The sequence below is a fragment of the Schistocerca americana genome, chromosome X, assembly GCF_021461395.2.
Source record: "Schistocerca americana isolate TAMUIC-IGC-003095 chromosome X, iqSchAmer2.1, whole genome shotgun sequence".
NCBI lineage: Eukaryota > Metazoa > Arthropoda > Insecta > Orthoptera > Acrididae > Schistocerca > Schistocerca americana.
The window spans coordinates 629,097,001-629,169,089 of NC_060130.1; the positions used below are offsets into that span (position 1 = coordinate 629,097,001).

The following is a 72,089-nucleotide window of genomic DNA, read 5'->3' on the forward strand; positions in this document are numbered from 1 at the left end:
GTTTATGGTCTGGATAGTGCACAGGTAAAAAGAGAAAAAACAGTTTCGGTAGGAAGAGGATGAGGCCAGAGGAGGAGGAGGAATAGCAAGACGAGGAAGAGGAGTAGATGAAGAATATGAAACACACACATAAAAGTTCATTCTTCTCCATATAGAAGTAAGGTTCTGTATCTTGCAAATATCAGATTATCACTTCCTAAAAGAGCATGTACTTTCATTATCTCTTAAGCGTTGGTACATTTTCATTGGTATCTAATCATACTATGGAATATTCACACTATGTATCACATAACACACCCAGTGAAGGATGAATGGATTGATCTGAAGTTGTTGGGCGCTAAACAGCTTCGTCATCAGCGCCCTTTCACGAAGTCGTGGCTGTTGATTGAGTATCACTGCCTAAAATGGAGGGTAAATCACTCAGTAGACCAAAGGCTTTCCTCTTCTCAGCATATAACACACGCGACGTTAGAACGTAATGGACCGTACGTGTGACGCAGCAAACACTGCGTTCTGATGGGTCTTCTTGCCGCAAGAGTTATGCATGTGTCATCGGGCATTGGCCGATACAAAGGCGAGTAAGAACCACTTTTTTCCTTCGTGCAGCTCGAAAGGAAGTGCGCCATGACGGAAAAGTCGGTCTGACCGACCGCTCCTTCTTGTTACTCACTTTCAGCTACTGCCTTTCCCAGCCAGCCAACGCTCGTTTTGTCACCCACGACACGACAACCTTTTCTGGCAAGCTGATTTCGCCGCTATGTCAGCTTCCTCATTCCCCTCGATTCTCATGTGTGCAGTGACCCAGCAGAAGACCACCTCTTTCTTCTGCCAGTGCAGAAGGTGGATATTGTCCTGGAACATCTTAACTATGCTATCTGCTGGGAAAAGCCGGCCGGAGTGGCCGTGCGGTTCTAGCCGCTACAGTCCGGAGCCGAGCGACCGCTACGGTCGCAGGTCCGAATCCTGCCTCGCCCATGGATGTGTGTGATGTCCTTAGGTTAGTTAGGTTTAATTAGTTCTAAGTTCTAGGCGACTGATGACCTCAGAAGTTACGCCGCATAGTGCTCGGAGCCATTTTTTTGCTGGGAAAATTTGCTGGCTAGCCTGCAGAGCACTAAAAGAGTCAGTGCAGACAAGAAACGTCACCCACCAAGAAGTATCACGTCCTCCAGTGCCCCCTTGACGCCCATAGTTCTTTATAGTACACTGAGAAGTGGCTTGGTAGGCGGAACGTAATGGCAAAATGTAGGAAGATAACAGAACACCCAACATTGTCCCCTTGGTTCGATCCATCGGTAAAAACCACCATGTGCTCTGCATACTCAGTTAAAATGCCGTTAAAAACTCGTTTTAAAAGTAAAGGCGGAGTGGTGAGCTTGTTGTACTCCATGATCAAATTAAGAATGAGCCTGTCACTTGTCAAGGGGGGGGGGGGGGGGGGGAGAGGCGGGAGGTGGGTTTCCTCCACCCCGTTTAAGAATTGGTGTGTCTGCTATTGCTCAAGATATTCATTCACACGAACACTCATGAGGAGTTCACGCCATATTGTAAGATGCGGCCCACCAGCCTCTGCAAAGAGGCTAGGAATTTGACTGGATCGGTAGGCACTTGTGGCCGGCCTAATGCCTGCATGGTAGACGGCGTGCAACACCGATAGCGAGTGACCTTGGTTACGTAACGCGCTGATAATGGATTTAGACTCTGCAGGCAGCGGCAGGGGGGAGTTATCCCGTACGCGTGCTGTAGTAGTACTAGCAGCACGCGTACGCAACAGTTTGAAAAAATTCCAAAACATAGTGCCGCACTACCCGCTGAGCGCCTAGCGAGTCGGTAACGCAACCCGCACGACTTGGCTCGGCGCTAGGCCGGCGCGCCGGGGTACACGTGCTGCTAGTACTACTACAGCACGCGTACGGGATAACTCCCCCCTGCCGCTGCCTGCAGAGTCTAAATCCATTATCAGCGCGTTACGTAATCAAGGTCACTCGCTATCGGTGTTGCACGCCGTCTACCATGCAGGCATCAGGCCGGCCACAAGTGCCTACCGATCCAGTCAAATCCCTAGCCTCTTTGCAGAGGCTGGTGGGCCGCATCTTACAATGTGGCGTGAACTCCTCATGAGTGTCCGTGTGAATGAATATCTTGAGCAATAGCAGACGCACCAATTCTTAAATGGGGTGGGGGAAACCCGCCTCCCCCCCCCCTTGACAAGTGACAGGCTCATTCTTAATTTGATCATGACGGAGTACAAAAAGCTCACCACTCAGCCTTTAGTTTTAAAACGAGTTTTTAACGGCATTTTAACTGAGCATGCAGAGGAGCCTCCGGTTCGCGATGTACGTCTAGCGGCCTTGGTGACCCATACACTATGCTGCCTCAGTCAAGCCGGGCGGGGAAAAATTGAAATTAGTGGTAAGGTCTTATGGGACGAAACTGCTTAGATCATCGGTCCCTAAGCTTACTGACTACTTAATCTAACTTAAACTAACTTACGCTAAGTACGACACACACACCCATACCCGAGGGAGGACTCGAACCTCCGATGGGGCGAGACGCGCGGACCGTGACAAGTCGCCCCAGACAGGGTGGCTACCCCCCGCGGCCGGGACGTGGACGAAGGCTCATAGAATGCGAGAAAACTTCTTATTGCTACGACATTTTAAGATGATTAATGCCATTTCAAGTCATGGAGGTGTGGCAGCCATGTTAACCTCTGTTTAAGAATGAGGTCCAGGAACCTTAGCTGAGGTCTTAAAGTTCAAGATGATTCCCCTCAGCTGGAGGTCCAGGTAGGAAAAGCTTTGATGCAAACAATTATAATACACATACTTTTTTTCCGTGGAGAATTTAAAACCAGTAGTGTCAGCCCAATCCTCCAGCCTCATAAGAGTCAGTTGCAGTTGACGTGTAATAGTTGTGAGAGCGTTGGAAGAGCAGAACATTGCAAAGTCATCCACAAGAAGGGAATAATTGACTTGGTTCCTTATTATTGAAGAGATGCTACTAATCGCTATAATAATAAGGGTGACGCTCAGAACGCTACCCTGAGGAGCATCATTCCCCTGGGGAAATGGATCGGAGTAAGTAGCTCCGAATCCACACCGTAAATATCTTTCAGCTAGAAAGGACTGTAGCAGTCTGAGGAGACGCCCAGGAAATCCTCTTTCATGCAGTTGACACAAGATGTCTTGTCTACAAGCGGTATCACAGACTTTCTCCAGGTCGAAAAAGACACCAATAAACTGCAGTTTGTGTAGGAATGACTCTTGTCTGGACAATGAGAGCGAATAATTTGGCTTCCCAGATAGCCCGACATGAATCCTGTAGAACGTTTATGGGACATACTCGAGAAGTCAGTTCATGTTAAGCATAGAACATTATTTCCGAAACCCAGTTTATAAACGGCTGAGCAATCCCTTGGTTTCGAGCGGGAATAATTGACTTGGTTCCTTATTATTGAAGAGATGCTACTAATCGCTATAATAATAAGGGTGACGCTCAGAACGCTACCCTGAGGAGCATCATTCCCCTGGGGAAATGGATCGGAGTAAGTAGCTCCGAATCCACACCGTAAATATCTTTCAGCTAGAAAGGACTGTAGCAGTCTGAGGAGACGCCCAGGAAATCCTCTTTCATGCAGTTGACACAAGATGTCTTGTCTACAAGCGGTATCACAGACTTTCTCCAGGTCGAAAAAGACACCAATAAACTGCAGTTTGTGTAGGAATGACTCTTGTCTGGACAATGAGAGCGAATAATTTGGCTTCCCAGATAGCCCGACATGAATCCTGTAGAACGTTTATGGGACATACTCGAGAAGTCAGTTCATGTTAAGCATAGAACATTATTTCCGAAACCCAGTTTATAAACGGCTGAGCAATCCCTTGGTTTCGAGCGTCCACATTATGGGTCGGTTTGTCATCCGCTCAAGGGCCTTTCCTACGCAGCTAGTGAGGGCAACGCTGCTGTAGCTGTCTGAAGATAACCTGTCCTTCCCTGGCCTTAAAAGTGGTATCATAATCTACAGAAAAGCATCTTTGTCAACATCTGTATTCAGGGTGTTACAAAAAAGTACGGCCAAACTTTCAGGAAACATTCCTCACACACAAAGAAAGAAAATATTTTATGTGGACATGTGTCTGGAAACGCTTACTTTCCATGTTAGAGCTCATTTTATTACTTCTCTTCAAATCACATTAATCATGAAATGGAAACACACAGCAACAGAACGTACCAGCGTGACTTCAAACACTTTGTTACATGAAATGTTCAAAATGTTCTCCGTTAGCGAGGATACATGCATCCACCCTCCGTCGCATGGAATCCCTGATGCGCTGATGCAGCCCTGGAGAATGGCGTATTGTATCACAGCCGTCCACAATACGAGCACGAAGAGTCTCTAAATTTGGTACCGGGGTTGCGTAGACAAGATCTTTCAAATGCCCCTATAAATGAAAGTCAAGAGGGTTGAGGTCAGGAGACCGTGGAGGCCATGGAATTGGTCCGTCTCTACCAATCCATCGGTCATCGAATCTGTTGTTGAGAAGCGTACGAATACTTCGACTGAAATGTGCAGGAGCTCCATCGTGCATGAACCACATGTTGTGTCGTACTTGTAAAGGCACATGTTCTAGCAAAACAGGTAGAGTATCCCGTATGAAATCATGATAACGTGCTCCATTGAGCGGAGGTGGAAGAACGAAACTAAAATGAGCTCTAACACGGAAATTAAGCGTTTCTGGACACATGTCCACAAAACATCTTTTCTTTATTTGTGTGTGAGGAGTGTTTCCTGAAAGTTTGGCCATACCTTTTCGTAACACCCTGTATACTATATGTATTCTTGACCGGTTTCGGTTATGTCAACCACCATCAATTGGAATACTCAATAAATAGAAAAAAAACATATGTAGTAAACACAGAGAAAAAAAAGATCGAAATATAGGAGTTGTATTTCTGAACAACAACATAGTATACAGCACTTAGAAAATTATAACATCAGTTAGTTTAAAAATACATATTTCTCATAGAAGAAACTTTCGTATACCAAATATTAGAATTAAAAAACACAGAATGCAACATAACCAGATTTTGATACTCTCTTGAAAAACTGAGGTGCATGTGCACTCCTGACAGTTAATAAGCTATTGCCATCTCCGGCCTATGTAACGTCAGATGTCCAAGGAATCTAATACTCCAGAGGAAAACCATAAGAAGATCTGTAATACAATCTTTGGCGAAGAGAGGGGGAACACTAGCTAACATTGAAATTCGTAGGTACCATGTGGTTACTATCAATGAACAACATTCAATGAGTGTAGCTTAGAGAAAACAACGTTAAACGAAGCTAACTTACAGAACACGTTGATCAAGTAAAATACACATATGAAAATACACAGAGCTGATAAACATCATGGGACATCTCCTAATATCGTGTCAGACCTCCTCTTGCGCAGCGTTGTGCACCAAGTCGATATGCCATGGACTCAACAAGTCGTTGAAAGTCCCCTACAGAAATACTGAGCCATGCTGCCTCTATAGCCGTCCATTACAGTTAAAGTGTTGCTGGTACAGGATTTTGTGCACGAACTGACATCTCGAGTATGTCCCATAAACGTTCGATAGGATTCATGTCGGTCTATCTGGGAGGCCAAATTATTCGCTCTCATTGTCGAGAATATTCCTCAAACCAGTCGCAAACAATTGCCACTTGGTGACATGGAGCAGTGTCATCCACAAAAATGACGTCTATGAATGGCTGCAAATGGTATCCATGCAGCCGAACAAAACCAACTCCAGTCAATGGTCGGTTCAGTTGGATCAGATAACAAAGGCCACTCCCTGTAAACACAGCCCACACCATTATGGAGCTAGCCTGCAGAATGCCTTTTTGACAATTTGGGTCCATGGCTTCGTGGAGTCTATGCCAGACTCAAACCCTAACATCAGCTGTTACCAACTGATACCTGGACTCATCTGACGAGCCCACGGTTTTCCAGTCGTCTAGCGTCCAACCGATATTGTCATCAGCCCAGAAGAGGTGCTGCAGGCGATGCCATGCTGTTAGCAAAGGCAATCGCGTCGGTCGTCTGCTGCTATAGCCCATTAACGGAAAATTTCACCGCACTGTACTAACGGATACGTTCGTCGTAAGTCCCACATTCATTTCGGTGGTTATTTCACGCAGTGTTGTTTGTCTGTTAACACTAACAAGTCAACGCAAATGCCGCTCCTCTCGGCCGTTAACTGGAGGCCGTCTGGCACTGCGTTGTCTGTGGTGAGAGGTAATGCCTGACATCTGGTATTCTCGACACACTCTTGACACTGTGGATCTCGAAATATCGAATTTCCTAAAGTTTTCCGAAATGAAAGTCCCATGCGTCTAGCTCCAACTACCATTCCATGTTCAAGTCTATCAGTTCCTCTCGTAATGCCGTAATCAGGTCGGAAACTTTTTTACATGAATCACCTCACTGCAAATGACAGTCCCGCCAATGTATTGCCCTCTTATACGTCGTGTACGTAATGCTACCGCGATCTTTATAGTTATGTGCATGTCGCTATCCCATGAGTTCTGACACCTCAGTGTAATGCCTTGTAAGAGTCATACAATGGCATAACAATAGCATTGTATAAACGACATCTGTAAATAGGTATTACGATAACGGAGTCTATCATTCAATTAAAAATGCAAGGGTACAAAATTATCATTACAATAACAACTGTCATATTTTTCACAAATAAAATGACAGGTCAACAACCGTAATAGATAATAACAGTCAATTTTTTGTCAACTCACATATTAGACGGAAAAATGAGTTTTTATGTAAAATCACGAAAGTAAAATATATTTGTTTTTACCTTAGATACCGAGTGTTCAAAAATAGTGGGGTCAAACATATACATTGTATCATCACAAGTATCCGGACACCCTCAAAAACATACCTTTTTCATATTAGGTGCATTGTGCACTTAATATCATATCAGCGACCTCAGTTGTCGTTAGACATAGTGAGAGAGCAGAATGGGACGCTCTGCGGAATTCACGGACTTCGAACGTCGTCAGGTGATTGGGTGTCACTTGTGTCATACGTCTATACGCGAGATTTCCACACTCCTTACATCCCTAAGTCCACTGTTTCCGATGTGATAGTGACGTGGAAACGTGATGGGGACACGTACAGCGCAATAGCCTACATGCCGACATCGTCTGTCGACTGACAGAGCCGAGCTGTTCTAGGCGCTGCAGTCTAGAACCGCGCGGCCGCAACGGTCGCAGGTTCGAATCCTGCCTCGGGCATGGATGTGTGTGATGTCCTTAGGTTAGTTAGGTTTAAGTAGTTCTAAGTTCTAGGGAACTGATGGCCTCAGAAGTTAAGTCCCATAGTGCTCAGATCCATTTGAACCATTTGACTGACAGAGACCGCCGGCAGTTGAAGAGGGTTGTAATGTGTAATAGGCAGATATCTATCCAGGCCATCACACAGGAATTCGAAACTGCATCAGGGTACACTGCAAGTACTGTGACAGTTAGGCGGGAGGTGAGAAATATTGGATTTCATGGTCGAGCGGCTGCTCATAAGCTACACATCACGCCGGTAAATGCCAAACGACACCTCTCTTGGTGTAAGGAGCGTAAACATTGGACGACTGAACAGTGGAAAAACGTTGCGTGGAGTGTCGAATCACTGTACACAATGTGGCGATCCGACGGTAGGGTGTGGGTATGGCGAATGCCCGGTGAACGTCATCTGCCAGCGTGTGTAGTGCCAACAGTAAAATTCGGAGGCGGTGTTGTTATGGTGTGGTCGTGTTTTTCATGGAGGGGGCTTGCACCTCTTGTTGTTTTGCGTGTCACTATCACATCATAGGCCTACATTGATGTTTTAAGCTCCTTCTTGCTTCCAAGTGGTGAAGAGCGATCAGGGGGTGGCGATTGCATCTTTCAACACGATCGATCACCTGTTCATAAGGCACGGCCTGTGGCGGATTAGTTACTCGACAATAACTTCCCTGTAATGGACTGGCCTGCACTGAGTCCTGACCTGAAACCTATGGAACACCTTTGGGATGTTTTGGAACGCCGAATTTGCGCCCGGCCTCACCGACCGACATCGTTACCTCTCCTCAGCGCAGCACTCCGTGAAGAATGGGCTGCCGTTCCCCAAGAAAACTTCCAGCACCTGGCTGAACGCATGCCTGCGAGAGTCGTCAAGGCTAAGAGTGGGCAACACCATATTGAATTCCAGAATTACCGACAGAGGGCGCCACGTACTTGTACGTTAATTTCAGCCAGGTCCGTATTGTTTTGATCACATGGTATATATAATACGAGAAGTTAATATATAAATGTAAAAGCAGAAAATGTCAGGAAATGGTGTTAGATAATAAACCAACATTACAGATCAATAAGACATGCATGTAGCACAAAACAGACCTCGGGTTACAACTAACATGAAACGAAGACACCAGGCTATCAATAACATAAAACCTAGATGTCTGGCTATGGCTGTAATGTACAGTGGGTGCAACTGATTATAAATCAAAACGGCAATATTTACATAAAAATAATGACAAAAACAGAAGCATCTAAATGATAATACTACAGAAATATCGTTTGTACAGTCGTGCTCAAAAGTATCCGAACGACCTGAATTGCATTTCGCCTGATTCGCATGCAACCCACATAACGCAGCTGTCTAGCAGGTCCTCTAATCGCTCCTTGGTACAGTCGTTTGACTACTGAAAATGGTTCCAACAAGTCACCACAAGAAAACACTGCTCTGTATCGCAATAACTCAAGATGTAAAGTAATACCATGATTCTACAAATATTAGGGAACACTTTATTACACATACGACATTATTCACGAGCAGCTAGTTGAGAATTTGTATGAACTTCAAATGACACGACTAACCGCCTCGTTCTGCTTATGGCTTCAAACCCAGGTCATGCAGACTAAGATTTCGTGACTGACAGAAACTAACAGTCATTCCTGACTAGGTATACAGACAGTGATATACCTCGATTTTAGACAGTATCAGTTAGCAAATATCAACTTTAAATTACATAACGTAAACATTTTTAACGGACGCGAATTCCTACCCACCATCCATTGTCCCAGTTAATGAACTACGAGAGATGTTAAATACTGCTTCTTCACAAGTAACTTATTTGAAATTCCATGAGGTAAAGCTTTGCGCTGGACAGGGATTCGAACCCAGAACCTAATCGGATTGTTCTCGAAGGACAATCAACTGTGACATATCAGATTTTCTCCGCAGTAGCTAGATGTTTTAACTGAAATGACGAGACGAAACATTAATTTTTTTCCATCCCAGGACTCCAACCTGGCACCTATCGTTGTTATATTCTAGAGAAAACAAACTTTAAATATGGGTGTGTTACACCAGCAGCGACATGTGAGCATGTTTAAACTAGAAATAATATGACGAAGAGTTCAGTGCTGACTGGGAATCGAACCCCACACACATCGTTGTTGACTACACCCAAAGAGGCGTCAGCTACCGCACTTTTCTCCACCAGCAGCTCGGAATAACATCCTTGAACTTACAGTGATCTCGCAAATAGTTCTGTCTCACACTAGGAGTCAAAAACGTCAGATGTCTTTAGTGTTGACAACGAATGAAAATGCATTAAAAATCAAAATTATTATCCACCAGCAGATAGGTGTTCTCGTACTGGAGCTTGATAATACATAATGAAAACTTTATTGCCGGGCCAAGATTCGAACCCATTCACGTGCAATACGTGGAGATGTTGAGGAATCTACAGTTTTGAACAAACAACAAATTGTACTCGAGCTGTATCGTCACGAAGGTATCAAATTCCGTATTAAGGGCGGTCTGAGTTGCAATTTCAGTTCAGAACCAATTTTATCGACATACAGAAGCTCTAGTAAAAGATGGACTAAGTGTCCTGTGACCCTACATAGCGTTTGTTTCGTCACTAGAAATAAATAACTAGTATAAGAAAGGTTACAGGTGATAAGAGTTCCCACATTTCGCCACTCATGACTTTATTGTGGTTCTACCTAACGTCTTCTTGGTAGAGAAGGAATATCATGTTTAACGCGTGAAAAGAAATGGCTCTGAGCACTGTGGGACTTAACATCTGCGGTCATCAGTCCTCTAGAACTTAGAACTACTTAAACCTACCTAACTTAAGGACACCACACACATCCATGTCCGAGGCAGGATTCGAACCTGCGACCGTAGCAGTCACGCGGTTCCGGACTGAGCGCCTAGAACCGCTAGACCACCGCGGCCGGCTTAATGTGTGAATTTCAGACCACAATGCCATTATAGCTTCTTCACTTGGTGTAGCCAGAAGCGAATAGAATCTGTCTCTCCCTAAGAAAAATCATCAGCAGAAGTTGGAATCCAATCTAGACCGTCAGTATATGAATCTATCAGCATTCCAACAGGCCACCAGATCCTTTTCTCTGTGACTCATTTTTGTAGCATAACACCGTTTCGGCACACTATATGAGAATTCTGACACACAGGCTCCGTGTAGTGGTTTGCAGCATGTTCAGTTCATTCATTTACTTGGTTTACCGAATCGCCTCGGCTACCCAGTCTATACATTCGATTCTACTTTGTAATCAGCGAAATAAAATAACGTAACTGCCACCTACACAGAACTGCCAACAGTGTAGGATGCAGACATTTAAATAGGAAATGTTCCTTTCCAATTGAGCTACTTTATTGGAGTATCTGTTTGTTGAAACCGTCGCCGGCCGCGGTGGTCTAGCGGTTCAGGCGCTCAGTTCGGAACCGCGCGACTACTACGGTCGCAGGTTCGAATCCTGCCTCGGGCATGGATGTGTGTGATGTCCTTAGGTTAGTTAGGATTAAGTAGTTCTAAGTTCTAGGGGACTGATGACCACAGATGTTAAGTCCCATAGTGCTCAGAGCCATTTGAACCATATGTTGAAACCGTCGGGCAGTGCAAAACAAAAGCTGTAACTGTCTGTCTCTCAGAAGTCTAGATCCGGCTATATGCATTATCTCACAGCAATGTGGAATGCTGAAGTTCTGGAGGAACTGTTGTTGACTTCTGGAGGTGCTGTAGGTAAGTGCCAGTTAGTAGCGTAATGGTAAGGGTCGCGCACTGTAGCTAAGACGTGGCAAGTTCTATTACATTCGCTGCTACATTTTGTATAACGCAATTCTGCTGTCTGCTGAAGTTATCAATTTAATGGAACTTTGAACACAATTCCATTCACTTAGCAGCCCAGAATAGTCGCATGTGGATAAAGGACTAACTTTTATGACATTTTGTTCTCTTCAGGTTTATTAGACGGCCAGGCAGCAGATGCATCTTGAAGCTTTTGTATTATGTATGGCGACAGCGCATTGTGCCAAAATAGTCAGAAAAGTATTTTCTACATTATCTGTCGTCTGGTAGTGGCATTTTATTCTTCTTCAAACCTTGTTTAACAGCTTTCACTCAGAACAAGTTTTCTACTTGCATGTAATCAATAAGCTGCATGTGCATTGTCAGACTGTTACAGACAACATAAGAGAATTCGCATATATCGTTGATGATTAATTTCTCTTTCATGTTTAGTATTGTTTTAACAACCCTAAAAGTAACCTTACGAAAATTGTGCACTGTATTATAAGAAATGAAATAAAACTACCCACAATAACCTTACAACGAAAGTCTGTTTTAATAAAACTGAGTACCTGTACACAAGCGTGCCTCTATCAGCCTCTTTTCTTCATAAATAAAGTTATGTATTCCTAGAAACCCAAAATTTGCTTGTCAGCAGCGGAAAGAGGCGTTAGCTGTTGTGCAGAATTTTATGTTTTTCACCATTGCACTATGAGCTGAAAGTATTTTTTTGCAATTTGCTTATCAATTCATTTTCTTCATACTTATCACCCTGGCATGTGAGTCTTAAGTGAAGAACAATACTGAATTTCGTATCGTTGACGGTCGATTCGAATTTCTTCAGAGACTCTTGTACTGTGAAGCAGCTTGGCAGTCAGAAAGCCGAGATCTATGACCATTAACACAACTTACTGAGTTGAGCTACCACGAGGGTTTGATGTGATTTCTTCTGATTTCGTTACAGAATTTTTTTCTGGAAAGCCCCGTAAAATAAATCACAAAAAAAAGCTCGTATACGCTGGCCCATACCATGGTAATAATTGACAACTCCTTGAACCATTGCAACACGAGACACGGGCGATACCACGGGGCTACGGACACACTGCTGGTAGCACGCCACTGTCATCATTGTATTGGTCGCTCAGCCCCATTACGCATTGTGAAAGATAATAAAAGTTGTCACTTATGTCAAGAATAGCATTTCCTTAGCCAAAAAATTGAATTTTTTGTCTCAGTGTCTTAGTTTACATGAGGATTATATAGCACGAGTCATTCAAATGGAAAGGGAATATCAAGTAAATTTAGAGAGTCAATTCAGTACCATACGCGGAAGTGATTGCACCGTCACAGTGTTGCCAAGTGTTTGTGACGATGTTGCCAATTCTCAACATTGCTAGGAACAGCTCTGTAGCGTTATAGGAGGAGAATCCCGTGCTCGTGTCATAGGAGGATACGGAGAGGAGGTGCGAGGTGTGGTTAATATGCAGCGTTTTCTCCTAACAGTTGTGTCAAATATTCAAGTGTGTAATCTTCCATCACGATTACAGTTTCCCACAAAATATATACGAATAAAACACTCACCTTGTTACTTTGTGACAAAACATTATTTCAGTACAATAAAAAGTCTTTGGAAATTAACTTTGCCCACCTGTCACGAAACACTTTGAACCTCGAAATCGATTGCATCTATGTGTAGTCTTGTGGTCATACAAGTAAAATTTCATGAATTGCACGAGAATGTAGAAAAATGTTGGTGCGAATCGAAGCTGTAAGAAACACAGTTAACTAATTACTCTGTACCACGTAATAATCAATTCATTTGAAAATTCAGAAGAGAAGAAACTAAAAATTATGCCCTTTAAGACAGAAACTAAAGTGCAGATGCGGGGACTGTGCAGATCCGCGCTTTTTCATCTTCATATCTATATAAATAATGTATACTACCCAGTGTATTCATTGCCTTCGTAATGTTTGCTTTTTGTTTAGTCTTCTAATGATGAACTGGATCCACCCCCATGAGTCTGATTGTTTCTTCATATACTTCCATCTACTATCTTTGTGTGTTATTGTTCGGTGTTCAAAAAGCACAATATTATGCCTGCTCCCACGAGGTATTAAACCGAGGTCGCAAGAAGGCTAACGAATTATAATCAAAATAAAGTGAGACGCCAATTTGTCTGTCGTCATGGTGTTAAGTGGACAGAAATAGTTGGGTGTTATTGCCTGCATCACCGGCATCCCGTTGTCATCTTCTCTTATTGAGATTTTCATATTACCTTGAACACAAGACGCCGAGATAAATGTGTATATTCTCCGTGGCGAAACATCCCATATTCCATTCGTCCTGATCCATTCGTTACGTGCATCGGCAGCAATGAGAGATAGGAAAGCTGTTGTGAGGTGCCGAATAACAATAACAGTGATAGTAATAACAAATCAATAATCAAGGATGTTTACTGCATTACAGACGATTAACAAAATAACGAAGAGAGGCTGAGTGTTTAATTGGGGCGCTGCGTAGGTGTTCTTACCACTTTGTTACTGAATTCTGTTCTGGATGTTTGCAGAGAGAACAGAAAGAACCCTGTAGCCATAGATATCGCTAGTACAACGACATATTACCTGTCAACTATCCTTGCTTTACATCACGAGACGAACATGGCGCCTCTGAGCTGATATTTGAAATACATTTCTGTTTTCTCTCTGTGTCTGTCTCTTTCTTTTTCGTTTTATTTTGTGAGGAAAGCATCGAGAAGCGCGAATAATAAGTAGGCATATAACCTGTTTACAGTTATTTTCAAAAATGGCTCTGAGCACTATGGGACTTAACTGCTGAGGTCATCAGTCCCCTAGAACTTAGAACTACTTAAACCTAACTAACCTAAGGACATCACACACATCCATGCCCGACGCAGGATTCGAACCTGCGACCGTCGCGGTTGCGCGGTTCCAGACTGAAGCGCCTAGAACCGCTCGGCCACCCCGGCCGGCACAGTTATTTTCATCAGGATACATAACGCAAAAATACAACTTTTAAGTGTATTATTGCGTAATTCCAGTTATTGACAGTCTATTCGTGAGCTTGGGGTGAAACCTGTCACAGAAGCAAGCAAACCAAATATTTCTTGCACCATGCGCAAAACACAAACGAAATCTCACTGCACTGACGTGTTGTCCGATATATTGCACAGAAAACATATCTACTTCATGTTGCTAAATACAGCTCTATCAGATATCAATTTGGATGCGCACCAAGTGTATAAAAGTATATCTTGAAATATTCAGTGAGGCACATAGAGGTATTCGACTGAAACATAGCCGTGACCAAGATTGTAAATGGGGTCGACAGCATCGTCGTCTACCACCTTGACAAGTAGAATGGTGACAGTGCTCGGCCGGTTACTTACGTTTACTGGTCTCAAAGCTGTAACACAAAAATGTAAATAACCCGAAGATCATTAATTTTGGAACCAATAGAAAGTGAAGCAGTCATCAGTCGGAAGAGTGGTTTGAACACCACAGTGCTTTAATAGGCACGGTCTTGTTGGAGGTGGTATGCCTTTGCTTTCTTTCGACCTTTGAGTTGACTTACCTAGCCAGTTAATGGGGTAACCTACAGTTTACCGTGGCTTTCGGACCACAGTGCAACTCGGCATTTTTCACATCAACAAACACTGCCCGAGGGGAAATAAGTGTAAAATGGCACATAAAAATCGTGGGACTGACGAGGGATCGAACCTGAGACCCTTATATCCGTAATCTTGCTCTTTATCACCTTCCCACCATGCAGTCAACACTGTGGGTTATGCTGGGCATTAAAATTAAGGATCTCGCGTTTGTGCTTGCGTTGGCACTTGCGTGTCCCTTAGGAGACCTTTCCTTTGGGATTACCCTCGTATACGTGTGTGTAAACGCCTTCCAATGCCCACTCAAGGAAGACAAGGATACACAGTGTAGCTTCAATATTATAAATACGCCTCAGTTTGTGGATAAACTCAGACTTAGGTTGATAATAATTTTGAATATTTAGCAATGCTGTACCCATTGGTGTTAAACTCGTTTACAACCAATGATTCCCACAGCTACAGGAACACTACTTGTGATACCTCTTAGACAAAATACTTATACAGTGTTATCAGACGAAAAGATCAACCTGACACAAAATGTGGGAAGTTTGTTTTACAACCTTCGTACCTGGATAAAGAGCTTTTCCTATTTGATATATCTGTGAACGTTGCTGCTTAAGACGATTTCAGAAGAAATTAAATTCCTTCAGCTACGCCAGTGTTTAAAGAAATCGTCTTAACAGCACTAAATCGTGGTTTATGACTCGTTTACCTGCCGTAATCTGCCGCATTTTGCTGGTTGGAAGGCAAATTTCACAAAGGAAACGGGGGACGAAATGTCTCCCACTGGAATGTCATGTTGTTTTCTTCAAATGAGTACAAAATCAGGTAAAACGAACAGTGAGGTTGTCAGTATAAGCACATTACTGTTGTCAACATGATGTTCACCGTCCAGAGCATGTAATGATAAAGGGCCCATTTAGGTCAGGCAAATTGTGTACAGAAGTGGAAGAGAGAGCACCACTAAATTCTATGATCCGTATGCACTGCATACACACAGAAATTACTGTTAGACTATACTTATGGAGACCAATGAGTGAATTGTATATTTTCCGATGAGAAAAAGCACTGACAAATAGTCTTCGCTACATTAGGTTACTTAAACTGGTGTCTCTCTGAGCTAGAATTTATGGTCAGCGACTAAGAGTAAGGACAATGGGTGCATTGCGGGTTTTGCAACTGTGAAATACTTTCCTACATTATAGAAGCGAATATTAAATTTGAACTAACATTGCGAAAATTTTGGACTTGGATAGCTTAGAATGAAAGTCTTTCTGTTTATTGCAAAGGAAAACAATTGATTTTCTAAAAAATTCTCTGTCATACACAACCTGAAACAGGTCATGTCGACAAAATCATATGGAAGAACTGACAGCGATGTATATCGGAAGGCAGTATGATCCCTTGGCTTTTGGTTTGGCAGTATTCGACAGCCATTTCTAGGGGCAAGTAATGAAGAAAGGCAGCGCGTTTTTGTTATCAAGTAACTTCTTCATCAATTACTTTAGTTTTAATGTGATCTACGAGTAATTGCTGATGTTTGATATTAACATGAAAAGGATTCCGTAGACATGGAAAGAATCTGTTCTTGGGCAACTACTGCTGTAATGACCAAAAGGCCTTAAATGGCCTTCAAGCACAAGTGTTACAGCAGCGGTATGAAGAAAATGATAATAGTAATGACGGTAATAATCGAATTATCCGGTAACTTCACGGTGGATTTTCTCGAACTAAGGCATTTCCTGAATTAGTGAAAATTTCAAAATGGCTTCATATCGAGGCTATGATGCCTAGAAGAGTCTTTACATCCTACTAACATGAGAATAGCATAATCTCCACGTCAGAAGCTTGCTTCTACTTAACCATTTAATAGACTCGCATTTTTTCCACCATGACTAATTTTGTAAGCTAAGCACATCATCCTTACAGCACACTCCTGGGGCTGGGAAATGTGGCCACAATGGTCTGGTGGAACAACTATCACAAGTGCAATGCGTGGGTTCAGGCATTTATTTTTAAGAGGTACAAACAGATTTACTTTACCTCTGGTACCCTCAAGAGAAAGATGTTATAATCCAGAATCCGCATTAAACATAACGTTCCTTCATTCCCAACTGGGCAGAGCCGGTTTACAATGGGAAATGACAGAGGTGGAGGTCATGGTAAACAGAAATACTGTCACCAGTAAACTTGCTTACATTAGAAAATTTTATTTTATTTGATGAACCGATAGCCATTTAAAGGAACAGGGCTTTTATTTTACTTGTACCTGATTGAACTAGAGACGTTGAAAAATTTGGTGCTGGACTGTGATTCGAATCCGTATCTCCTCTTTCGAGGATCTGAATCTCTCAGAACAGTATAATTCAATCATTTCGTTCCCTTTTCCAAGACTTCAATCTTCTCTCGGTCTCCTCCAAAGATAAGTATGTGATATGAATCCTGATCCAGTACAAAAATATTGATAATTTCTATGCAAGCCCTATCACGCGCGCACCGGCCTGCTAGTGAAAATTAACGTGCATTTTTAATGTCTGTTCATGTGCTGCCAATAATTTCTGGTCAAACACGCACACATCTTACTGTTGGTGAGTAAGAAATTGATACTTAAGTTATATTCGTGGACGACAAAGAAGGACGATAGGAGTGCGGTTCGACTGTCGCTCAAGCACAAAAATTTGTATCCTTATTTTAGATTCAAACACCTAGCAGCTGGTAAGAAAAACCGATACGTAACATTTTATTTTACTTAGTTAACAATCCGATTACGTGTTGGGTTCGTATCTCCGTCACAGAACTTCTCATCATGCACTTCATCTTTAAATGCATACACACTTTGTTACTTCTGAATGGAGGTATATCAAACATCTTTCGTGGTTAGTTAACAGTGATGAAAGGGTCTTGATTGGAGTCCCGGTTTATTACAAAAACTGTCGTCTTTTATTTTCTAGTTTAGATTTGGTTACTGACATTGGCTAGTCAGCAATATGATATGATTAGTTAGATTAGATTAATACTTGGTCCGTAGATCATGAATACGACATTTCATAATGATGTGAAACGTGTCATTTTAATGAAACGTTTAGTTACATACCAGTATTCAATTTCTTTACAACAATTTTTTACCCTCGCTTTCATTCTTTATATATATATATATATATATATATATATATATATATATATATATATTATTTTTATTTATTTGTTGTGCTCGACTATCGACGAGGCACGAAAACGTCTGTGAATGAGTTTCTTAGTTTTGAGTACACTTACGAAAGAAATATAAAAACAACTACGAGAGTTACTGATTTATGATGCTTAGTTTGCAGTCAGTTCTCAGTATTATTAGTAACTACGCTCCAGTGCCTAAACCTAGTTACAGAAATGCGAATCAGATGCATTACGTATTCCACGCCGTAGCAGCCACGTCTTTGAGACGCCAGCTATGGCCACTTCCCAGCCTGCTGTAGGATCACATCGGTTCGTCTTCTTCCTGCTGGTACTGTAACTGAGATTTGGCAACAAGGCAACGTATGTTTGACAACTCTGTGATCGACGAGTTACTTCCTGGTGTGCACGGAATTAAACCTCAAAGTTCACTTGATTTTTCCTCTCATTTCCATTGAATAATCCGAGTTGCACGTGGAAAACGCAATCCTTTAAATAGAGGTTTACGAGTTCTAGTCACTATTGGCCTCGTAAGAGGAAAGCACAACACATACCTCTTTGCTAGCTCTGTGGTGACGTGCTGACCTGTGAAATAGCGTCTGTTACGGTTTGCGGTTCCAGTCTCGCTGACTGTTTAATTTTTATTCCTTCTGTGAAAGAGCTACAAGCAGTCAAATCAAACACTGATAAGCAAATTGCAAGAAAATACTTCCAACTCATAGTGCAATAGTGAAAAACTTACAATGCTGCACAACAGGTAACGCCTATTTTCGCTGCTGACAAGCAAATTTTGGGTTTCTAGGAATACATAACTTTATTTATGAAGAAAAGAGGCTGATAGAGGCACGCTTGTGTACAGGTACTCAGTTTTATTAAAACAGACTTTCGTCGTAAGGTTATTGTGGGTAGTTTTATTTCATTTCTTATAATACAGTGCACAATTTTCGTAAGGTTACTTTTAGGGTTGTTAAAACAATACTAAACATGAAAGAGAAATTAATCATCAAAGATATATGCGAATTCTCTTATGTTGTCGGTAACAGTCTGACAATGCACATGCAGCTTATTGATTACATGCAAGTAGAAAACTTGTTCTAAGTGAAAGCTGTTAAACAAGGTTTGAAGAAGAATAAAATGCCACTACCAGACGACAGATAATGTAGAAAATACTTTTCTGACTATTTTGGCACAATGCGCTGTCGCCATACATAATACAAAAGCTTCAAGATGCATCTGCTGCCTGGCCGTCTAATAAACCTGAAGAGAACAAAATGTCACAAAAGTTAGTCCTTTATCCACATGCGACTATTTTGGGCTGCTAAGTGAATGGAATTGTGTTCAAAGTTCCATTAAATTGATAACTTCAGCAGACAGCAGAATTGCGTTATACAAAATGTAGCAGCGAATGTAATAGAACTTGCCACGTCTTAGCTACAGTGCGCGACCCTTACCATTACGCTACTAACTGGCACTTACCTACAGCACCTCCAGAAGTCAACAACAGTTCCTCCAGAACTTCAGCATTCCACATTGCTGTGAGATAATGCATATAGCCGGATCTAGACTTCTGAGAGACAGACAGTTACAGCTTTTGTTTTGCACTGCCCGACGGTTTCAACAAACAGATAGTCCAATAAAGTAGCTCAATTGGAAAGGAACATTTCCTATTTAAATGTCTGCATCCTACACTGTTGGCAGTTCTGTGTAGGTGGCAGTTACGTTATTTTATTTCGCTGATTACAAAGTAGAATCGAATGTATACACTGGGTAGCCGAGGCGATTCGGTAAACCAAATAAATGAATGAAATGAACATGCTGCAAACGTCTACAGGGAGCCTGTGTGTCAGAATTCTCATAGAGTGTGCCGAAACGGTGTTATGCTACAAAAATGAGTCACAGAGAAAAGGATCTGGTGGCCTGTTGGAATTCTGATAGATTCATATACTGACGGTCTAGATTGGATTCCAACTTCTGCTGATGATTTTTCTTAGGGAGAGACAGATTCTATTCGCTTCTGGCTACACCAAGTGAAGAAGCTATAATGGCCTTGTGGTCTGAAATTCACACATTAGACATGATATTCCTTCTCTACCAAAAAGACGTTAGGTAGAACAACTATAAAGTCTGGAGTGGTGAAATGTGGGAACTCTTATCACCTGTAACCTTTCTTATACTAGTTAGTTATTTATAGTGACGAACAAACGCTATGTAGGGTCACAGGACACTTATTCCATCTTTTATTTGAGCTTCTGTATGTCGATAAAATTGGTTCTGAACTGAGAATGCAACTCAGACCGCCCTTAACACGGAATTTGATCCCTTCGTGACAATACAGCTCGACTACAATTTGTTGTTTGTTCAAAACTGTAGATTCCTCAACATCTCCACATATTGCACGTGAATGGGTCCGAATCCTGGCCCGGCAATAAAGTTTAAATTATGTATTATCAAGCTCTAGCATGAGAACACCTATCTGCTGGTGGATAATAATTTTGATTTTTAATGCATTTTCATTCGTTGTCAACACTAACGATACCTGACGTTTTTGACTTCTAGTGTGAGACAGAACTATTTGCGAGATCACTGGATGTTATTCCGAGCTGCTGGTGGAGAAAAATGCGGTATCTGACGTCTCTTTATGCGCAGTCAACAACGATATGTGTGTGGTTCGATTCCCCGTCAGCACTGAACTCTTCGTCATATTATTTCTAGTTTAAACATGCTCACATGTCGTTGCTGGTGTAACAAACTCATATTTAATGTTCATTTTCTCTAGAATATAACAGCGATAGGTGCCGGGTTGTAGTTCTGGGATGGAAAAAATTAATACACTCCTGGAAATGGAAAATAGAACACATTGACACCAGTGTGTCAGACCCACCATACTTGCTCCGGACACTGCGAGAGGGCTGTACAAGCAATGATCACACGCACGGCACAGCGGACACACCAGGAACCGCGGTGTTGGCCGTCGAATGGCGCTAGCTGCGCAGCATTTGTGCACCGCCGCCGTCAGTGTCAGCCAGTTTGCCGTGGCATACGGAGCTCCATCGCAGTCTTTAACACTGGTAGCATGCCGCGACAGCGTGGACGTGAACCGTATGTGCAGTTGACGGACTTCGAGCGAGGGCGTATAGTGGGCATGCGGGAGGCCGGGTGGACGTAACGCCGAATTGCTCAACACGTGGGGCGGGAGGTCTCCACAGTACATCGATGTTGTCGCCAGTGGTCGGCGGAAGGTGCACGTGCCCGTCGACCTGGGACCGGACCGCAGCGACGCACGGATGCACGCCAAGACCGTAGGATCCTACGCAGTGCCGTAGGGGACTGCACCGCCACTTCCCAGCAAATTAGGGACACTGTTGCTCCTGGGGTATCGGCGAGGACCATTCGCAACCGTCTCCATGAAGCTAGGCCACGGTCCCGCACACCGTTAGGCCGTCTTCCGCTCACGCCCCAACATCGTGCAGCCCGCCTCCAGTGGTGTCGCGACAGCCGTGAATGGAGGGACGAATGGAGACGTGTCGTCTTCAGCGATGAGAGTCGCTTCTGCCTTGGTGCCAATGATGGTCGTATGCGTGTTTGGCGCCGTGCAGGTGAGCGCCACAATCAGGACTGCATACGACCGAGGCACACAGGGCCAACACCCGGCATCATGGTGTGGGGAGCGATCTCCTACACTGGCCGTACACCACTGGTGATCGTCGAGGGGACACTGAATAGTGCACGGTACATCCAAACCATCATCGAACCCATCGTTCTACCATTCCTAGACCGGCAAGGGAACTTGCTGTTCCAACAGGACAATGCACGTCCGCATGTATCCCGTGCCACCCAACGTGCTCTAGAAGGTGTAAGTCAACTACCCTGGCCAGCAAGATCTCCGGATCTGTCCCCCATTGAGCATGTTTGGGACTGGATGAAGCGTCGTCTCACGCGGTCTGCACGTCCAGCACGAACGCTGGTCCAACTGAGGCGCCAGGTGGAAATGGCATGGCAAGCCATTCCACAGGACTACATCCAGCATCTCTACGATCGTCTCCATGGGAGAATAGCAGCCTGCATTGCTGCGAAAGGTGGATATACACTGTACTAGTGCCGACATTGTGCATGCTCTGCTGCCTGTGTCTATGTGCCTGTGATTCTGTCAGTGTGATCATGTGATGTATCTGACCCCAGGAATGTGTCAATAAAGTTTCCCCTTCCTGGGACAATGAATTCACGGCGTTCTTATTTCAATTTCCAGGAGTGTATTTCGTCTCGTCATTTCAGTTAAAACATCTAGCTACTGCGGATAAAATCCGATATGTCGCAGTTGATTGTGCTTCGAGAACAATCCGATTAGGTTCCGGGTTCGAATCCCTGTCCAGCGCAAAGCTTTACCTCACGGCATTTCAAATAAGTTACTTGTGAAGAAGCTGTATTTAACATCTCTCGTAGTTCATTAACTGGGACAACAGAAGCTGGGTAGGAATTCTCGCCCGTTAAAAACGTTTACGTAATGTAATTTAAAGTTGATATTTGCTAACTGATACTGTCTAAAATCGAGGTATATCACTCTCTGTATGCCTAGTCAGGAATGACTGTTAGTTTCCGTCAGTCAGGAAATCTTAGTCCGCATGACCTGGGTTTGAATCCATATGCAGAACGAGACGGTTCGTCGGGTCATTTGAAGTTCATACACATTCGCAACTATCTGCTCGTGGATAACTAAATTTTTAATGTCAATTTGTGTTAAATAACAAGTACGGTATGTTTCTTTGAAGAGGAAATCACGAATACGACGAACTTACTACGTGCATATAATAATGAGAGTGGTAACATTTCAGGTATGTCATTTATTTCAATAAATGTGAGCTTATGTAGCCTTAACGACAGTTTTATCTGTGATAAGGTGTTCCCTGATATTTGTAGTATCGTGGTATTACTTTACATCTTGAGTCGTTGCGATACAGAGCAGTGTTTTCTAGTGGTGACTTGTTGGAACCATTTTCAATAGTCGAACGATTGTACCAAGGAGCGATTAGAGGACCTGCTAGACAGCTGCGTTATGTGGGTTGCATGCGAATCAGGCGAAATGCAATTCAGATCGTTCGGATAATTTTGAGCATGACTGTACATCCTTGTGTCGATGTTATAAACAAACCACAACTACAGAATAATAACAGTAATATTGTGTACAAATAGAAATACAAACTCGTCAATAACGAAATCCTAAACTTACGTGCTATATGGCATGATTTATACATCCTATGAAACTACTACTAACTGTATTACTAATCCATACTATAACATAGCTGTAGGAACACATGGGCCTCAGGATACAGTTGATATATTATTTGAGTTATGAATATCGTGAACTATGGGTAATACGTATACAAATATAAAGGACAGCTATTGACTGGGACAAACTGTGTAGACATTTAAATAGCAGGATACAATGTGTATACCTAGGCTCCAGGTTACAAATTCCACAAAATGTTTTATAAGCTAACAATTGATAGTAACGGACTCCCTAAATGTGTTGAACATAGCAACATTAACCGTGTTATCTCATGTATGTGTCACTGATATAACAAGATAAAAACACTGAATCACAAGTGATGAAATCATAATACAAGTTAAAAATTTGAAAATTAGGAATAAATTTAATAATCAGGTCACAAATGCAACTTACAGGCTGTTGACACACTTATAAAACACTGACAGAAAAAAAGCGAATCTGGTCGTATGTGAAGTATGTTAGCGGAAAGAAACAATCAATGCCTTCTCTGCACGATAGCAATGGAGATACCATCGAAGACAGTGCTGCCAAAGCAGAGTTACTAAACACAGCCTTCCGAAATTCCTTCACAAAAGAAGACGAAGTAAATATTCCATAATTCGAATCAAGAACAGCAGCCAACATGAGTAACGTAGAAGTAAATATCCTCGGAGTAGTCAGGCATCTTAAATTACTTAATAAAAGTAAGTCTTCTGGTCCAGACTGTATACCAATTAGGTTCCTTTCGGAGTATGCTGATGCATTAGCTCCACTCTTAACAATCATATACAACTGTTGGGGCGACAAAAGATCCGTACCCAAAGACTGGAAAGTTGCACGGGTCACACCAATATTCAAGAGAGGTAGTAGGAGTAATCCACTACATTACAGGCCCATATCGTTAACGCCGATATGCAGCAGGATTTTAGAACATATATTGTGTTTGAACATAATGAATTACCTCGGAGAAAACGGTCTATTGACACACAGTCAACATGGGTTTAGAAAACATCGTTCTTGTGCAGCACAACTAGCTCTTTATTCACATGAAGTGCTGAGTGCTATTGACAAGGAATTTCAGATCGATTCCGTATTTCTGGATATCCAGAAGGCTTTTGACACTGTACCACACAAGCGGCTCGTAGCGAAATTGCGTGGTTATGGAATATCGTCTCAGTTATGTGACTGGATCTGTGATTTCCTGTCAGAGAGGTCACAGTTCGTTGTAACTGACGGAAAGTCATCGAGTAAACCAGAAGTGATTTCTGGCGTTCCCCAAGGTAGTGTTATAGGCCCTTTGCTGTTCCTTATCTATATAAACGATATGGGAGACAATCTGAGCAGCCGTCTACGGTTGTTTGCAGATGACTACTAATAAAGTCATCAGAAGATCAAAACAAACTGCAAAACGATTTAGAAGAAATATCGGAATGGTGCGAAAAGTGGCAGTTGACCTTAAATAACGAAAAGTGTGAGGTTATCCACATGAGTGCTCAAAGGAATGCGTTAAACTTCGGTTTCACGATAAATCAGTCTAATCTAAAAGCCGTAAATTCAAGTAAATACCTAGGTATTACAATTACGAACAATTTAAATTGGAAGGAACACATAGAAAATGTTATGGCGAAGGCTAACCAAAGACTGCGTTTTATTGGCGGGACACTTAGAAAATGTAACAGACCCACTAAGGAGACTGCCTACACTACGCTTGTCCGTCCTCTTTTAGAACACTGTTGCGCGGTGTGGGATCCTTACCAGATAGGACTGACTGAGTACATCGAAAAAGTTCAAAGAAAGACAGCACGTTTGGTATTATTGCGAAATATGAGAGAGAGTGTCACAGAAATGATACAGAATTTGGGATGGACATCATTAAAAGAAAGCCGTTTTTCGTTGCAACGGAATCTTCTCACGAAATTCCAATCACCAACTTTCTCCTCCGAATGCGAAAATATTCTGTTGACACCGACTTACATAGGGAGGAACGATCACCAAGATAAAATAAGGGAAATCAGAGCTCGTACGGAAAGATATAGGTGTTCATTCTTCCTGCGCACTATACATGATTGGAATAACAGAGAATTGTGAAGGTGGTTCGATGAACCCTCTGCCAGGCACTTAAATGTTATTTGCAGAGTATCCATGTAGATGTAGAAGGAGTCAATTTCAGTTCAGTGGTAACAAGATGAAAAAACTGTAAGGAATAAAAAGTAAAATATACAATTAAATATTATGTTCAAAGATCTGCATAGTTTGTCCCAGCCAGTACGTGTTCTCTACATCTGTATATTTAATAGTCATCATTCAAGTCATTTGTAACTCAGACGTTTTATCAACTGTAACATGAGGCCTAGTTATTTTACAGCTGTGTTACGCTGTGGATTAGTAATGGAGCTATTTGTAGTGTCATGACATATGTAAACCATGTCCTATGACACTTAAGTTTAGGTTTTCATTACTGATCAGTTTGTATTTCTATTTGTATACAACGGGCAGCGGTGTACCGATTACTAGCTACTGGACTCCCAGGACAGGTTCCATGCGGTGGCCGTAGTTACGCCAGTATCATAGATGTACACTTGCGGAACGATTCCGACAATATCCTCAAGGCTTCTGCATTAGCCCAGGATCCGCCTAATGGCGAGACAACTTCTGAAGGTGGCATTAGTCTCTTGGAGAGAAGTCGGCATGGAGCCTGTAGTATGCATTCTCAATTTGTTTATATCATTGACACAATTATGTACAAACGATATTTCTGTATGTATTAGCACTTAGATGTTTCTGTTTTCATCATTGATGTTACATAAATATTTCTATTTTCATTTATAATTAGTTACGCCCAATGTGTATTACAGTCACAGCCTGATGTCTACGTTCTATGGTATTAGTAACCTGAGGCCTCCATTTCATGTCAGTTGTAACCCAATCTCTATGTTACATGCATGTCTTATTGATCTGTAATGCTGGTTTATTATCTAATATCCTCTGTTTTTACAACTATATATTAACTTCTTTTGTTATCTATACAACAGTCTGATCCAACTTTTTTGAGCACTTGATAACTAAGGTACAAGCAAACACATTTTACTTTCATGATTTTAGATTAAAGCTCATTTTTCAATGTAATACGTGCGTTTACAAAAACTCACTGTCATTATCTACAGGGCTGTTCAAAAACAAGGAACAGATTTCAAACATTTATTGCTTCCAAGCTACGAAAGATACAAACACAATTCCTACGTTCCTGTAAAGAGAAAAGTTCAGTTCTCTATGCATTCAAAGCGAGCACTATGTACTACACGGCAAATGTCGAGACGTTGGTTCACTTCCTGCCACAAACGAAGCAGCAGGTCTCTCGCTTCAACAATGCGATGTCACAGAGTTTCAAGAGTGTCAGGCACAGGGGCAGATGAATAGGAAAAAGAATCCCGTAATGTTTGAATACTCCATTAGTAGTGTAGCGCTTGACACAGTCACGTCGATTAAATATTTGGGCGTAACATTGCAGAGCGATATGAAGTGGGAGAAGCATGTAATGGCAGTTGTGGGGAAGGCGGATAGTCGTCTTCAAAATGGTTCAAATGGCTCTGAGCACTATGGGACTTAACTTCTCAGGTCATCAGTCCCCTAGAACTTAGAACTACTTAAACCTAACTAACCTAAGGACATCACACACATCCATGCCCGAGGCAGGATTCGAACCTGCGACCGTAGCGGTCGCGCGGTTCCAAACCGTAGCGCCTAGAGCCGCTTGGCCACTCCGGCCGGCTAGTCGTCTTCGGTTCACTGGTAGAATTTTGGGAAGATATAGTTCACCTGTAAAGGAGACCGCTTATGAAACACTAATACGACCTATTCTTGAGTACTGCTCGAGCGTTTGGGATCCCTATCAGCTCGGATTGAGGGAGGACATAGGAGCAATTCAGAGGCGGGCTGCTAGATTTGTTACTGGTAGGTTTGATCATCACGCGAGTGTTACGGAAATGCTTCAGGAACTCGGGTGGGAGCCTCTGGAGGAAAAGAGGCTTTCGTTTCGTGAATCGCTACTGAGGAAATTTAGAGAACCAGCATTTGAGGCTGACTGCAGTACAATTTTACTGCCACCAACTTATATTTCGCGGAAAGACCAACAAAGATAAGATAAACGAGATTAGGGCTCGTACAGAGACATATAGGCAGTCATTTTTCCCTCGTTCTGTTTGGGAGTGGAACAGGGAGAGAAGATGGTAGTTGTGGTACGAGGTACCCTCCGCCACGCACCGTATGGTGGATTGCGGAGTATGTATGTAGATGTAGAGGGGCAGGGGGGCGGGCGGGGGGGGGGGTGGAGATAATATCGCAGTCTTTTACGTAAGCCCACAGCCCAGAGGTAAAAGTCACAAGGTGTGAGGTCTGGAGACCTGGAAGGCCGCCGGCGATGAAGTTCATCACCTGCTCCTCATCTTGCATTCCAACATCCTCGAATGGTGTCATTCAGGTAACGTCGGGTGTGCTTAGGAGATGGCAGTTCGCTCCCCATTCGAGGCCTGTGCTCTGAAGTGAGAGAAATAGGGTGTGGGTATTTGTTTAAGACATTTTTTTGTTATTATTATAATTACACGAATTTTTTTCGTCATTCGCTGTAGCGACGACGCCACTAACAGCAGAGTTAAAAAAATTGTGAGGTGAGACACTTTGATACTGCAGTGTGTGTGACATCATAGCATATTCTGCAAAATAGTAGTGAATGCCAACGTAAAATACTTTGATGTTACACTGTTGAAGTCATGGTAAATCCTGCAAAAATTTTAGTCCTGTAGGCGAATTGTGAGTGTCAGGGTGCTAACCAACTAAAAATTCTAGGCAATATTACCACAATTAATGGCCACCTTCAAGTTACTTATCTTAATCAACGCAAATAGCAACAGAGTATGAGCTTTTTTCCTGTAATTTGCTATAATTCTATCTGATTTTTTTACATAAATATCCATTAAGTACGACACTGAAACCATTGCTATGAGGAAACATCTCTTGCACTGCCTTTTGTGCGCATCTACATGAAATATTCGACTGAAGTCGCATTTCTGCAACTCTCGGCCTTTCCCTACACACTTGCATTTCTTTGATTGCTAAAAGTATTGACTAAATACTTTTTTAAGCTCCAGCTTATCAAGACATTCCTTCTACGTTTCGAATCAGATCATACGTCTTAAGAAAAAGAACCAGTGTATCAAACGCAAACTGTTATCTATCTGTCTATAGTTTTAATTACGGTATTTAACTAAGAAATCGAGACACCGTTGTATCACGTACTGCAGCATATGGTTGATGTATTTTGTGTGTTAAACGTCGATTTACAGCTACAGTATTTACCCTCCACATGTGAGGAACAAGATACTATACTACTGCACTGCTGGTGCATCGAAAAAGTGTCGTTAGCATGTCTACATGTCGTCCTAGTATAGTCTAACTAGTCGTAAAAAGTGGGGGAATAGACCAACATGCAAGCTCGAAAAAAATTGGTAGAATTAGCTGCCTGACATCAATATAATACATCTCATTTTGAGTAATAGCATGCATGCCTTTAAGACGATGAGGGGCACTGTGTCCACTATAAAGAAAGATACTTTTACTACCCAACAAACAGTTGATGCATTGCCTGTAAGCACTACAAAGCATGACCACTGCCCATTCTTTACAGCCTCACACAGGCCAGCGATATCTACAGCAAAAAAAAACATTGTCGACGTCATGATCATCGACGTTATGATCATCTCGCCCGCCAAAACTGGCAGCTGAGCTACCCTCTGTAGGCAGCCCTCCAGAGTGATATAGAAAACGTCATCCCCCCCCCTCCCTCCAGGATATTGAAATAACGATTGTCCTGCATCTATACTTGTGTCCGTACCACATCTTAACGTATATCTATAAATTAACATACAGAGAGAGAGAGAGAGAGAGAGAGAGAGAGATGGAGAGAGACTGAACACCACCAGGATGTCACAGATCTATACTGAATCCATATTGCGAGGTTCTGCATTCTCCTACTGTGTCAGCTCGCCAGCTGTACCGCATCTACATAGAGCTGTCACAAACCTTGACGATGAGTGTTCGGTACCACCAGTGGCTGGCATTTGTCTTGATGACACGGTGCACTCTCGTACTAATTTAGTAACACACAAATTAAATAAATTATAAGTATCAGGACATTTATAAAAGAAATAAATCTATTGCTCGAATCAGGAAACCTTAAATATACATACAAAGTGCGAAACAATAGTTTGTAGCATGCTTTCGTGATGGTGTTTCATCACAATCCACATAAAACACAAAGATTATACCGCACATCTATTAATCCAACCGGGCAAGTGTTCCAGGCTGACGAAGAAATCCTTTATTTTGCACATAACACTCCACAAAAATCCGAAATGTGTTATGTTGGTGATAAGTAATTATAGACTGGATCAAACATGGTGGGTAATTGTGGGTATATGTACGAATTCATATTGACATTAGTGTAGCGTGGTGGAAATGTAGCACATTTACATATATAATATCATCTGTTGTAGTGTTAGAGCATTAACTTTTAATAGATAAAGTGTTAAGTATGCTTGACACATTGACTCCTTTACATATCTATCTCTTTGCCAGCAAGACAGTTAGGTCTCTGGAGATGTGTAGGTATTCTTCGCATTCCTATAGTTACTGTCATGGTGATAATGACTGTTACTAGATTTTGTCCTTATTCTTAACACCAGCAAACAAACTCACTACGAATGCGGTGCTTTTACCAGCCATTATAACCACAGACAATCATAAGTTGGAGTCCTGGACAAAACATATCGGAATCGAGACCATTTAGTGCATTAAGGGATACACGAAAAAACCTGCTAAAAAAGTATTGTTACATTACAACTATACGTTGCAAACTAGATGTACACCTAATCCTATGCATGGAAGTAGCACTTTCGCAAGCACATGGATGCCTAATAGTTTACGCTAAAATAGAATCTTATAGCTGGGAGTAGAATGAATCGTGCTTTCGGCCCTGTGCAGAGACTAACAAACAGTATTTACAACTCTACTCTGTGGCAGTCATTTCCATGTAGTATCAATTCACTAATAGCTTTTGGAAGAGTTGCTGTGTGTAGTGTTTAACAGTGTACTGCAGTTTGTCTACTGGGTAATAATCTCCTAAGCATGATAATGTGTTGTTGTTCTTGTTTTTGTGGTCTTCAGTTCGAAGACTGTTTTGATGCAGCTCTCCATGCCACTCTATCCTGTGCGAGCATCTTCATCTCCAAACAACTATTGCAAACTACATCTTTCTGAATCTGGTTACTGTATTCACACTTCTTGGTCTCCCTCTAAGATTTTTACCCCCCCCCCCCCCCCACACACACACACACACTTCCCTCCTGTACTAAATTGGTGATCCCTTGATGTCGCAAAATCTATCTTATCAATCGATCCCATATTTTGGTCAAGTTGTGCCACAAATTTCTTGCCCCTCCAGTTCTATTCAGTACTTCCTCATTAGTTACGTGATCGACCCATCTAATCTTCAGCATTCTTCTTTTTATCTAAACTGTTTATTGTCCATGTTTCACTTCCATACCTGGCTACACCCCAAACATCTTCAGAGAAAGACTTCCTGACACTTAAATCTATATTCGATGTTAGCAAATTTCTCTTCTTCAGAAATTCTTTTCTTTCCATCGCCAGTCTACATTTTACATTCCCTCTACTTCGGCCATCATCAGTTATTTTGCTGCACAAATAGCAGAACTCATCTACTACTTTAAGTGTCTCGTTTCCTAGTCTATTTCCGTTAGCAGCACCTGATTTAATTCGACTGCATTCCTTTATACTTGTTTTGCTTTTGTTGATGTTCATCTTGTATCCTCCTTTCAAGACACTGTCAGTTCCGTTCAACTTCTCTTCAACGTCCTTTGCTATCTCTGACAGAATAACAATGTCATCGGCACACCTCAGAATTTTTATTTCTTCTCTCTCAACTTTAATTTCTACTACTAATTTTTCTTTGGTTTCTTTTACTGCTTGTTCAATTTACGTACTGAATAACATCGGCGATCTGCTAGAACACTGTCTCACTCCCTTTTCAATCGCTACCTGCCTTTCATGATCCTCTACTCTGGTGAATAGCCATATGTAGTCGTACTTTGCCGTGCGAGGATGTAAAAGACGGGCAGTATTCATGTTTTACAGTGCTTACAGACAACGCACAGACGCTTTGGTGGGTAGTAAAAGTTTGTTTTTCTTTATAGTGGAAGCAGTGTTTCTAATCGTGTTAAAGCAACGCCACCAAGCTTAAGAAGGCCTGTGCACTGGCTGCGAACAGCATGATGGCTAAACCAAGAGTAATAACGACAACAACTACTAGTGTTGTGTAGCGTTGTGCTGAACTTAGGAATACATGAATGTTGCACACTATGACTTCTTTGGAAAATTTTAATGATATTTATGCGATTCACAGTTCAAATTTGTGTTAGTAACAAACAAAATGCCCTACAGATGTTGTGTGACAGGTTTTAAAAAAATGGCTCTGAGCACTACGGGACTTAACAGCTATGGTCATCAGTCCCCTACAACTTAGAACTACTTAAACCTAACTAACCTAAGGACAGCACACAACACCCAGTCATCACGAGGCAGAGAAAATCCCTGACCCCGCCGGGAATCGAACCCGGGAACCCGGGCGTGGGAAGCGAGAACGCTACCGCACGACCACGAGCTGCGGACCAGGTTTTAAAGGAAATTATCTGACAGGACCGAAAGTGTAAGTTTTTTTCATTTCCAAAGGCAGAATAGTTATTAGAAAAATGAAAACAGGCTATCCCTCGGAAAAATTTAGGTATCACCAAACGAACAAAGGTAGGTTACTTATGTTCCTTTATGATTACAAAATCCAGTCTCATTTACAAATATAAAAGTTCTTAACAATTACAGGGTGGTTATAATTAAACTTTCGCTATCTGAGAGGGCTCCCATGAAAAACGAGTGAGCGTAGGACAGTGAAACTTTGTGGAAACCACTGTAAGGACATGCGCAAAAGAAATAACGAATAAACCATGAAAAGACACATATTTTATTGTAATTTACACATGAGGTAGATCAAATCTGGTGATCTAAGTGATTTCACAAACTGGAACGATCGGCCAATGATTCGGTTTGCTCCTGGGAGTGCCCGATAGCCAATTGCGCCACAAGCTGTTGACAAAGTTTCTGTTACCATGGATAAGAATGCTGGTAACAGTTTGCGATCTTCAAGGAGTTCATGAACTTTGTCACGACAGTTGAACATAACACGGTCCACCGTTCGAAAAGTGCTGTAAACAACTGTGAAATGGTATCCGTCCAAATTTCACATTACGCACAATTTTTTGTCACATAAGCAAGGAATCGTTTAGATTTCGCTCTTACGATTCTTGCTCTGGTTGAAGCTGATAACATGTGCCCGTGGAACATGATGTGGAGTGATGAAGGACACTTTACGCTCACTGGGACAGTGAACATTCAGTTGTCGCATTGGGGTCCATCACCGCCAACGAACGTTCATAGAGTTCCCATGCATAGTGAACGCGTCACTGTGTGGTGTGGTTTCACAGCACGGTTCGACACGTTACTCTGATCTGCTTCGCCGACATGTGATCCCTGCTCTAATGGAGATATGTGCTTCGGTCGCAGATATTTTGACGCACGATGGAGCTGCACCTCATGTTACTCTTGAGGTTACTCAGTAACTTGGTATCGCACTTGGAGAAAACTGAAACATTGGCCAATCATTCCAAACTGCGTAACCACCAAGGTCACCAGATTCTAACCATCTTATGTGAAAATTGAAGGTGTTTCTTTCAGTGGTTTATTCGTTATTTCTCTTCCACACGTCCTTACAATATTTCCACAAAGTTTCATTCTGCTACGATCACTCATTTTTCTTGGGAGCCCTATCAAGTAGCGAAAGTTTAATTGTAACCACTCTGTATTTTAGACTTGTTCCTCACTACTGTTAGTTCCTCATTATTAGTATCATTGTAACTCTTCAGGCTTTCCCGGCGATCTAATGACATCTTGGGTTGTCGGGTGTTCTGCCGGATATCAGCGTCGTACGACGCTGATATCCGGCAGAACACCCGACAACCCAAGATGTCAGTATCATTGTAGTCAGTTCTGCGTAACCGTCATTTGAATTATTCGTTGTAGGTGTGTGAACAGCATTTTCACACTCATGAAATTATGAGAACATCTGAGGATAGCAGAAGAAATAGAGCAGTACCTCACACACTCACCAGACCAAGTCTGATTTCAACAGTTTTTCCACAGTATTATATTATGAAACAATTGATATAAGAGTGATTTTTATTAAAATATTTTATTATAATATTTAGCTATAAAACAGCATTTTTAGAAGTGCCTACCAGTAGAAACTGCTGTTGGGTGGACAAGACTTGTATGACTACCCTTGGTATGTGGGCTGCTCAGCGTAGAGGCATTCTTAATCTAGGTGGCACTGGTCAAGGCCAGTTATGCAATTACTCAAGAGCAGTTGTTGCAAAACCCCACATGTGTAAGTCAATTTAACTGAATCAGAATTAGTTGTGACTCAGGCATACCCTTGAGACACAATGCTGGATTTAATGTGCGCAATGGATTTACTGACACTACAAATTATTTAGGCCCTAGCAGCGAATGTGAAGGCGCAGAACTGACGTAATATTTATCGCTAAAAAGATTAGAATGTGATAATAAACTGGAGATTTAAATGCACTCTATGGTTTATTACACAAGATATTTGCAATCATGAAACATCAAAACAATTATCTGAATATGAACGTTACAATGACATACTTTCTGATGAGAGCTGCAAAATAAACTATTAGTTGGCACTCAAATGTTCAAATGTGTGTGAATTCCTAAGGGACCAAACTGCTTAGGTCATCGGTCCCTAGACTTACACACTACTTAAACTAACTTATGATAAGAACAACACACACAACCATGCCCGAGGGAGGACTCCAACCTCCGGCGGGAGGGGCCGCGCAGTCTGTGACATGACGCCTCAAACCGCGCGGCCACTGCTGCGCGGCGGCAAAGTTACTAAATTAGATGAAGTTGCTTAATAATCTCGCATCTGACTCTGTGAAATGTATCGCAACCTTATTATAGGACGAACCTAAGAGATCCAAGCTTGCACTGACAAATATGAGGCAGTGAAACGTATCACGAATCTGAACTATAAACTCTCACTTGTCCTACTCTGGCAGAGCTGTAAGCTACGCTTACCATAATCTATAATCTTCCGTGTAATACGGGCAGAGTGGAGACATTGCGCGTCTATGGTACGAAGTTCAGTACTGCGATTGCCCGGCTGATGACTCAACATTGGACCCCACACGACTCCACCAGTTGTGAGCGAAGATCTGTACAACGACAATCTGTTCACCTCAAAGACCAGAGACAAAGGCTCCGTTTTATAGTCCATAAAAAGCAACTTGTTCCCTTCTTCCTGCCAACGAAACGCGACCACCAATCCACTCAAAAGTTACTACAGCCTACAAATAGCAATTGTTTCTTTTACAAAACATCCAACCAAGAAAGGCGAAACGTCAACAAGTTAACGAGCTGAATTTCCTCTTTTCTTCTCTTAAAGAACTTCCCGCTAAATGTTGCGTCCTCCTGACGTCACTTCCGTCACAGCAATAAATGCTCACTCAACCAACAACTAGCGTTGCGTTACAGATCCCGTGAAATGTTAAAAAACTGTCCATGAAGCTAGTCGTCAACCCTGCTGCAATGCGTGAACCTTATGTGGGTCAGAGCTGTTTTCCAAAGGCTTTTGGAAAGCCTGGATATGTTTATCAGCTCAACTAATTCTTTTAACGTGCTCCTAGCGCCTACTACCCGCTTACAGAGTCCCATTCTCCGAACCGAAAGCCTTTATGTGGGCTGTCATAGCAGACGCAAGCGATAAACTGCACATGATCCTCTTTGTCTGATCATCACTCACCAAAGCGATTTTCACCCCTGAAAAGGCGAGGCAACTTTATCTGCTACTCTCCTCTGCTACGGTTTTGTGAAAGTCTGCGTGCTCACGGCTCTCCTGGGATCGTTTTGCTGCACCTTGCCACAAGTCACTTGTCTCACAGCACTCCTCACTGCCCAAGATTGCCCATAAAGGCAAATTAATACAGCCAGTATCATGTAACATTGCAGAACGTTAAAGAGAGGAAATGAAATCAACTCATACAATCACTTTGATCTCATTAATCCCATAAAAGTAACTCAACTCCCCTCCAGTCGCATTATTAAGGGTAAATTTTTGAAAAGAGACAAGCTAAAGGATTTGCCATTTTTCATTACATCCTGCTTGCACAAAATATTTCCGCAGGAGGTTTTCCTCTAAAAAAAATACTGGAGTGTCAACAAGCAAAATTTTCAAATGAGCAGTATCTGGTGGAGTCAGCAAGTTAAGTATGACCACCAATGTCACTAGCTGAGCAGAGTGTCAGACAAAATGTATCTTTGCCAACCACAACAAGAATGAAAACAAAAGAGAAGACATTCATCCAAAGAGAAGACATCTTGCGCATTCACCGTTGCATCTGACCAATGTGATCATAAATAATTTTGCAATGTGCATCTCAAATGACCAACTGCTCCAACATTCACTCGTTTACCAAGGCTACAGTTGGAATTATATTATTTCGGGGTTTGGGGCACAGGATACAGCAAAAGCAGAAGAATGTGTGCAGTACCTCAGCCGGGTTTCGTCCACTGGCTCATGTCAATAAGCAAGCGGGAACAAACACCGTGAAGACCTCTTTAGCGGAGGTCAACACCAGTGACTTCCTCATTTGTGTCCCGAAAGTTCACACCACCTTCCATGCTTACGAGCTAGACGAAAGGGTGATAAGGGACGATGGTGAGGCACTGTATTCCGCTGTATCGGCAGATTGACTCAAATTCTGCCAATGTCAAACACTAAGGAGTGTGTGTGTGTGTTGAGGGGGGGGGGGGGGGGGACTCTACAGCAAGATAACATTTTTTCTGGTTTCAGAAGAGAGTCGTATCGTATAATGAAAATTAGAGATTGTATGGACAGTATGGACAACCAGCAACCACACAGTACCCTAAAAGCAGCCAGAAAAGTCAATGTGCTCTCTCCCCCAAGGCTTCTCAGGCTGGGGCCATGGGAAAACTGTTTTGCTGGGGACGCTTGGTTACGAGCGTAAACCTGACACGAATACACTGCATACTCGATTGCGCTCTTTATCCACGGCCAGTAAATTTGGTTCTGAGCTAAAGTTCTCATCCTCAACATCCTCCAGTGGGATGTATGTAGCAACTGAAGGATGTTGGCACAAAGTGGAGATGGAACAATGACACAATATTCAACGGCCTCTGTAGACAACAACACTACTCCCTGAACAGCGTTAAGCGTCTTTCATAGCAAAACAGTTTCAAAATGCCAGCTCTAATTTTTTTGGGAGACACTCTGGCCATCTACTTTGCACCACTGATTACTCTATACAGAAGTGGATCCTGGGTAGTACTCACTGCCACAGTCTCTCTATAACCTCATGACTGAGCGAGGAAGCCCCCACTCTGTCCACTCCAGGCGCTTTTACAGGCTGTTTCACAGAGTTACATACGGGCCCTGACGCGGGTCGCGCTTCAAATCTGTGGTGAACAAGTATACAGATACGGCTGGGCAGCGTTTATTTTTAGATAAATGCGTTAACAGCAAACGGAATCTAAAAGACGATACCTTCTTCCGAAACAGATCATTATAAATTATACTAACGTTGTACCGGAAGCCAATATTCAAGTATCTACTACAATTATAGGAGCGAATGCCTTTTCATCTGAATATATATTCATCTGCCGTCTCCTAAAACGATGGATATATTCCGATAGTATTTTGAACACCATATAGTGCACTTATTCTGTAGAATTTAAGGCTTATTCTTACTTTGTGTTGCTACTAACAGGAAAAAGTTTTCTTTGAATGGCTGCATTGAGCTGCAACAATTCTTACTACACGAGGAGTATTTAGAAAGTAACGAGGAATTTATAATTTCACGTGTTGTATCAGTCCTACTCGCGCAATTCTTTTGTCACTATGTTGATAAACATGACTGAAAAGCATCTGTATAATGTCAGGATATTGGATATTTAGTGTATTGACAGCTGCCAAAAAGGTTACAAGGGTTTTTGTAGTATAAGCAATTATTTATTTTGTATAAAATGGATTAGAGAATGTGTATTAAAATTTGTTATAATAACGGGATAAAGTGCATTAAATTTTTAGGAATGTTAAATATTACTTTTGGTGAGTTTGCTATGAGGAAAACACAGGTTTACAAGTGGTGTAAGAGTTTCGAAGATGACCGTGAGGACGTTGAAGGTGAAGAGCGACCGAGATGTCCCACCTCATCAACCGATGAAATCGTAGAAAAGGTGAAAGAAATGATTATTAAAGACCGCATAATCGCAGTCAGAGAAGTCGGTGATGATGACATATTAGTTGGCTGATGCCATGTTTCAGGTAAATTTGTTCAGAAATTGTTGAATTTTGAGTAAAAGCAGCGGCGAACGGCAGTGACTCAGAAGTCACTAGATGAAGTCAACAGTGATACTGAACTATTGAAACGTGTCAGAATAGATCATGAAACATGTGTTGATGAATATGACGTTGAAACTAAAGCTCAGTCGTCCTAGTGAAAAGCAACTTGGATTGCCTAGACCGAAAAATGCTCGAGAAATGCGGTCATATGTGAAAGATTCACAATTACAGAGTGTTTCAAAAATGACCGGTATATTTGAAACGGCAATAAAATCTAAACGAGCAGCGATAGAAATACACCATTTGTTGCAATATGCTTGGGACAACAGTACATTTTCAGGCGGACAAACTTTCGAAATTACAGTAGTTACAATGTTCAACAACAGATGGCGCTGCAAGTGATGTGAAAGATATAGAAGACAACGCAGTCTGTGGGTGCGCCATTCTGTACGTCGTCTTTCTGCTGTAAGCGTGTGCTGTTCACAACGTGCAAGTGTGCTGTAGACAACATGGTTTATTCCTTAGAACAGAGGATTTTTCTGGTGTTGGAATTCCACCGCCTAGAACACAGTGTTGTTGCAACAAGACGAAGTTTTCAACGGAGGTTTAACGTAACCAAAGGACCAAAAAGCGATACAATAAAGGATCTGTTTGAAAAATTTCAACGGACTGGGAACGTGACGGATGAACATGCTGGAAAGGTAGGGCGACCGCGTACGGCAACCACAGAGGGCAACGCGCAGCTAGTGCAGCAGGTGATCCAACAGCGGCCTCGGGTTTCCGTTCGCCGTGTTGCAGCTATGGTCCAAATGACGCCAACGTCCACGTATCGTCTCATGCGCCAGAGTTTACACCTCTATCCATACAAAATTCAAACGCGGCAACCCCTCAGCGCCGCTACCATTGCTGCACGAGAGACATTCGCTAACGATATAGTGCACAGGATTGATGACGGCGATATGCATGTGGGCAGCATTTGGTTTACTGACGAAGCTTATTTTTACCTGGACGGCTTCGTCAATAAACAGAACTGGCGCATATGGGGAACCGAAAAGCCCCATGTTGCAGTCTCATCGTCCCTGCATCCTCAAAAAGTACTGGTCTGGGCCGCCATTTCTTCCAAAGAAATCATTGGCCCATTTTTCAGATCCGAAACGATTACTGCATCACGCTATCTGGACATTCTTCGTGAATTTGTGGCGGTACAAACTGCCTTAGACGACACTGCGAACACCTCGTGGTTTATGCAAGATGGTGCCCGGCCACATCGCACGGCCGACGTCTTTAATTTCCTGAATGAATATTTCGATGATCGTGTGATTGCTTTGGGCTATCCGAAGCATACAGGAGGCGGCGTGGATTGGCCTCCCTATTCGCCAGACATGAACCCCTGTGACTTCTTTCTGTGGGGACACTTCAAAGACCAGGTGTACCGCCAGAATCCAGAAACAATTGAACAGCTGAAGCAGTACATCTCATCTGCATGTGAAGCCATTCCGCCAGACACGTTGTCAAAGGTTTCGGGTAATTTCATTCAGAGACTACGCCATATTATTGCTAGGCATGGTGGATATGTGGAAAATATCGTACTATAGAGTTTCCCATACCGCAGCGCCATCTGTTGTTGAAAATTGTAACTACTGTAATTTCGAAAGTTTGTCTGCCTGAAAATGTACTGTTGTCCCAAGCATATTGCAACAAACGGTGTATTTCTATCGCTGCTCGTTTAGTTTTTATTGCTGTTTCAAATATACCGGTCATTTTTGAAACACCCTGTACGTTCACAGTATTCTTATGTTTTAACATTATAGTGTACCATAAGTTCTCGCCACAAGGTGAATCGAACAATAAGGAGTAATACTTACAACTTCAACGTCGTTTGCGTAAAGCAGCCCATAAAAAAGTCTATATATGAAGATGGTATCTGTTCTTTCGGACATGTCCGAAAGAACAGGTACCATCGGTCACCATGCAGCGCTCTAGAATGAAATGATAATTAAATCAAGACCCTACGCTGTCGATAGGCGTTGATATACATCAACGAGGACAGTTGAAAATGTGTGCCCCGACCGGGATTCGAACCCAGGATCTCCTGCTTACCTGGCAGATGCTCTATCCATCTGAGCCACCGAGGGCACACAGGACAGTGCGACTGCAGGGACTTATCCCTTGCACACTCCCCGTGAGATCTACATTCCCAATATAATGTCCACACACTACATTCGTAGTGCCCCTGCCCATTAAACTCATTACTCACGGTAAGATTTTTAACCGTCTATAACGGTGAATTTACTCCCAAAATTCTTAGTGCTGTTTCTTGGCGATTCGAGTAAACCATCCGGTTTATTTTCGTGTTTCTTTATGATACGTCCTATTGTGGCAGGGCTCACTTTTGCATAAAATGCAGCCCTTCGTTTGGGACTGGCAACATTAGGCAACAGTTCTTTTTGTTTCAACTCTTTAATACAAGTGCGTAATTACGTAAAGACAATTGAATGCCCCTAACACCGAAAACACCAGTTCTTTGTATTGTGCACATTTTGTGCGATGTAGTACACTTATTCATGACTTCTGAATAACTAAGTATATCACAAAACATACAAACTAAATTGACTGATGCAAGTAACAAAACTGTGCAACGAGAATCAGCGTAACTAAGCGCACACTGCACAACACTTTTGGATAGAAAACAGGCAACTGATTTTGGGTGTACCTGTATGGCAAAAATAAAATAAAAATGTGGAGCCCCTCCACGGCCACACCGGCGTGAGGGCCAACTCAAAAGGTCTACTACCATCTCTGCATAAGGGTTAGTTTTCACTAATGTGAGGTGTCGCAGGATGTGGGTACTGCGATGTTTGCGTACGTATGGTTACGGTTAACCATTAATAAGCGCTCATCTGGAGATAGATTGCGTCGAAAGTCGAACAAAGGGTAGCGTTTTGAAGGGCAGAGGGAAAAAAGTGCCTACACAAGTGCCAAGGGAAGAAAACCTCTGCGATAGTTAGGTCGGGTAGTAACAGCAGTAGTCTTGCTGACTGCGATAGGTCATGCAAGGATGGGTTAAGTTAGCAGTGGGTATCACGCAAGCGGATACCATGTCAAACCATATATTCGTCATAAGAGATCAGTCCGTGACGGTGCTGCAGCACGGTGTAGTGCAGTTCAGGTTGTGAGAGGCAGTGGTGACTTGGCGCGGGGAAGGCTCAGGTCGCCCATCGGTGTCTGGTGGACGAGCGTCGAAGCCAAGCGCTCGGAGATGGGTGGTCGCGTAGCAGCACCACTGCTCACTCGGGTGCACTCACAGGCTCAGTGAGGGCCGCGGCTGTCTCCGCTGTGTAGCAGATGACGTAACCCATACCCCTGAGCGTCCTGACCGCTGTGGTAGCCCACTCGCCGAAGCGGAGCTGCTCGGGCCCTATGGGCTTCGGCGTTGCGGCGGCTCCCGTCTTCCTGTTCGGCGTGTCCGCCGCGGTATGTCCTTCCGCCGGCTACGCCATAAGGCGGCAGGTGTCTTTTCTTCGTCTGTGGTGTCCCCACGGATGTCGTGCGCCATCTGCGAGCGCAATTGCCGCACTTAGCTGCATGCCTCCTCCATCTCTGCAGTCAGGGTTGCCTTAAAAGCTACTCTATCTGCGTCCATGGCGGCTTTGAAGGCCGCAATCGCCTCCTTCGCCGAAGCCGCCAGCATGGTGCGCATCTCCTGCACTTGCGGCGCCTGCTGTGCTACCGCTGGCGCCATTCTCACTGGCGCGATATTCCGGCCGCCTGTGGGTAGTTGGAGTTGCCTTCTCTCCTTCCGGTTGCGTCTTCGTTCGGTGGCACTTACGGTGCCGTCGTCGTGTCTTCTCGGTTGGCGCCTTGTCTCCAGCGCAACTGTCGCTGGCGAAAGCCGGGCAGCCACGCCAGTTTGACACATGTGGCCCGCCGCAGCGAGCCCAAGTTGGCGCCTCTTCTCGTCGTCTGTCACAGGCGCGGGTATAGTGCGCGCCGACGCACTTTACGCGCTGCGGGAAGTTGCGGCAATATTTTGCCACATGCCCTTCAGCTTGGCACCTGAAGCACTGTGGTGGCTTAGGGTCCATGCCTGGGAGGAGAGCTTCGGCAGTCACAGGAAAGCCTAAGAGCTTCCTTATCCCGAAGACGTCGCTGCCATCCGTCGCAGTTCCCACTACGACGATGTACAGCGGTGGCCTCTTCTTATTCGTCGTTTGTGCAGCTTAGTAGTTGCACCCCGGAATCCATCACGTGACAGACTCTCTTGCACCGTCTTCTCATCACAGATCCGAGGAAGCCCCCTGATCAAAGCCTTGGATTGCTTCTCGCGCTGTTTCGGCGCGGTCGTCTTCTCCACAGTAGGTGGATCAACAATGTGGGCGGCCACAGCGCTCATCAATGCGCGGTAGTCGTCCACGCTCGCTGCCTGCAGCTGGACGATGGCGTCTGAGTCAAGGTACTCTACGCCTACTTCTTCCCTGCTGAAACTGGCTATGACATCATGTATCTCTGTCCACGACCCTCCACTGCACTGAATGTACAGAGGGGGGACAGGTACATGATGCTCGTCGCGCTTCCGTTCCGCATTCCCAGTGGGTTGCGGTGTCGAAGGCTGCTTCGCTGTGTCTGCCTTATTCTTCTTCTTCTTCTTCTTCTTCTTCTTCTTCTTCTGCCCATTCTGTGGCGCAAGAACACGACAATTTTGCTGTGTCGTAATAACGACGCACGACAATTTGCTCAGCATCAAGCCACACTCGGAGCACAGCTTCGCAGCTCTTCCACTAGCTCAGTACAGGTAGCGCGCTACACCAGTGATACGCACGCCTCCGCTGCTCGAGCGCAACTTGGTGGGTACCTGTATGGCAGCCGCAGGGCCCTTCCTGGATAGGCCTCTTCCCCCACCAAGAGCGCTACTCACTCGTGAGTTTGCTAGCAAACTATCCTTCCTGAGTGGTGACCAGGAAATGTTGAAAGGTGTGACGCATAGCTTCATCTTGGGCAAAACGCGCTGCTTACTGATGGTTAAACACAATGTCGCGGTCAATGCGGCGGCAAGATAATGTGTTGGCATTTGCATTCTATTCAGTGGGACGAAATGAACATCACAATGATAATTGCTAACGGACAGAGCCCAGTGTTGCAACCAATGCGTCGTTTTGTGTGGAAGGAAGAGGAGGGGGGGGGGGGGGAGAGGAGGAGGAGGAGGAGGAGGAGGAGGAGGAGAAATAAGAGGCTGTGATCTGTGACTAGACCTTATCCCCATACTATAAGAGGTTGTGATCTGTGACTAGACCCTATCCCCATACGGGAAAATATCACATACTGACGCCTTCTCCTCAGTATGTGAATAACATCTACATCTACATCCATACTCCGCAAGCCACCCGACGGTGTGTGGCGCAGGGTACCCTGAGTACCTATCGGTTCTCCCTTCTATTCCAGTCTCGTATTGTTCGCGGAAAGAAGGATTGTCGGTATGCTTCTGTGTGGGCTCTAATCTCTCTGATTTTATCCTCATGGTCTCTTCGCGAGATATACGTAGGAGGGATCAATATACTGCTTGACTCCTCGGTGAAGGTATGTTCTCGAAACTTTAACAAAAGCCCATACCGAGCTACTGAGCGTCTCTCCCGCAGAGTCTTCCACTGGAGTTTATCATCTCCGTAACGCTTTCGCGATTACTAAATGATCCTGTAACGAAGCGCGCTGCTATCCGTTGGATCTCCTCTCTCTCTTCTATCAACCCTATCTGGTACGGATCCCACACTGCTGAGCAGTATTCAAGCAGTGGGCGAACAAGCGTACTGTAACCTACTTCCTTTGTTTTCGGATTGCATTTCCCTAGGATTCTTCCAATGAACCTCAGTCTGGCATCTGCTTTACCGACTATCAACTTTATATGATCGTTCCATTTTAAATCACTCCGAATGCGTACTCCCAGATAATTTATGGAATTAACTGCTTCCAGTTGCTGACCTGCTATTTTGTAGTTAAATGATATGGGATCTATCTTTCTATGTATTCGCAGCACATTACACTTGTCTACATTGAGATTAAATTGCCATTCCCTGCACCATGCGTCAATTCGCTGCACATCCTCTTGCATTTCAGTACAATATTCGATTGTTACAACCTCTCGATACACCACAGCATCATCTGCAAAAAGCCCCAGTGAACTTCCGATGTCAGCCACAAGGTCATTTATGTATATTGTGAATAGCAACGATCCTATGACACTCCCCTGCGGCACACCTGAAATCACTCTTACTTCGCTGCATCTGTGAGAGTGTCTTAGAAGCAAAAGCTATTGGTTGCTCTGTACCGCTGACATTCGTTGCGACAGAACGGTTCCAATCCTGTATTGTGACGTGTCACTTTAAGTGTCAGGAACTTGCCTGCTATGAACATCACTAAGTACGGAGTCAGCTTCAGGTGTTTCTTCAGTTGCAAGAAAGCCTTGTGATACTCACGAGACCAAATGAACGGAACGCCTTTTTCTTCAAATACTTCACTGGATGCACGAGGTGAGCTGGCTGGGGAATAAACTTCACGTAGTAGTTCACTTTCCCCAGAAAAAGACAAATTCCTTAATGTTTTTGGAGCCATCAGCTTCTCAAGAACATCAACATGCTCTGCCATCAGCATGATGTCTCTGCTGCTGAACATACGCCCCAAATATTGCACAGACTGTGTGAAGAACTTGCATTTCTCCAGATTACAATGAAGCCCATTTACTATTAGACACTGAAACAGTTTTTGTAAGTTTCCTGGCAGATTAAAACTGTGTGCCCGACCGAGACTCGAACTCGGGACCTTTGCCTTTCACGGGCAAGTGCTCTACCATCTGAGCTACCAAAGCACGGCTCACGCCCGGTCCTCACAGCTTTACTTCTGCCAGTAAATCTCATTCTGGAAGTTTTTGTGAGTTTTGCATGTGTTCATTCCCAATAGCACCCACCATCCAAATGTCGTCCAAATAGTTTACCTCCTTTGGATTACCTTGAGTTACCTGCTCTGCATATATTTGGAAAATTCCTGATGCTGGGGTGAGCCCAATAGGTATTCCAAAAGGCTTGTTTATTGCCAAGATTTCCTCTGAGTCTACAGGTAATTGCAGATATGTATCCAAGTCGATCTTTCAAAAACATTGTCCCCTGCTAACTTCGCTAAATATTCCCCTAGCCAAGGGATTGAGTAAATGTAGATCTCATTTTGTGCGTTAAATGTGGTCTTAACATCAGTGCAAATCCTGATAGATCCCTTTGCTTCCTTTACGATGATCATGGTAGTTACCCACTGACAAGCCGAGATTGTACAATTACCTTCAATTTCTGTAACCTGTGTCATTCATCCTTTAATGCATCTCGCATTGCGAACGAGACTGGTCGCGCATGGCAAAATTATGCACAGGGGCTGCGAACGCTCGAAGCTGACGCCAGCCTGTGGTCGAATCAGGCACCGTGGGGTGGGTTGCGCTCGCCGTGCTGCTGTTGCGACCTTCTTAGTGGCTGCTGTGTGTGTCTGCAGGCTAATGTCGCTTCTGACATACACCCACTAGCCGTTGGAACTACACTCACATCAATTTGGTTACTCTATATATATATTCTTGGATGGTAGTGTCTAATTGCGACATCATTATGATCATAACAGAAAATAACTTGCTTTATGCAATAATGAAAATTGGGAAACAGTTTGGAGTTTCACAGAGACAGTATGTAACTACCATCTTTTTTAATTATGGTAATTAAAAATCACATTGATACTTCATTCTAAAAATCGCATTGCTGTTAAATGTACATGTGAAATTGACCACCGAAAAAATTAGATCTCTAACAGGAACACAATTATCTCCAAATTATTCAGTTACCGTAATTACAATCAACAGACTTGTTTCGGATCAAGTCTGCTGCGACCGTCCGAGGTAAGCTCCCAGGCCGCACTGAAATTTTTTTCGTTAGACGCATGTGAGACTGGAACGCAATACATTCTCCTCGCTAATTTAGATACCATGGTAAAGAAACTGCGGTTATGCTGTCACCTCTCAAGCCGATCATCGTCAACGCCACTATACATTCAGGTTAAATACAAGTTGATATCATCGATAGACTGAGTATGGTATGGGCCACGGTCTAGTCACTCCGGAAAAACAGACGTTTTTGGCTGCTGAGCGCGGCTGACATTCGCTCCGAGGCTTTGGAAATTTGTGGTGACGTCTTAAGGGACCAAACTGCTGAGGTCATCGGCGCCTTAGCTTACACACTACTAACTTAAACTAATTTACGATAAGGACGACACACACGCCCATGCCCGAGGGAGGACTCGAACCTCCGACGAGGGAAGCCGGCTAGGAGGCTTTAAATAAATATTTACAGGTATCACGAAACAGAATAATACAGGGTGTACATAAAGTCCAGGAACACTTATAATTATTTATTGCACAAGAACTAAACATTGATGTAGCATACATATGTCATTTTGAAGAGAAGCTCTGAAAGTTTTATTCTTTTTCATCATATATACCGCCACAGCGTAGTTTGGTAATTTGCCGATTGTATTGTATTGTATGTTAACCGGGGACCTAGAAACGACGGAGAGGCTCCGTCCCCGCCGCAGCCGCAGTGGTCCACAACCCCACGACGACTACCGCAGTCCACTTCACCCCTCCGCTCCCCACACCGAACCCAGGGTTATTGCGCGGTTCGACCCCCGGTGAACCCCCCCTCCACCCCCGAAACGTCTCACACCAGACGAGTATAGCCCCTATGATTGCGTGGTAGGGTAATGATGGTGTACCAGCCCGCATTCGCCGAGGCATATGGAAAACTGCCTAAAACCCATTCACAGACTGGCCGCTTCGCCGGACCTCGACACAAATCCGCCGGGCGGATTTGTGCTCGGGACCAGGCGCTCCTTCCCTCCCGGAAAGCCGTGCGTTAGACCGCACGGCCAACCGGGCGGGCTTAATTTGCCGATAGTCAGCGCTATTCGCAAACACGGCGAGTTCAGGTGTGGAACGAGCTGTTTCATAAAATGGCCGACCCGATCACCAGATTTCACTCCGTGTGACTGTGGGCACACATTAAAGATCTGGTGTATGTACCGCCTCTATCATGTGATGTAGCAGAGCTCCAGGAGAGAATACGGGAAGCGACTGTCACAGTCGACGATGCCATGCTGGGACGGGTATGGCAAGAATCTGCATAGTATCGCTCAGTAGACGGAGACACCACAGTGGTGTCGTGAGCATAGTATCGCGCAGTGGCCGGCGGCAGCACTTTTGTATCTTTTGCGTTCTGTTGGTGTTTTGTTTAGATAACAATAAGTGACACACGACAACAAGTTTTTTGTTTTTATAAGTACTTGTGCTCTTTCATCATGGCGGACGAAAGAGACAATAGGATTATTTGCGATCAATGCGCGGACGTCATGTCTTCCTTATGGGAATTGTAAAAAAGGCATGGATCGATGATTTTGGTCAACGAATCCGTTGATACACACACCAATATTTCGCAAAACGATGTCCCGCAATCAATTCAGACAAACATTATCATTTTTATATTTTTTTCCGACAGCAACAATAAACCGGATAATGCCGACCGGCTTGTCATAGTGCAATTCGTAATTGATTATTTTTCCAAAAAGTTTAAAGAAACGTTTAATCTAAGTCAAAACATCTCAAATTGAAGGAAAGACACCGTGGCGTGGACGGTTAAATTTTAAAGTTTACAATCCGTCGAAAATTACGAAATACGGCATACTCATTCGGATACTGTGTGATTAGAGTACGGGATACATTTCCTCATTCGAGATATATTCCGGCGCTGGACAGCCTTTAGCAAAAACAATGATGGAACTATTGACAGCCGCGCTGGATTAGCCGAGCGGTCTAGGGCGTTGCAGTCATGGACTGTGCGGCTGGTTCCGGCGCAGGTTCGAAGCCTCCCTCGGGCATGGATGTGTGTGTTTGTCCTTAGGAAAATTTGGGTTAAGTAGTGCGTAAACTTAGGGACTGATGACCTTAGCAGTTAAGTCCCATAAGATTTCACACACACATGAACATTTTTTGAACTATTGACACCTTGTGACGGAAAGTGGCACCGCCTCTGCATGGATGGTTATTATAACAGCGTAGAATTTGCAGAAAAGTTATTTGAAAAAAAAATTCGAGTTTGTGGAACGATACGGCAAAATAGAGGATTTCAGGAAAATTAAATCGCGCAAAAGACAATGTGTTTGAAGCTTGTCATCAACGGAAAGGTGACAAGCGGCCGGCGACAAGCTAAGTAGACTCATCCGAACTAGCGCTGCCGGCGCCAAGCGAATAAATATCTTCATGCCCCGTCTTACAATGACTTTTCAGTTTGTGCACACATAACAAAACAAACTGAACTTTTTGGATACTTTTCGCCTTCCAGCGTTTCTATTGCATCTTTGGATGGCTCTAAAAACATCACGCGTTCCTTTGCAGTTTTTCAGAGACACCTCTCTCCGGAAGCATTTCCACGATTTTATTGTATTGCCTAACTACAGACTATAGCATTCTATACAAGCTGTTTCACCCACTCTCCGTTTCTTGCTTCAAGCTTGTCTGTATCGAATTCATGTCACCAGGTTTCTTCATGAAACAGACAGTTTCTTCGTGAAGTAAACTACCTCATTTTTCAAATTCGCTTACGAACTTACATTCTGTCGTATTCTGCAGACATCTGCCTCCAGATGTGTGATGGCGGATCCATAAGAACAACAGAGCACTTTCTACAGTGTGTGTGTGTGTGTGTGTGTATTGTGTATTAAACCGGGGACCTAGAAACGACTGACAGGCTGCGTCCCGTCATAGCCCTCAGTGGTTCACAACAGGCCACAGCAGACAACCCACCCCACCGCCGCCCCACACCGAACCCAGGGTTATTGTGTATTGTGCGATTCGGCCCTCAGTGAAACCTCCCCTCCCCTCCCCTCCCCCCCCCCCTCTCCTCACCACTCCTTCCTCCCTCGCGGTACGTCTTATACCAGACGAGTGTAACCCCAAATGTTTGCGTGGTATAGCAATTATGGTGTACGTGTACATGGAGACAGTGTTTGAGCAGCAATCGCCGACATAATGTAACTGAGGCGGAATAAGGGTAACCAGCCCGCATTCGGCGCGGTAGATGGAAAACCTACTTAAAAACCATCCACAGGCTGGCCGGCACACCGGACCTCGACATTAATCCGCCGGGCGGATTCATGCCGGGAACCAGCACGCCTTCCCTCTAGGGAAAGTGGGGAAGCTATTAGTGTACAAGGTCAATGAGCAAAGGAGGTGCCGAACTTAGCGCATGTTGACACCTGTGATAGCAACGGGGAATTCAGGTGGGGGTAGGAAGTGAGCGATGGTGAGGAACCTGGAGAATTCGATCGATAAGTCCACGAAGTGCGATGAGGAGAAATCATAAACAAATAGGAAGATATATTGAGAGATTATCCCAATGACACAATATGCTAAACAACTTTAGAATCAGCCTGCCAAGAATCCAGAAATTTCTGTAGGAGCGACTAATTCTGACCCGAACATGGAAATAATAGAGAGCAATGCCGATTTCAATATGTACTCAACTGGCCATTAAAATTGGTACACCAAGAAGAAATGCAGATGATAAACGGGTATTCATTGGACAAATATATTATTCTAGAACTGACATGTGATTACATTTTCACGCAATTTGGGTGCATAGATCCTGAGAAATCAGTGCCCAGAACCACCACCTCTGGCCGTAATAACGGCCTTGATACGCCTGGGCATTGAGTCAAACAGAGCTTGGATGGTGTGTACAGGTACATTTGCCCATGCAGCTTCAACACGATACCACAGTTCATCAAGAGTAGTGACTGGCGTATTGTGACGAGCCAGTTGCTCGGTCACCATTGACCAGACGTTTTCAGTTGGTGAGAGATCTGGAGAACGTGCTGGCCAGGGCAGCAGTCGAACATTTTCTGTATCCAGAAAGGCCCGTACAAGACCTGCAACATGCGGTCGTGCATTATCCTGCTGAAATGTAGGGTTTCGCAGGGATCGAATGAAGGGTAGAGCCACGGGTCGTAACTCATCTGAAATGTAACGTCCACTGTTCAAAGTTCCGTCAATGCGAACAAGAGGTGGCACCCCATACCGTCACGCCGGGTGATACGCTAGTATGGCGATGACGAATACACGCTTCCAATGTGCGTTCACCGCGATGTCGCCAAACACGGATGCGACCATCATGATGCTGTAAACAGAACCTGGATTCATCCGAAAAAATGACGTCTTGCCATTCTTGCACCCAGGTTCGTCGTTCAGTACACCATCGCAGACGCTTCTGTCTGTGATGCAGCGTCAAAGGTAACTGCAGCAATGGTCTACAAGCTGATAGTCCATGCCGCTGCAACGTCGTCGAACCGTTCGTGCAGATGGTTGTTGTCTTGCAAACGTTCCCATCTGTTGACACAGGGATCGAAACGTGGCTGCACGATCCGTTACAGCCATGCAGATTAGATGTCTGTCATAAAACTCGACTGCTAGTGATACGAGGCCGTTGGGATCCAGCACGGCGTTCCGTATTACCCTCCTGAACCCACCGATTCCATATATTCTGCTAACAGTCATTAGATCTCGACCAACGCGAGCAGCAATGTCGCGATACGATAAACCGCAATCGCGATAGGCTACAATACGACCTTTATCAAAGTCGGAAACGTGATGGTACGCATTTCTCCTCCTTTCACGAGGCATCACAACAACGTTTCACCAGGCAACGCCGGTCAACTGCTGTTTGTGTATGAGAAATCGGTTGGAAACTTTCCTCAGGTCAGCAGGTTGTAGGTGTCGCCACCGGCGCCAACCTTGTGTGAATGCTCTGAAAAGCTAAATCATTTGCATATCACAGCATCTTCTTCCTGTCGGTTAAATTTCGCGTCTGTAGCACGTCATCTTCGTGATGTAGCAATTTTAATGGCCAGTAGTGTATAACAAATATGGGAGCTTACAACATGCAATGTTTCATTGCCACTGCAGCAATTGCAAACAGGAGGAGCCCTAATGCTGATAGGTTTCCCACTTAATACGAGAAACTACTGCATCAATATCAACCTGGAATTGGGTCTTGATACTACTGATATCAACTCAGTCAGGAGTGTATTAGATGCTTGGCCAGGTTCTCATTCAGTCCAATTACAGAATCATGGTACAAGACACCACAATTTGTAATTCAAACATGCATTTCCAGGTGCTTCCAGGTCCACTAGCCACGACGCATAAGACTGATCACTAAGCTTCACGTGCTGGTTAAGCTGATTCGGTGGCAGAAATGCTCACTCAGCAGATTTCACAGTTAAGTAAATTTTAATGCTTCAGAGTAGATGCAGCTTTTGAATAATTTCAGACAGGTCACCACCACCACTATCTTCCCCCAATGTAACACAACACACTTTACTATGGGATCTGATATGTTTCTTACCTTGCAAAAAACACAAGTAGTTTTCCCACGTCTCCACAGTGTCCTCAAACACAGAAGATTATAGGGGTGGGGGCAAAAGCTGCCCCACCATCTGCATACTCACGTGTTAAGTTAGCTACTCATTCTGCTCTATCAAATTCTGCTATAGTAGTTACTGCAATCACATTTTCCCTTCTCCTGCTGCTGCTGCTGCTGCTGCTGCAACTGTATCTGTTCCTGTAGCATTATTTGGCACTTTCAAAGTTCCAACAACTTTTGATCAATCGTTAAGAGCTATTTAACAAACAAGCATCCACCTCGTCATCACTTCAGTAACGCACTACCCAGGTGTTGGGGAGTGCCATTACTTGATTTCTGAGAAAAAAAAAAAAAAAGGAAGTGGCTGAAAAGACCCAGTGGACAGTGGAAAACTGCATACAAATCCAAAAGGACAAACTGAGAGGGATGCAAATGTGAAAGCCAAGAATCATCAACTGTGTACGAACAAAACCACAATGGCAAACTGTGAGAAACAACCAGGAGCAGGCATGTAACTGTGTATGGACAAGAAGTTCGGCAACTGGAAAGCTTGGGATACATCAGCACTACTGGACGAGGGAAGCACATACACTTTCCTCCTGGATTACAACTCCAGAGGGTCTTGCCAACTGACACGTAATCTATGCAGCCCACAGTGCACCTGTGAAGCCATACAACTCTGGAGAGGCAACAACAGTGCAGTCAATTCGCTGTGTGTGCCCAAATCTGGTGACAGTACTAAACGTAGATGGTTCCTGCAGCAAGGTCATAGCTGACCAGCAGTCCTGTCCTTTAAGAAATGTACTTATATATTCTACAAGTTCGTCTATTTTGACCTAGCTATTTTCATTGTATATGGTGACAAATCCTATACAGGGTGTTACAAGAAGGTACGGCCAAACTTGCAGGAAACATTCCTCACACACAAAGAAAGAAAATATGTTATGTGGACATGTGTACGGAAACGCTTACTTTCCATGTTAGAGCTCATTTTATTACTTCTCTTCAAATCACATTAATCATGGAATGGAAACACACAGCAACAGAACGTACCAGCGTGACTTCAAACACTTTGTTACAGGAAATGTTCAAAATGTCCTCCGTTAGCGAGGATACATGCATCCACCCTCCGTCGCATGGGATCCCTGATGCGCTGATGAAGCCCTGGAGAATGGCGTATTGTATCACAGCCGTCCACAATACGAGCACGAAGAGTCTCTACATTTGGTACCGGGGTTGCGTAGACAAGAGCTTTCAAATTCCCCCATAAATGAAAGTCAAGAGGGTTGAGGTCAGAAGAGCGTGGAGGCCATGGAATTGGTCCGCCTCTACCAATCCATCGGTCACCGAATCTGTTGTTGAGAAGCGTATGAACACTTCGACTGAAATGTGCAGGAGCTCCATCGTGCATGAACCACATGTTGTGTCGTACTTGTAAAGGCACATGTTCTAGCAAAACAGGTAGAGTATCCCGTATGAAATCATGATAACGTGCTCCATTGGGCGTAGGTGGAAGAACATGGGGCCCAATCAAGACATCACCAATAATGCCTGCCCAAACGTTCACAGAAAATCTGTGTTGATGACGTGATTGCACAGTTGCGTGCGGATTCTCGTCAGCCCACACATGTTGATTGTGAAAACTTACAATTTGATCACGTTGGAACGAAGCCTCATCCGTAAAGAGAACATTTGCACTGAAATGAGGATTGACACATTGTTGGATGAACCATTCGCAGAATTGTACCCGTGGAGGCCAATTAGCTGCTGATAGTGCCTGCACACGCTGTACATGGTACGGAAACAACTGGTTCTCCCGTAGCACTCTCCATACAGTGACGTGGTCAACGTTACCTTGTACAGCAGCAACTTCTCTGACGCTGACATTAGGGTTATCGTCAACTGCACGAAAAATTGCCTCGTCCATTGCAGGTGTCCTCGTCGTTCTAGGTCTTCCCCAGTCGCGAGTCATAGGCTGGAATGTTCCGTGCTCCCTTAAGACGCTGATCAATTGCTTCGAACGTCTTCCTGTCGGGACACCTTCGTTCTGGAAATCTGTCTCGATACAAACATACCGCGCCACGGCTATTGCCCCGTGCTAATCCATACATCAAATGGCCATCTGCCAACTCCGCGTTTGTAAACATTGCACTGACTGCAAAACCACGTTCGTGATGAACACTAACCTGTTGATGCTACGTACTGATGTGCTTGATGCTAGTACTGTAGAGCAATGAGTCGCATGTCAACACAAGCACCGAAGTCAACATTACCTTCCTTCAATTGGGCCAACTGGCGGTGAATCGAGGAAGTACAGTACATACTGACGAAATTATAATGAGCTCTAACATGGAAATTAAGCGTTTCCGGACACATGTCCACATAACATCTTTTCTTTATTTGTGTATGAGGAATATTTCCTGAAAGTTTGGCCGTACCTTTTTGTAACACCCTGTATAATTGTGAGGTGATCCTTAGATGAATGAATAAATAAGATCTATACTGAAAGCAGCAGCAACCATTAGTTATTTGTTTTTGCTGTTAAATAGGTCAATAGAGCTACAAGATGATTTAAGAACAGATTAAAATTACCTATGCTGCACAAGCAAACTTATTAATGTCTATATTCTTTAATTTATGACAATTTTTGATGAATCTTGCAACTCCTCTCCTCTTGCATTCTACACAAGTTATGTTGCTGGGTCATCGGTTAAAATAATTCCATAAGGGTGGGAATAAAATAATCGAAACATACAAAACACAGCAGGAAGAAAGGAGAAAACCACAAGCATGACAGAAGAGCAACAAACACTAAAATGGACAAAACAGGACAAAAAAACCACAGAGAGATGCAAGAAACATGTAGAAGAGATCAAAACAAGAGAGCATGCTACCATGGCTGGCTGACCATGAGAATAAAAAGGAGAAGCCAGCCACTCTGCAACACATTAAAACCTCCACCCTGAAAGCACTAGGGTGGAGGACACAGAGGGATAAAGAACATGCGCTAAAACTTAGATCAAATGATAAAACCCACCCTCATGAATAAAATGTAAAACTAAATCTGCTGTTGAGGCACTGTCACCCAACACCAAAGGTAGGGTGCTGCAGAGTGGATAAAAGTGGGCAGTCCAGTAAGAGGTGGATGACTGTCATTTGCGAGCCACAGCGACATAGAGGTAGGTCCTCGGCACGGAGGAGGTAACCATGCATTAGCCACGTATGGCCAATGCAGAGCCGGCAGAGGACAACTGATTCACTGCGAGAGGACTGCATGGAAGACTTCTACACATTCGTATTCTCCTTAATGACACGCAGTCTGTTATGTGTACCATTATGCCATTATATCTCCCAAAGCCGAAGAACCCTGTGGCGTAAGACAGAATGCAGGTCAGTTTTGGAGATGCCCATCTCCAGAAGCGGTTTCTGCGAAGCCTGTTTGGCCAGCCTGTCGGTATGCCTGGGATTCTGACGTGTCGTGAGGTCCATACAAACACCACTGAACGACGGGACCATTCCAGGGCATCGATGGACTCCTGAATGGTCGCTACCAAAGGATGGCAAGGGTAACATTGGTCGACAGCTTGTAGGGTGCTCAAGTAGTCAGTACACAGAAGAAATGACTCGACAGAGCATGAGTGAATGTGCTCAAGAGCAGAAGATATGGCCGCCAGCTGTGCAGTGAAAACACTGCAGCCATCTGGCAAGGACTGCTGTTCAATATGTCCTCCATGAACCTATGGGAAGCCTATGTGACCATCAGCCATTGAGCCGTCAGTGTAAACCACTCATGGCCCTGGTAAATGTAGAGAATCGAGAGGAAGTGATAGCGGAGAGCCGCAGGGCTAACGGAGTCCTTAGGGCCATGCAAAAGGTCCAGAAGAATCTGCAGCCTAGGTGTACACCATGGAGGTGTACGTGAATGGATCTCGAGGAGAGGTGGAAACTCTGACAGAAGGGACTGGATGTGAACTACAATCGTAAGCCCTGACCTGAGCCGCCGATGCGGGAGATGAACCACCGTGGTTGGAAAAAGGAAACGGTAATTCGGATGCACAGGAGAACTACAAACTTGTCCAACATAACTGGCGAGCAGTTGTGCACGTCGGATCTGCAATGGAGGGACTCCGGCCTCCACCAGGACTCTCGATCTAAAAGCTCCCGTCACTAGGCGAACGCCACAGTGGTGCACTGGGTCAAACCAGACTCCCATAGTCAAGGTGGGATTGAACAAGGACTTTGTAGAGCTGCAGCAGAGTAGAGCGATTTGCACTCCAGTTGATGTTGCTCAGGCAGCGGAGGGTATTGAGGTGCTGCCAGCACTTTCGCTTAAACTGACGAAGGTGAGGTAGCCAAGTCAATCGGGCGTCGAAAACCAGTCCTAAGAATCGATATGTCTCTACTACAGTGAGTGGATCGTCATTAAGGTAAAGTTCTGGTTCTGGGTGAATGGTGCGAATCCGATAGAAACGCATGACACACGACTTCACGGATGAAAACTTGAAGCTGTGGGCTAAATCCCATGACTGCGCCTTGTGAATGGCTCCCTGTAGGCGCCACTCAGCAACACCAGTACTGGGGAGCAGTACGAAATCCAGAATTCGTCTGCATACAGAGAGGGTGAGACGGACAGCCCTACAGCTGCTGCTGCTAGAGAGTTAAAGGCCACTAAAAATAGAGAGACACTCAATACGGAGCCCCACTGAACGACATTCTCATGAGTATGGGGGGAACTATGGGAGGCACGGACTTTGCCACAGAAAGTATGGAGCAACAAGAAGATTTGGATAAAAATCAGGTGCGAGCCTCGGAGACCCCACTCATAAATGTGGCAAGGATATGATGTCGTCAGGTCATGTATGCTTTATGCAAGTTAAAAAAGACGGCAACCATATATTGGCGTCTGGAAAACACTGTTCAGATAGCAGACTCGAGAGACACAAGATTATCAGTGGCAGAGCGACCCTGGCGAAAGCCGCCCTGACATGGAGCCGGTAGGCCACGTGACTCCAGGACCCAACCCAACTGCCGACGTTCCAGCAGCTAACAAAGAAAGATGGTGAGGCTGATGGGCCAATAGGTATCTACATCAAGCGGATTTTGACCGGGTTTGAGCACCGGAATGATGGTGCTCTCTCGCCATTGCGATGGAAAGACGCCATCGCACCTGATCTCATTGAAGATGACGAGGAGATGTCACTTGTAGTCAGACGAGAGATGTTTAATCATCTGACTGTTGATCCGATCTGGCCCAGGAGCTGTGTCGGGGCAATGTGAAAGGGCGCTGAGGAGCTCCCGCCATGTAAATGGAGCGTTTTAGGATTCACTGTGGCGTGTAGTGAACGGGAGGACTTTCCTTTCCATCCGCCGTTTGAGGGTACGAAAGGCTGGGGTATAGTTCTCCGATGCAGAGGCCGAGCGTAGTGCTCAGCAAAGTGTTCGGCAATCGCGTTTGCGTTGGTTGATAACACGCTACCGGTCTTAAATGCCAGGGACACCTGTTGAGATCTGGTACCCAAAAAGACGTCTGATCTTTGTACAGACTTGGGAAGGTGACGCACCCAATGGTCGACATATTCGTCTCCCAACACTCCTGTTTCTGTCGTTTTATAAGCTGGCGAACACGGGCATGGAGCCGCTTAAAGGCTATTAGGTGATCTAGGGAAGGGTGCCACTTATGTCACTATAGAGATCGCCGACACTCTGTAATTGCCTCAGCGACTTTCGGCGTCCACTAAGGGACTGTCTTTCGCTGGGGGCGCCCTAAAGAACGAGGGATCGCGTTGCCGCAGAAACGATCGTCGTCGTGACCTGCTCAACGACAACATCGACGTCACCATGGGGGGGGGGGGGGGGGGGGGAGGGATTCAGCACTGACAGCAGGGGTGAAAACTTCCTAGTCTGCCTTGTTTAAAGCCCATCTGGGAAGGCGTCCATGGACATGATGCCGGGGGAGTGACAGGAAGATGCGGAAGTGGTCACTACCACATAGGTCGTAAAGTGCTCTCCAGTGGATAGATGGTAAAAGGCCAGGAGTACAGACTGAGAGATCAATGGCCGAATATGTGCCATGTGCCACACTGAATTGTGTGGGGGCACCTGCATTTAAGAGCCACAGATTGAGTTGTGACAGTAAATTTTCGACCTTCCTACCTCGGCCAGTAAACATGGGGCCACCCCACAAAGGGTTATGCGCGTTAAAATCTCCCAAAAGTAGGAAAGGTTCAGGGAGTTGATCAGTGCAGCCAATACGTTCAGGGGTACTGCACCATCTGGAGGAAGATATACATTGCAAACAGTTCATACAATGTAGGCTTTCACGGCCGGCGTTGTCTTCAGTTGAGTATAGAGCGCATAGAGGGCACCACCATTCGTCACGTGATGCCGATGGTATGCCTATCTTTGGAAGGCGTCATCATGCTCGATTAAGAGTAACCGATTGTCATTCTGCTGGCGCAACGTCGACATCCACATTTTGTCCAACTTTAAAACTACCTCTTTTCTATTAAAATTATTATGGTGTTTGTGAATCTTTTTTGCTTCTCTATACATGCGCGCATGATAATTGGATGTTCGTGCTAGAACGCTTGTCTCATTAAATTTAATTTCGTGGTTCCCATTTCGAAAAACATGCTCAGCTATGGCCGATTTTTCGATGTGTCCAAAGCGACAGTTTCTTTTATGTTCGGCTAAACGAGTGTTTACACTTCCTTTCGTTGTTCCAGTATATACTTGTCCAAAACTGCATCGAATTTTGTATACCCCAGGTGTTGCTAGGGGGTGTCAGACGTCTTTTGCAGTTCTTAAATATCCCCTAATCTTCTTGGTGGGTCTGAAGATTGTTTTAATCCCATACCTGCGTCGTCCTTATCCTGACAGCCCCAGCTTCAAGAGGGTTCTGAAGGGGCGCTGGTTCACTACATATTGGGTTCAGGACATAGACGCAAACTCCCCATGACACTCGATTATAGTCGCTGCGGTTCCTGTAATATCCCTTATAGCCATGGAGGGCAGGGGTCCACATTGCTGGGAACCAGGTTTGCTGGAGGGCAATGCAGAAAGCAGGTGTAAAGCTTAACAGTTGCCATAGCTCAGCCAGGTGGTGGAAAAAACTGCCGCAATTCCACTGGAGGATTACATGATCATGAGTCTGGGTAGGCATGAAACACTCAGTGAGTGGTCTACGCCTCAGGGTCACCTGCTGCCACCAGATGAGTACCTGTGCAATCGACATCCATTGTGTCTGAGGGCCCAGCGGGATCTAGGTCCTCAGCGGATGCCAGAATCTCCACCTCGTCCTCAGACACAGAGCTTGTAGGTAGTGTTGGTGTGGGTGCCACAGCAGTGCCTTAGTTCTTGGGGGTCTTTTTCTTTTTAGGTTTCTCTCACTACTCCTTAGATTTGTCTGGCTGGGAGAGCTTCACTGGTTCACTCTCAGGGACTAAGGAGGACTGTCAAGCCCTATGACCAGCTACCTGTAGTTGCTTCAGCCACTGGCTCGTGTCAGCTTTGCCACTGGTAGGAACCTAGGGCCCAAAGGATCCCTTCCTGGCGAGAGGAGCCGAAGAAGACTTCCCCTTCTCCGGCTGAGAAGTCGGGATTGACGTCCCCGATGGTTTGGGGTGTTGCTCCTGAAGTCGGCTGTGCAGAAGCAACAGGGAGCAAAGTGCCCCCCACCACCAAGGGGGGCAGGTGGAATCTGACGGCTCAGAGCCAACTGTACGCAGCAGAACGGAAGATGGTACAACTGTTGTCACAGCAGCGGCGAGGGTTGACGTCATATGAACAGGATGTAGCCTCTCATATTTTCTCTTAGCCTCAGTGTAGGTCAGTTGGAGCATTGGCGGCCGAAGACTTCCGGCATAAGAAGTCAGCCTCATTCTGCCAACGGCCTTGTCAAAGAGGGCGGAGGAGCGGATAGAGGTTCAGGGCACTCTCTTGTCCTAGGGGTGGGAAATTGCCCCTAAAGGCGGAAGAATCAGCAATGATCAACGACATGAGGATGCAGAAGGCAATGGAAACCACTGCATTAAAGACACGTAACGTGTATCCACAGGACATGTGGCCTGTAATTGAAGAAGTGTCATGTTGATCTCTCCATTGGCAAAAGATTCCGGAATAGTCCCCCCATTCGGATCTCCGGGAGGGGACTGCCAAGGGGGAGGTTACCATGAGAAAAAGATTGAATAATCAACGAAAGGATAACGTTCTACGAGTCGGGGCGTGGAATGTCAGAAGCTTGAACGTGGTAGGGAAACTAGAAAATCTGAAAAGGAAAATGCAAAGACTCAATCTAGATATAGTACGGGTCAGTGAAGTGAAGTGGAAGGAAGACAAGGATTTCTGGTCAGATGAGTATCGGGTAATATCAACAGCAGCAGAAAATGGTATAACAGGTGTAGGATTCGTTATGAATAGGAAGGTAGGGCAGAGGGTGTGTTACTGTGAACAGTTCAGTGACCGGGTTGTTCTAATCAGAATCGACAGCAGACCAACACCGACAACGATAGTTCAGGTATACATACCGACGTCGCAAGCTGTAGATGAACAGATAGAGAAAGTGTATGAGGATATTGAAAGGGTAATGCAGTATGTAAAGAGGGACGAAAATCTAATAGTCATGGGCGACTGGAATGCAGTTGTAGGGGAAGGAGTAGAAGAAAAGGTTACAGGAGAATATGGGCTTGGGACAAGGAATGAAAGAGGAGAAAGACTAATTGAGTTCTGTAACAAGTTTCAGCTAGTAGTAGCGAATACCCTGTTCAAGAATCACAAGATGAGGAGGTATATTTGGAAAAGGCCGGGAGATACGGGAAGATTTCAATTAGATTACATCATGGTCAGACAGAGATTCCGAAATCAGATACTGGATTGTAAGGCGTACCCAGGAGCAGATATAGACTCAGATCACAATATAGTAGTGATGAAGAGTAGGCTGAAGTTCAAGACATTAGTCAGGAAGAATCAATACGCAAAGAAGTGGGATACGGAAGTACTAAGGAATGACGAGATACGTTTGAAGTTCTCTAACGCTATAGATACAGCAATAAGGAATAGCACAGTAGGCAGTACAGTTGAAGAGGAATGGACATCTCTAAAAAGGGCCATCACAGAAGTTGGGAAGGAAAACATAGGTACAAAGAAGGTAGCTGCGAAGAAACCATGGGTAACAGAAGAAATACTTCAGCCGATTGATGAAAGGAGGAATTACAAACATGTTCCGGAAAAATCAGGAATACAGAAATACAAGTCGCTGAGGAATGAAATAAATAGGAAGTGCAGGGAAGCTAAGACGAAATGGCTGCAGGAAAAATGTGAAGACATCGAAAAAGATATGATTGTCGGAAGGACAGACTCACCATACAGGAAAGTCAAAACAACCTTTGGTAACATTAAAAGCAACGGTGGTAACATTAAGAGTGCAACGGGAATTCCACTGTTAAATGCAGAGGAGAGAGCAGATAGGTGGAAAGAATACATTGAAAGCCTCTATGAGGGTGAAGATTTGTCTGATGTGATAGAAGAAGAAACAGGAGTCGATTTAGAAGAGATAGGGGATCCAGTATTAGAATCGGAATTTAAAAGAGCTTTGGAGGACTTACGGTCAAATAAGGCAGAAGGGATAGATAACATTCCATCAGAATTTCTAAAATCATTGGGGGAAGTGGCAACAAAACGACTATTCACGTTGGTGTGTAGAATACATGAGTCTGGCGATATACCATCTGACTTTCGGAAAAGCATCATCCACACAATTCCGAAGACGGCAAGAGCCAGCACCGAGCTGACAAGTGCGAGAATTATCGCACAATCAGCTTAACAGCTCATGCATCGAAGCTGCTTACAAGAATAATATACAGAAGAATGGAAAAGAAAACTGAGAATGCGCTAGGTGACGATCAGTTTGGCTTTAGGAAAAGTAAAGGGACGAGAGAGGCAATTCTGACGTTACGGCTAATAATGGAAGCAAGGCTAAAGAAAAATCAAGACACTTTCATAGAATTTGTCGACCTGGAAAAAGCGTTCGACAATATAAAATGGTGCAAGCTGTTCGAGATTCTGAAAAAAGTAGAGGTAAGCTATAGGGAGAGACGGTTCATATACAATATGTACAACAACCAAGAGGGAATAATAAGAGTGGAGATCAAGAACGAAGTGCTCGTATTAAGAAGGGTGTAAGACAAGGCTGTAGCCTTTCGCCCCTACTCTTCAATCTGTACATCGAGGAAGCAATGATGGAAATAAAAGAAAGGTTCATGAGTGGAATTAAAATACAAGGTGAAAGGATATCATTGATACGATTCGCTGATGACATTGCTATCCTGAGTGAAAGTGAAGAAGAATTAAATGATCTGCTGAATGGAATGAACAGTCTAATGAGTACACAGTATGGTTTGAGAGTAAATCGGAGAAAGACGAAGGTAATGAGAAGTAGTAGAAATGAGAACAGCGAGAAACTTAACATCAGGATTGATGGTCACGAAGTCAATAAAGTTAAGGAATTCTGCTACCTAGGCAGTAAAATAACCAATGAAGGACGGAGCAAGGAGGACATCAAAAGCAGACTCGCTATGGCAAAAAAAAGGCATTTCTAGCCAAGAGAAGTCTACTAATATCAAATACCGGCCTTAATTTGAGGAAGAAATTTCTGAGGATATACGTCTGGAGTACAGCATTGTATGGTAGTGAAACATGGACTGTGGGAAAACCGGAACAGAAGAGAATCGAAGCATTTGAGATGTGGTGCTATAGACGAATGTTGAAAATTAGGTGGACTTGGTTCAAATGGCTCTGAGCACTATGGGACTTAACATCTGTGGTCATCAGTCCCCTAGAACTTAGAACTACTTAAACCTAACTAACCTAAGGACATCAGACACATCCATGCCCGAGGCAGGATTCGAACCTGCGACCGTAGCGGTCACGCGGTTCCAGACTGAAGCGCCTAGAACCGCACGGCCACACAGGCCGGCTTAGGTGGACTGATAAGGTAAAGAATGAGGAGGTTCTACGCAGAATCGGAGAGGAAAGGAATATGTGTAAAACACTGATAAGGAGAAGGGACAGGATGATAGGACATCTGCTAAGACATGAGGGAATGACTTCCATGGTACTAGAGGGAGCTGTAGAGGGCAAAAACTGTACAGGAAGACAGAGATTGGAATACGTCAAGCAAATAATTGAGGACGTAGGCTGCAAGTGCTACTCTGAGACGAAGAGGTTAGCACAGGAAAGGAATTCGTGGCGGGCCGCATCAAACCAGTCAGTAGACTGATGACCAAAAAAAAAGGTCAGTTGGACCAGGGTCTTTTATCCCATTATTTTTCTTTCTTTCTGGAGAATCCTGCAGTCTGGCGAGCAAGGCGAATGGTGTTCTCTGCAGTTCACACAGATGGTGGGGGGGGGGGGGGCATAGGGGATATTGGTATGTGAAGGGCATCCACAATCCTGGCAGGTGACACTGGAAGTACAGCAGGAAGGGCTGAACTTCCAGCACTTAAAGCACCACATCGGGGGAGGTATATATGGCTTGATGTCACAGCAGTAGACCATCACAATGACCTTCTCGGATAATGTGTCACCCTCGAAGGCCAAGATGAAGGCGCTGGTGGCAACATGATTATCCCTTGGACCCTGGTAACGTGCCAGACAAAATGGAAACCTAGCTGCTCTAAATTGGCGCGCAGCTCATCGTCAGACTGCAAAAGAAGGTCCCTGTGAAATATGATACCCTGGACCATATTAAACTCTTATGGGGCGTGATGGAAACAAACATCCCCCAGCTTGTCACAGGCGAGTAGTGCCTGTTACTTGGCAGAGTATGCTGTTTTGATCAAGACCGACCCTGACCACCGCATTTTGGACAAGCCCTCCACCTCCCCAAACTTGTCCTCTAAATGCTCCACAAAAAACTGAGGGTTCATTGACAAGAAAGATTCCCCACCAACTCTCGTAAATACGAGGTACTCGGGTGAATAAGCTTTGCTGCCATCCTTAGCCTAGTGTTCCTCCCATGGTGTGGCCAGGAGGGGGTAATGATTTGGGGTCGTGTTTTTTAGCACTGAAGTTAGACCTTGACCGCTTAGCGACTGCTGGTGTTTAACCACCAGCAAGAGATAACATACTACACTTCATGGCATGTCATCTGCCCTGATGACAGCCACTCTGACCAGGAGCCCTCCACATGGGCGCCACCCTGCCGCAGCAAAGGCCACCTGGCAGGATGGCCATTGCCAGGAATCCTGATGCCCCAGGGTGATGGGCATCTACTCCTTGGCATATGTGGGAAGTTAATGGCGCAGGAATCAGCAGAACGATCCTTGTGTGGTCAAGGTGCTACAACCAACACGGTACTTGGCAGTCCCACCACAACGGACTGGCTACTGTGCTGGATATCAGGTGCAAACGAGCTAAGTAGTCCATTATCGTTAACAGCACAGAAAGCAATACTGCCAGAGGATGGAGGAAAATGCACCCAAGAGGGTGACCTTGCACAACAGCTGGAGAATAAGTGGAAGTGCAGATCCATGTCGACGAAGGATGCAAGAAGTCTCAGCGCATGATGGAGACTGCACCATGTAAGGCAGCCTTCCCTAGCTGGCTCGCTCTTCAGGAAAACATTGAAAAATGGACATCAAACCCTACAGGGGACCATCACATAAAGGCCGAAACATGTGAGACTCCTTTTAGTTGCCTCTTTCGACAGGCAGGAATACCTCGGGCCTATTCTAACCCCCGGACCCGCAGGGGAACACAAGTAATGTGATGTGATGTGATGTGATTATTGTTCTTGGGCACTAAATGGTGAGGTCATCAGTGCCCTAAATGAAATAAACATTCACGAGGATGGTGAAAATCTATTAAGAAACAACAATAAATTTTAAAAGCAAGATGTATCAACAATCAATAATTTAAATACAATATATACATCAGGGGATTCACACAAGACTATCCATAAAGTTTGGGTGGAACACAGCAGACTAACTACATAAAATCAAGTACCATATAAAATACCAATATAGACACATTTAAAAGAGGGCAATATTGCCTAACTCGATAACTACTTAGAAATAATGGGTGACCAAGTCACTCTCCAATACACTAAAGGTGCACGTCAAATATTTTGGAAAAGTTCCTGGCATCACACAAAACCATAGAAGTACAAATCACACTCACCTCATCATTATTTAAAATATAGGCAGGTCATGTGGGAGACCCTAGTCTGCCCTAAGTTCATCATATAACACACATTTTAATTAAAACGTGTATTATTGACAGCTGTGTTCCATGTCTCTTGCACACCGCTAGCTCCTTGTAACACACAGTGACGTGTCAATGGGAAATGTCCCCCTCTAAGACTTGTAAGTGCTACTTTTTTTGCTCAGAATGGCAGGAAGAAGGTAAGCCACAATTTCACTGAAGATTCCACTGGTCACACCTTATTGCTCTGCACTGCTTACCAGATGGTCTTCCAGGTCACATATGTGGTAACAGGTTGCAGGGGGAGTGGGGGGGGGGGGGGGGCAAAAAGTGCAGGAGGTGGAAGGGAGCAAGCCTCCTTGGTAGCTACATCAGCAAGTTCTTTTACCTATCTTTGCATGAGGAGGAGAGTGTCTTGAGCATCTTGTACCATTCTATCTGCTGGGTGCTGTTGACCAATAGTAAAAAGGGTACTTTGGTAATCAGTGCATGTGAGAAATTTCTTGCCATGCCCTCAGGATAGCACACAGTTCCGCATAGGAAACTGAAAAAATGCTTTGGGAGCCCTATCTTGAGGACAAAGCCAAAGAACACAATGGAGCACCCAATAAAGTCCCTCTGCTTTGACCTATCTGTCTAAACATTAATAATATCTGGGTGGCTATTTAAAATATCATAAAACTTAGTTTTAAAAATATAATATTGGGTACAATTCTTCCTGTACTCAATCATTTCAAAAATTAAGTTAGGCCACCCCTAATCCAACACTGGCTTTGGACCTTAATGTCTTCGCCTGTAGTGATGCAGACGATTCTGGAACAGAAAGAGCCCTGTATGCTTGGTATACCATGCGGAGATGATGTTGAGTAGACAGTGCATGTTCACCAACCTCTCCATACATACTAGAAACTGGACTTGTTCGACAATCCCCCGTTGGTGGCTTAATACCCTCGTGGTGAAACACATCCAGCATTTTGAGATATGAAGGCCATGTTGATCCACAAATCTATCATTTGTATTTGAGCTAGGACCACATGAAGGCTCTATAAAATGGTAGCAGGCATGCCCTGTCTGCTTCCTAAGATCTATGATTAAAACATTTGAGAGCATTTAAAGTCTTGAGGCATCATAATTTCAGTTTTGTAAGATGTGACAGCCGCATTAGCCTATCACCAAAGAGAGACCCAGATCACCTTTCCCTTAAAAGTGAGGACGGTAGCCTCCAGTTTTAAGACAAGCAAATTAAAAAGAGAGAGAGCAGTTAAAATTAACACAGAGAGAATTTAAAACTTATGGTATTTGCCTATTCCTCCAACCACCTTATTGTCAAACACAATTGCCGAGTAACTGTTGCTAGGTTGGAGGACGCACAGATGGTGGAGAAGTTGTCCACGGACAAGGAATAATGTATGGGACTCCACACCTCAGACATAATGCCATTTATTGCAATGGCGGAAACAGTTACACTAAAATCACTCCGTTGAGGGACACCACTCGCCTACTTAAAATTATCAGACAGGACAATCCTAACCTTGTATCTAATATCCCTTTCTAAGAGGACAGACTGTATCAACATGGGAAGAGGTTCACAGAAATCTCACTCATCGAGCTGCAACAAAATATTATGCCTCAAGATAGTATCGTAAACCTTTTCCAAATCGAAGAATACACCAACACGGTGTTGCTTATGTTGGAAAACTTGTTGAATTATTGTTTCTAGCAGGGTCAGGTTATTGAGCGTAGATTCATACCTCCTGACTCACACTGGAAGCGAGTTGGCAATTTCGTGAACCCACACTACATGCTAGATGACCATATATCCAGTGCCTTTCCTACAAAGCTAATGAGACAGATGCTACGATAACTGGGTTTAGTACAATCCTTCCCCGGTTTTTAAATCAGAATTAAAATAGCTTCCTTCCACAATATTTGAAATACTCCAGCCACCAATTTTTATTAAAAAGCTGGAGGAGGACCCCCTCTGACTGCTGGTTCAACTGTTTCAACATGCTGTACGTTATCAGGTCATGACAGGGAACAGTATCACGGGCTATCAGCAATGCAGAATCCAACACCCAAAGAAAGAAAGAAAGGCCAGTTGTAATCCTTCATGCACCATCTACCAATCCAATGCCTACGAAGAACCCCATCCAGGAGTCAACAGACATTTCTTCTGAAGTGTGGAGGTGCACCAGCCTCCTGGGGGAAAAACCTACACTTCTGATCGTTAGGCAGATCATCCAAATTGGGTAGTAACATGATGTTTCCTTAAGATGGTGTCTGTATGATGCAGCATTGTGTGTCCTGTTAAAAAGACGTGAGACTAATGAGGACATTCCCAGGTATGCCGCACCATGTATTTAACCTAGGGTCAGTGTGAATATACGCCTTGACAGTGAGATGGGGACAGTCATTTGCCCAACAGCCATCATTATGTCTATTCACCCTCCCGTTTAAATAGAAACTAGCATTGTCACTGAAGAAAATGCCAGCTTCAAAGTTCTGCTGGTGTGTGCATCTTTCTTCAAGCCATTCGCAGAATTGTATCCACCTGTCAGTATCATCAGCATGGAATTCCTACAAAAAGAAAATAGAAATGATGAGAGAACAGTATCTTGGACATGGAGGCTGGACTCGTGCTACCTTCCTGTGCCAACATCCCTGCTGACCAAATTGGATTCACCACTGCCTTTGCTAGTGAGGCTGCTGACTGCATATCCCTGTAGGTGTGCACCATCTTTCTGGACCTCTTTAGTTGTGAACACTACCTGTAGACTTGAATCATTCCATTAAATGGCCAATCATTCTGTAATTAGACTGATGTTAGCCTGGATGTCACCTTTGCTATTCTGCTGCTACCTGCGCCATGGATGAGAGCAATTTCCACCTTGTCTTGATATGTATACATCACTGTACGAGTCACTACACTGCAGAACAGCACCACACTACACAGCTGTGGTAACAAAAAACTAAACTCTGTCCGAACAGGCCTTCAAAGGCCCAATGGTACCGACCGGCCACCATGTCATCCTTAGCCCATAGGCATCACTGGATGCAGATATGGAGAGGCACATGGTCAGCACACCGCTCTCCCGGCCATATGTCAGTTTATGAGACTGGAGCCGCTACTTCTCAATCAAGTAGCTCCTCAGTTTGCCTCACTAGAACACAGTGCACCACACTTGCCAACAGCGCTCAGCACGCCAGATGGTCACCCATCCAAGTGCTTTCCCAGACCGACAGCGTGTAACTTCGGTGATCTGACGGGAACTGGTGTTACCACTACGGCAAGGCTGTTGGCCCAGCTGTGGTAACACATGCCCCTTTAATAACCTTCCGTCGGAGTACATTAGTCAACTGCCTCACAGATAACTGACCATGTGATACTACACACTGCATCTGACTAATGATTTCAGCGGTGTGGTGGTGATGGTTGTTGTTGTTGTTGTTGTTGTTGTGGTGGTGGTGGTGGTGGTCAGTCATTTATCTCAGTGTATTTTTTTGCTACCGCCACTAACATCAAATCTGTCCTATGGGACACGAATTTTGAATCACCCTGGGTTAGAGTTGTGAAACTGCCTTAGGCTACAGCAGACTATTGTAAGCAAGCATAGACTATGGTAGTTTTCAGAGTACATTTGGTCAGTTCAGATTGTAACGTGTCAGGTGTATTGCATTCCTATTGGGTATTACATCATTTTGATCGCTTTGTTTACTTATGCAATCAGGATCTTACTAGATTCCCCTAGAAATCTTAAGTGATGAATCATCTACAGATTGAGTGTGTATATATAAAGGGACATGTAAGTTACGGAACTTTTTGTTCTACATAGCTACCCTCCTATCCGTTACTTAAAAATGAACAGTATTTATAGCAACATTTCAATTGTCATTCTCTGATTCGGGTTATATTTGAAAATTGTTGATCTGTAATGCAAAACAGTGAAAAAATTTAAAACTACAGATTTATCACCTAGCACTAAGATTGGTTGGTTGGTTGATTTGGAGAAGGGGACTAAACATCGAGGTCACTGATCCCATCAGATTTGGGAAGGATGGAGAAAGAAGTTGGCCATGACCTTTCAAAGGACCCATCCTGGCATAGCACTAGGAAACTCAATTTTCTCAAAAAGAAGGAAACTAAAAATGCATTCAGGTGTGCCGCAGGGGAGTGTCATAGGACAGTTGCTGTTCACAATAAACAAAATGGTTCAAATGGCTCTGAGCATTATGGGACTTAACAGCTATGGTCATCAGTCCCCTAGAACTTAGAACTACTTAAACCTAACTAACCTAAGGACATCACACGACACCCAGTCATCACGAGGCAGAGAAAATCCCTGGCCCCGCCGGGAATCGAACCTGGGAACCCGGGCTTGGGAAGCGAGAACACTACCGCACGACCACGAGCTGCGGACTCACAATAAACAGAAATGACCTTGTGGATAACATCGGAAGTTCACCGAGGCTTTTTGTGGATGATTCTGTGGTATATCAAGAGGTTGTAACAATGGAAAATTGTACTGAAATGCAAGAGGATCTGCAGCGAATTGATGCATGGTGCAGGGAATGGCAATTCAATCTCAATGTAGACAAGTGTAATGTGCTGCAAATACACGGAAAGAAAGATCCTTTATCATTAAGATACAATATAGCAGGTCAGCAACTGGAAGCAATTAATTCCATAAATTATCTGGGAGTAGGCATTAGGAGTGATCTGAAATGGAATGATCATATAATGTTGATCGTCGGTAAAGCAGATGCCAGACTGAGATTCACTGGAAGAATCCTAGGGAAATGCAATCCGAAAACAAAGGAAGTAGGTTACAGTACACTTGTTCGCCCTCTGCTTGAGTATTGCTCACCGGTGTGGGATCCGTACCAGATGGGGTTGATAGGAGAGAGAGAGAGAGAGAGAGAGAGAGAGAGAGAGAGAGAGAGCAGCGTGCTTCGTTACAGGATCATTTAGTAATCGCGAAAGTGTTACGGAGATGATAGATAAACTCCCAGTGGAAGACACTGCAGGACAGACGCTCAGTAGCTCGGTACGGGCTTTTGTTGAAGTTTCGAGAACATACCTTCACTGAGGAGTCAAGAAATATATTGCTCCCTCCTACGTATATCTCGCGAAGAGACCATGAGGATAAAATCAGAGAGATTGGAGCCCACACAGAGGCATACCAACAATCTTTCTTTCCACGAACAATACGAGACTGGAATAGAAGGGAGAACCGATAGAGGCACTCAAAGTACCCTCCGCCACACACCGTCAGGTGGCTTGCAGAGTATGGATGGAGATGTAGAAACTCTTGCCTTTGATCATGATGAACATTCTATTGAGCACAAAAGAACAACAATCATTACAGAGATGTTTTGTTTTTATGCATGTAAACTGTACTTGCATCAAAAGCAATTTTTTTGGTTACATAAAAGGGCACAAGTTATGCGAGCAGTTAATTTTTTTTACTGATACAACACAATTTATATTTTTTAAGGACATAAAATACTTAACAGACAAACACAATGGGTCCCAGTTCCTCTCACACACATTCACTTATGTTCCTTTCCCTATCAACACAACCAGTAATCTTACCATTACATAGTGTACCAAAACTACCAAACCATAGTTTTGGTAGACTGCAAATCTACCCTGTCTACATGTATTACTCCTCTTTATGAAGAACTTGAGTGTGCCAATGCTTGAGCATGCAGCAGGATGGGTCGTTCTCTCTCTCATTATCCTTTAAACATTCTGTCCAACTACCTGGATAGACTTCAGATTGTCTGCCCCTTCACTATGCGACGGCAGATACTTGTTTAACTGACAAAAGCAGTGTTGATGATAAATCACTGAACTATCAACCACGCAAAGGCCGCATAACTCCATTCCATGGGCAGTAGCTGAAAGTTAGTTAAACTATCGAGTGTTTGGGATTATTGCATGACTCATTTGAAAAAAAAGTCTAAAATTTCCTTTTAGTTGGTTTATTGTCTCTAAAACAAGGAAAATGGCTATCAAGTCCTTATTAACTATCCCAATACTAATTATGCAATGTTACTAATTGTCTCTGTCACAAGTTCACACCCGAAAGCAGCCAGAAGTTACTTAGTCCAACCTGATATTTTAAACATCCCAAACCATCACTGGCCCACAACTAATTGCGAGTTAATACATTCAGTCGGTCAGTAGGCTTCTTGTACAGAAGTGCTCACCATAGCGTCTCATAATTTGCATGAAACGCACCATGCGGAGTTTAGGTACAACTTGAAATGTTCACATGTGAAATCTCCCAAAATAAGTCACTTACAAAGCTCAACCTTTCTCAAAATACTCCACACTGTAGTCACTTTTCATCAACTACACGAGAACTGCTCAGATGTGCGGATTTCTTCATTTTGGTACAAATTTCATCAGTACGATTTAACATAGGTGTTAATCAGAATATGACTCCAAGCGACCATCTCAACTCATAGATCTGAAGCACCAAGCCCTACTCAAAAGTGCGGGAAATTCTGAATCCCTATTGGCTAGTATGTTAAGGAGCCAATCCGATCACTTCTATACTCACAGTATTTCTAATGTCAATCAGATTAGCACAAGTAATTTAGACTGGACATCTCTTAATTCCAGAACTAGACAAAATGTAATCAAAAATAAATATGATTCCTTTTCACAAAATAAATCATTAATAAATTTAATACTCAGCACCCCTTCTGGCTGCCCTTTTCTGACACATTTACAAATGTTTTAATAAAATATCACATTCTCACTTTACGTATGTCCTCCCTTCACTCTCAATCTCTCCAAAACACTCACACAACCAAAACACAACGAAATAATAATTTTCCAGTGTACTGTTAATTACATCAGGAATCTATAACAATGAAACCAAAGAAAATTTCAGAGAATTAGACTGTAAGAACCTATCCTCTTGGTTGTTTCAACTGATACTATAGATGTATAAATTACAGTCCCTAACTTGGTTTCACAATGCCAGCACTGTTATTGTGTGTTTTAGGTGAACATTTATGTCTTCCAAAGTATCGAAGTTACTGATTTGAAATTTCAAGAGTATGGTTGAATTAGCAATAGAATTTGGCATACAAAGTATGAAAAAGATTGATTAATATCTAATAGTACTACTTCACAATCACAGAGTGTGTGTGTGTGTAATGTATTGTATGCAGCGTTAATCAAGTACACTGCTTGTCTGGCCCAGTACCCAGCGTCAGCTGTGCGAGCGTAAGGACCAAAATCCACTCTCCTCCCAGATCTACATCAAGCTGCTCTTTTAGTGCAAGATGACAACTCGTAATAATTTGCTAAGTTACAAGTGCACAACCTTCACAGTCTTTCCTATACAATCCTGTCATTTCTATTCTGTGAGAACCCTGTTTAGTGGGAGCATTTGGGGTCAGCAGCCACCTCATTGATGGGTTTACTTTTGTGTGTGTTCAATTTTTGTTTGGTGACCACCATAATTTCAGTAAGCACTTATATATAATTTTGTTTTTGTTTCCCCTCCCCCTCTCAGCTAGGGCACTACTATGAATGAAGTACATGTAGTTGGTTGGAGAGACATATATATCCTTTAGCATCAACAGTAAGCACTGTTTCTAGTATTCTTTACTCC

General features: G+C 43.9%; 1 non-coding gene across 1 annotated transcript; it reads right to left on the minus strand.

The window, feature by feature from the left end:
• Positions 1-39,826: 39,826 nt before the first annotated feature.
• On the minus strand, positions 39,827-39,901 carry Trnat-ggu. The gene has a single exon. It is a non-coding gene; the product is annotated as a tRNA-Thr (tRNA).
• Between the last annotated feature and the right edge of the window lie 32,188 nt (positions 39,902-72,089).